The sequence below is a fragment of the Phoenix dactylifera genome, unplaced genomic scaffold, assembly GCF_009389715.1.
Source record: "Phoenix dactylifera cultivar Barhee BC4 unplaced genomic scaffold, palm_55x_up_171113_PBpolish2nd_filt_p 000076F, whole genome shotgun sequence".
Taxonomy (NCBI): Eukaryota; Viridiplantae; Streptophyta; class Magnoliopsida; order Arecales; family Arecaceae; genus Phoenix; species Phoenix dactylifera.
This window is the reverse complement of record NW_024067675.1, coordinates 755,195-817,207: the sequence shown is the minus strand read 5'-3', so window position 1 is coordinate 817,207 and position 62,013 is coordinate 755,195. Positions and strand designations below refer to the sequence as shown.

Below are 62,013 nucleotides of genomic sequence, written 5' to 3'. Positions count from 1 at the left end.
AATTCACGCATTCGCATTGGTAATGCTGATATCTAAGGTTTTGATCTCAGTTTTTTTATCAAAAAAATAAAAATAAAATAAAACTTTCTCAAAGAGATCAATCAGTGGGTGTCTTGAAGGGAAAGTTCAATATTTATTCCTATATTCAAGTCCTGTGAGTAGCAATACAAGGCCTTCCATTGCTATCCTGGGGAACAATGATAGTTCAATATTACAATATATCATCCATCCATCCATCATCACCAGTAAAAACCAATTCATCAGATCATCAATCAATGATTGTTCATATTTCCCCCAAGGAACATGAAAGTCTAACCTGGAGAATATAAACTTTGCTCAATAACACTGCTAGGTTCAGGAAAGGAAGGCTAAAATGGAGCAGAACTTTAAGCTTTGATACAATCCATGGGAAAAACACTTTTCTTGAAATCACTATTCCCGCAAACAAAGGAATGGTAATCTAACGGACTTATCATCCCAATCCACAAAAGATAAACGATATTCTTGAAACAAAATATAAAATGAGAATGAATAGCGTGTTATACATGAGCAAAACTTATGGCATGTAACAAAAAAGAATTATTTCATTGCAATATAACACAATATCATTAAATTTTGTTTATATTACATGATCAAGTATTGTTGCTGGAAATTGGACCCGGGGGCGGTCGTCGGTCGAGGAGGGGGAGCGGCAGGTGGACACAGGAGAGTGGCGGTCCGTCGGCGGGCGGCGTCCTCCGTCGAGGTGCCTGCAGAAAAGCCGGTGGTCGGGTTTTCCAGCGCCGGCCCTCCGATGCTTAAGTCAGAGGGGGGAGGGGCAATCTGTGTTTAAAGGAGAAAGAGAAGAACAGTATCTTTTGAGTTTTCTGTCTCCAACCCCCCTTTGAGAAGCAAGGGTTTCCTTTTATAGGGGGGTCGGTTTACCTGCGATGTGATGGGGCGAGACCGTCGTACGGCTCGGCATGTTGCTTGGACTGGCACACGATCGGGTGAATCATTGCATTGATGTTGGAGATGAGGCCGTCGTACGACCCGAGTTAGCACGCGCTCAGGTGAATTATTGCATTGATGTCGGGGGTAAGGCCGAGATCAGAGACTTATCACGGTTGACTGGACTCTGCTGAGCTGATTTGCCGTGGAGAGCCGTGGATCCGTAGATGATAGGAGCCATGCGCATTAATTGTTGAGTAGGCCGGAGATTCGCATTAATTGTTGAGTGAACCGGGGATTCGCATTAATTGTTGAGTGAACCGGTGGTTTGCAGAGGTCATGCGCAATAAATACTGGGGCAGTGGCAGGATATGACCCTCGGCCGGGCCTTGGAGGGGTACGGTCGTAGTAGGTGGTCGACAAGGACAGACCTCTGGGGTCGGAAATTCTCCAGGTCGGAGGTTCTGAGGTCGGACGTTCCGAGGTCGGACGCCGACTTCGGTTGTCCAAGGTCGGCGGCTATGCGGCTTCTTAGAGGCGGGGTTACTATATTGCTGGGGGAAAACCGTATTCCCCCAACAAGTATATATTCCAAAAAAAATGTAAATTAATTTAAACCTAAAATATATTTAACCCAATAAAACATTATAAATAAAATAAGAAATTCCCTTCTCACGCACTTCTTTGTTTCAGGTCCAAACAATAGAATAAGAATGTGAATTGCTGCTCCTTTTGTTAATTTGCACTCCATTCTTATTTCTAGTTTGATTATTTTTAATCCTATAAACCATATATCTCGAAAGAAACCATGTATCTTGAAAGATTTCTCAATGACAACTGCAGATTGCAGCATCAAAAATAAAAATAAATCATGTTGTAACCATTTCTTATGCGCTTAGAAATATTCCTCTCTAAACACTGTTTGAAGAATGAAACCAGGGATAAACCGATCCAAACGGCAATTCAACACCAAAACATAATCACGAAATCCCACAAAAAATATCATATAATTATGAATAGCAAGGGGAGGGATAACATTTTACATAAGAACCTCTTTAAATAAACAACTATTCGCGAAGCAGTCGATCTGCCTCCAGAAAGACTCATAAATTGAGGCATCCAAATAGGAAACCAGCATATTTGAGGACTTCAGAAAACTTCATAAAAAAAACAGAGATAAATCTAAAACATTATGACAATGGAAGAGGTTCTAAACAAGAAACAAAATTAACCATTCTGCGCTTTGTCTAGCTTTTTAGCAACGTCACACAAACTTTAGAACACTCCAAAAGGCATAATTCAAAACCAAGTACTAATACTGAAAGGAAAAAATGACAAAGGCATCAAGATACTACATATTAGAAACATCCTATGTATGTAGACATGATCAGATCAGTGCAGCCTCCCAGCTTCCCTTTCGGATTCAAGCAGGGTAAGGACATCACCTTCCTTAACTGGGCCCTTCACATTCCGCATGATAAGTCTATTCTGATCATCCAAAAACTTGACCCTGACCTGGGTCACCTGACCTCTTGATCCAGTTCAGCCCATCACTTTAACCACAACAGCAAGCTTAACTTAAGTATCCATGCTGCATACAAAGATAACATGGAACACAGTCAAAAATAATTAAAAGGGATAAGTTTTTTTAAGGTTTTATGGACAAACATGATAAAGGAACCCCAATGATAATCAAGAATAAATTAAGAAAGGAGAGGAACAAATCCGAACACGAGTCCAAGTGGAAAATACTTTCAGTGACAACATGTTTTTGAAAGCTTGAAAGAAATAGATTAAGCATTAGAAGTGGATTTTTCTTAAGATATAACTGGCAGTGCACTATCAGATCTGATGACGCTGGCATGATCACTACTAATCACTATGGGCTTCAGCAGAAGACAATGTTATGCATTGCTTTGGTACATATAAATGCACATACATGGATGGGATCTGCTTGCTGGTTACAGAATTGGGACATATGATTTATCCTACATGTCTACACAATGTTTTAACACTAGTTTTCTATCACTTAAATGCAAGATAAAACAAAATTTGCCTGTACCCTTTAAAAATCAGTTGATTTAAAGGGTTTAAATATCTTGAAAAGCAAGCACAGCAATATATATAAAAATAATTAGGTTATTATAAGGCATTACTATAATTATCTCAAGCACGAGATCATTGGGAGAATGTTTCACACTGTTTTGCATCTAATATCATCTAGCAATTCTAAAATAAAGATTACAAATATTATCAGTCTCTAAGAAAAAGCAGAAGCAACAAGAGGGCAGGAGTGAAAAAAGGAACACTTGAATGTCTATTCCATTCTCCTAGAGAATAATAGCTGATGTTCTAAAACATGTCACTTTTACAAAAGACATATCTCAACGGTCATATTGTCAGGCTGCACAGTAATATCAGAACGGCTCTCTTACTCTCTCTAACGGCTATTTTTCAAAAAGAAGAGCTTTGAAAAGTGTTTAAAAGGAGTGGGAGACAAGAACAAAGCATCCATTGAAGGGCATTCAAGTTTACATCTTCCCACAAGAAAGTTTAGAGCCTTTTTCAAAAGGAAAAGAGGAGGAACTGCGCTTACATTGATTTCAGAAGTACTCCTCACATTCAAGACTCGATTATCTGATCCTCAACTACCGATGCATTCAAGAGAGGACCTAGAAAAGAAGAAGCTACATCTACCTTCAGCATAAAATCTGTTTGAGAGCTTCTACCTTTCTCATATTGTTTATATTGTGTTGTAACTTATATATTCTGTTTTTTATCTCTTAATTCGATCAGGAGATTGAATCAAGGGGATTAAGGGTTGTTGGTGAGCCTGTGTAAAATCAACATTGTTTAGGTTGTAATTGGTAAGCCCGAAAAAACAACAAGTTAGGTTGTGAGCTAGTAAAACATCAGGGTGTAATTCTAGGAATTATAATAAACTCCCAAGTGAGGCTTGGGGAGTGGACGTAGGAGCAAGGTTGGCTCCAAACCACTATAAAATTCCGTGTGTTTGTGTGGTTCTTTGAGCATCTTTTCCTTATTGCTTTATTCATAGGTTGATTTATCTTCTTAGATTAAAATCAAGAAAGCTTTCACAATTCTCATTAGATTACTTGAAAAGTACCAAAGTTTTATTAATACCCAATTCACCCTCCCTCCTGGGTTGTCTACTGGGCAACACAAATAAAAAGAAAATGACTTGGTGAGCCCAATTAGACTTAAACCCGAACCTAACTAAATAAATGGGGCTAAATCTAAGCCCAAATGATGTCGGGTCCGAACCCAATTAAACTGAGCTAAGTCTGAGCGGGCCCAATTGAATGAATTGGGCTAAGCCTGAGTCTAATTGAGCTGGGTACGAACCCAATTAAGTTGATTTGGCCACAACATACCTAATTGATTTCAAATAAAGCCAATTCAACCGATTGAAGGCCAAATTGGCTTCGAGCTGACCCTGACTCAAGCCCAAATAAGTTACATTGACCCTAGGCCAAAATTAAACCCAATTAGACTTGGGACTAAGCCTATTGACCCAGTCAGAAGATCAAATTGGTCAGAAAAGGCTAGATCCAATCATTAACCAGGCCCAATCCTTTAATTAAAGACCCAATTGACCTACGTGAACCCAATCTGGTTCTAAATTAAGTCCAAGGGCCCCAAATTGGGTAAATTGGACTTGGGATCCAAGCAAGTAAATTCATGATAAATTAGAAAATCATGAAATAAATAGGAAATAATGTGACCCCTATGTTGTTAATTTAGGTAATCAAGGATTTGTCACACGGACGTAAGAAATTGGAAAGCCAATTGTTGTAAGTAACTTGTCTTAATCTTATTACATTTATGGATCATGTATGTAAGTAACTTGCCTTAATCTTATTACGGATCATGTATACGCCTTATTACATTTATGGATCATGTATGTAAGTAACCTACCTTAATCTTATTATGTTATGAATCATGTACGCGCTTACTTACATAACTTATGATGTGTTATTGATGCAATTTAATTAGGTAAGTAGCATGTTTTTAATCTTATACTTTATGGGTCATGTGTATATCATGTTTGTTAAGACTTTAAAGGATTATGCATGCAAGTTAATTTATGTGTGAGATGGATTATGATACTATAGTTGCACTTAATATAGTAATTGTGGTATAAGTATAAGATATGATGATAAATTGCATCTAACTATGTGTACTACTTGCAAGAGGTACTACTTATGGGCTCTTAGATGCTACTGGCCGAAAGCAACTGAGCTGGCCTCACCAGTGGTCGAGAATAACTGAGCTGGCCCCACCAGTGGCCGATAATGACTGAGCTGGCTCCGCCAGTGGCCGATAATAACTTTGCCGTAGCATCCGAGAGTGTAAATACTACTTACAAGAGGTACTACTTATGGGCTCTTAGATGCTACTGGCCGAAAGCAACTGAGCTGGCCTCGCCAGTGGCCGAGAATGACTGAGCTGGCCCTGCCAGTGGCCGATAATGACTTTGCCATAGTATCCGAGAGTGTAAACCATGGCATGCCAGTATACGGTTTTACGTTGTATTTTCACTGATATAAAACACCGGTAGAAATATTTTATCATGAAGAATTGTTAAATAATGTACATGTTAGCTTCTCAAAACCTGAATTAAACATGTTTAGCATTATAGTTGATCCGATAAGATTATGTAAGATTACTTACTGAGCTGTGTAGCTCATACTATTTTATTTATCTTTTCTTCCAGATCACTACCAGTGATAGCAGCGAGAGATACTCTTTTTGTATCAAGGTTTCTATCTTTTGGGATAAACATACCTTTTGTGTACATAAACCATTTAGAAGCTCTGCATTTTGTACCTTCCAATAAGTTATTTTGAAAATCTAAATATATGAAAGTTTGACTAGTTTGACTACCCGGTTCGGTCAAATGGACCTTGCCTAGTTCGCTAAAGGGTTGGGCATTACAACATTATTTGTTAGTTTTTCGAAATGGAACATTGTTCATTATAAATATCAATACACACATAAAGCTCACATACAAAAAATGATAGCAACACATGAAATGATAATGTACCCATAGAAGCTGATTAAGCTTCATCATTTTCAAGCATCCATAGTAGATTAACTTTCTTTTGGAGGAAGAAGTAGGCATAAGTAAAATGTAACTAATCATCACAAATGGTGCTGATTCTAAGAATAAGGGAAAATCTTCAGAATGATCTGTCCGGGTATAACATAAATGATTTACATAAGAACATCTCCGCAACATAATTCAGAAAAACATAAATACTGACAGAGAAAAATAAACTAATATTTTATCAGTGGAAATGGAAGTGAGTTTCTATTGCTGACAATTGCATCTCTCCTTTTTGGTATTGTTTCCCGGAAGAAAAGAGAAATTAGAAATCTGACAGATTCCAAAGTTATGCATGGCTTTCAAGCGTGGTTGACAAGTCCTGTCGAACACCAGTGGCATGTTGCATAATGAATTTAGTCTTAGAATGTCTGCAGAGAAAGAATTAGACAATTTAGTGACTCTAAAAACATTCATACAGATTCTGAGAAATTTGACAGTCTTTCATCCGGATCCTGATTACAAGAAACATACTTTCAGAGAGAAATAAAAGGGCCATACATGGGGTGGTTCTATATACACCCCCCCTATTGCTAAGGGTGGTTCTATATACACCCCCCCTATTGCTAAGGACACCCCCCAAAAACCAAAAAAAAAATACCCAAACTAACCTTTAGTGTAATTACCATATTGCCCTTGAAATTTTCTCATACACCCCCCCTTCCTCCTCCTCCGTTTCGTTTTAAAAAGAAAAAAGAAAAAAACACCCCTCAAACCCCCCTTAAACCCCTCGATCCATTTACATCGTTTAGGCGATCTTTGAAGGAGATTTAAGCCCCATTCGAAGCATGGACAAGCAACTAGTGATTTGGGACGAAGAATCGGCCGCAAAGGTACGTGTTCCACCTTGTTTCGAAATTTTTTTTTTTTTCACGGTTCGTGCTCCGTTCGGCACTGGATCGCCGAACAAAAGGCTTCTGTTCGGCTGAACAGTGCCGAACAGAAGCCTTCTGTTCGGCAACCCTCAACCGAACAGATCTGTTCGGCTGCACAGTGCCGAACAGAAGGCTTCTGTCCGGCACTGTTCAGCCGAACAGAAGCCTTTTGTTCGGCGATCCAGTGCCGAACGGAGCACGAACCGTGAAAAAAAAAAATTTCGGGAGAAGCCGGCGAGGTGGTTCCGGGAGAAGCCGGCGAGATGGTCGGAGATCGGGAGAATGCCGGCGACGAGAGGGAGAAGGGGGAACGGGGGGGTTTTGGGCGTTGGCGAGGTGTTTTGGAGGGGAAGAGCGGGGTGGGGGGGGGGTTTGGGGGGTGTAGAGAGCAATTTAGGTGAGGGGGTGGGGAGGGTGGGGGGTAATTTAGGAATTTTTAATTTTTTAGGGGTGTCCTTAGCAAATGGGGGGGTGTAGAGAGTATTTAATTTTTTTTTAATTTTTGGGGGTGTCCTGAGCAATAGGGGGGGTGTATATAGAACCACCCCCATACATGGTGGTGCCTCCCTAGGCATCGGCTTGTAGCTACTGATTTTGAATATTTAGAAAGAGCATGCTAAACAGCATTCAAGTTGATGTTTTGTTTAGGAAATAAAAACTGCACAACAAGATTTAGAGTGGGTATTGAGATTGTAAGGGGTGGAAAATGTAGACTTTTTACGAATTCCTACAGAATGCAAAAAAAAAGAAGAGTTAATTAGCAAACAGACGTTAACAGATTCCAAGAAAAAAAAAATATAGGATGCATGTATCAACTAAGAGGCAATATTCTTGGAATTTGAAAGCAAGCGTGCAAAGCAACATAATAAGATTATTGATGAAACAGATAAGCATGAAGTTTCGCCATTACAAAGTGTAAATGTTTTGGCATTTTCTTAAGGGGGAAAGCAGAAAGAAAAGCAAGGGGGAAGATGATGAACCAACAAAGATAGTTATGTTCTATTGCTTCAGCCTGACCCAAACATGCAGGTTGCCAATCCCAACTGTCTGATAGGTTAAGCAGCAGTAGATCTTCTGCTCCTCTCTTCTCTGTTTGATTCCTGTACAGCAGTTTTTGGATGATTTTTCAACGTTTATATTTGTTTCCTCTTCTACTGATGGGCAAATTTCGTTTGGAATGATTCCAACATCTGGGTTGTGACCAATCATGTACCAGTATTCTCTTCTCTCCCTAGTATCACCTCACCAAATTGGGGTAGCAGCCTGATCATAAGTTCTTGGAGAGTTGTGAGGTGTCACGAGCTATCTATTGGCGTTTCATAGTGAAGGCTCATTGTCCTGCATAATACCTCAAGCTAACTAGTCAGTTTCTCACAATAAGTAATCACAAATGAATATAACCCCCTTTAAATAATTCTTCTTCATCTATAAATTCTGCCTTTTTTTTAGCTGCACTTGAGAATAAGGTTTAATTTATTATACTCGTCGATTCTAACATAGGGTCAAGACCCAATTAGATCGACTACTAAAAGTCCAAAGTTGAATCTAGCAGAGAAAAATCTTCGGAGAATCCATTGTTCACAGAAATTTGTCTAAGATTCACCGTAGTGGTTGGCCTTCTGTGACAAGATCAAGTTGTGTATGATTAGCACAATTGAACTAATAATTCATAAAGACTGTACAACAAGAAAAGAAGCCAAATGTGCAAGGCAGAGGCCACATAGTAAACGATCAACAATCTTTTGAATTTCTTTGTTCTTGGAATACAATCCAAAGGAACAGCGGGAATTCCCGTTTGAGAAAATGATAAATGACAAAGCAAAAAACAAGGGGACATCAAAAATCTTAGATGGCGTTCTGACAATATAATTTGAGTGATATATACAAATAGAACCCTGCTATATTTTAAAAATAAAAGTAGAGGAGAAAAAAAATGTGACATTATTCATGGTAATGACAATAAGCAGCACAAGACAGAAGACCAAATAAATAGAAACAGAAGCAAACAAGGATATCTTTTGTTTAGGAGTGGAAGGCAAGCACTCTGGTACTAATTTCTGACTCCACCCTCCTGACATCATCTCTCCAGAGGTAATAAAAGATTTGCAGGCTCTAGAGATCTGTCAGGCTTTAAAGGTAGATTGGCATGATCCCAAGGTCCTTAAAGTTGATGATAGCTGAGTTCCTCGAACCAAAGCAGCAGTCTAGGAAGACCTGTCCATAGAAAATAAGGGAGAAAACCAAATTGGAGATCGCATGGTGGAGTAAAAGTACATGAATCTTTCCAATCACTCACACAAATTTCATATAAAATGGTAAAATATATGAAAATAAACAAGCATATATTTGGATGAATCTAACAATTTTTCAGCAGCATGCCAACAGTCATATTGAAACCTAAAATATGCATTTTAAATTAAATTTGTACATAAAAATAAATAATAAAGAACGGGAGGTAACAAACAGTGAGTGCAAAAAAAAAAAGGAAAATATGTTCCGCTTCTCTCCCTTATATCCGATGTTTGAGAACAAACAGTGCGTGCAGAAAAATAAAATAAAATAAAAAAACAAAGAAAGAAAGCCAAAAAGGAAAAGTGACGCACCAATAAAGGCAGTTCACCGATAGATAGCGCTATTGGCGCCTCAGCTATGGCCCGTGTAGCGTGCGCACCCAAACTGACCTAGGAATTTCTTTGCGAAGGTAGATGATGGCTTGCTGCTTTCTTTCTCATCTTCTTCTGGCCAGATTTTGATGTCTGGAATGTGAGCAATTTTGTGCCAGTCCTCGCTTGTCTTCCTCTTGCATCGCCTCGCCAACTGGGGGCAGAGGTAGATATGCAGCATTTGGAGTGCATTGAGGTGTCGCAGGCCATCTGGCAGCATTGTCAGCTGAGGACAGTCATCGATGTATAGCATTTGGAGTGCAGTTAGGTCTTGTAGGCTATCTGGTAGCCTTGCCAGCTGAGGGCAGCAGTAGATCTTTAGTTTTCGAAGTGTAGTGAGGTGCCGCAGGCCATCTGGCAGCATTGTCAGCTGGGGACAGTTGTAGATCTCCAGGTGTTGGAGTGCAATGAAGTTTTGCAGGCCATCTAACAGCATTGCCAGTTGGGGCAAGTCGGAGATACGTAGCTTCTGGAGTGTAGTGAGGTGCCCCAGGTCATCTGGCAGCACCAGCTTGGGGCAGATGTCGATGTAGAGCGCTTGGAGTGTGGTGAGGTATTGCAGGCCATCTGGCAGCGTTGCCAAGTTGGGACATTTACTAATTGATAGATCTTGCAGTGCAGGAAAGATGGGGGTGGGCTGCTGCTGCTGCTTCCTTCCTCCCCCCTCTAGACTCCTCAAATTTCTATTTTGATCTAAATGAAGGGTATGGAGTGAGGCCAGGTACATAATACCCTCAGGCAAACAAGTCAGCTCATCACATCCCCAAATTTGTAGCTTCTCAAGGGCAGTGAGGTATTGCAGCCCATCCCACCACCTAGATGATGACGACAACGATACTCCACATTCCCGAATCTCCAGCTCTTTGAGTTTGGACAACCCTGCAAGGCTCCCTGCTGATAAGAGCATCTCGTTGCTCATTTCTATGCGAAGATCCTCCACAAAGCACGGGATACATGGTTGCGCCATTAATTCGGGGCATGAGTCTATCCACAATTGAGAAAGGCGAGGAAAGAATGCCATCTGCCTTCCTCCGGATCCCATCATTGGTTTCGTATGCCATTCCTTCAAATTGGGCATGTCCGATAAACACAACGCCTCTAGCGACGGGAATGCATTGCCGCCACCGTCTCCATAAAACTCATCTTCGATTCTCTTCACAGCATGCATTTCACCCATTGTGAGATGCTTTAACAAGGGCAATAGACCGAGTGATGGAACATGTTCGCACCTTTCGAGACTCCACAATATGAGCCGAACTGGATTTGGAAAGGAAGATGATGCTAGCTCTGCCCTTGCCATCCAAATGGGTAATCTGATGCCCATATAACAACTTACATCCAACACCTTTAGATTATGATGAGGTTGGAGCCTTTCAAATACAACCGCTGCCACTTCCACTTCTGTCGATGATGGTTCCGGAGCTCTGTTCCATTGAAGCTTCAGGTTATTCAATCTGCTCTTTGCCCCTAGATTTGCTTGCGTAGCCTCTTTCGCATCCTTCACATTATGCAGATTTGTAATTTCTAACTTACCGTGAATAGAGTTCAGATGTTCCAGCTCTGCGATGGTACGCCCATTCTCCCAACCAACAATGAACATCCCTAGTGTCTCAAGGTTAGTCAACTGGCCCAGGAAACGAGGCATGAAAGGCAACTTGTAGCAACTTGATGTATCCATGTGTCTGAGGTTGCTTATGTTACTTATGCCTTCAGGCAACTCTCGTAGTTGGCGGCATCCTTGGACGTTCAATTCCTGCAAATTGTAAAGTCTAGTGATTGAGGTAGGTAATGTTGTAATCTTGATCACACCATGATATATCTATGTGTCTGAGGTTGCTTAGATTACTTATGCCTTCAGGCAACTCTTGTAGTTGGTCGCATCGTTGGAGGTTCAATGTCTTGCAAATTGTAAAGTCTCGTGATTGAGGTAGGTAATGTTGTGATCTCAGTATATGATAGGTCAAGGAACCGTAACTGCTTTAATCTGCTCATTTTATCAGACAACTTTTGAATTCCACTATTCCTCAAGTCCAATGCACGTATTTGGGTGATTTTTTTTGTTATATTGAAAAAAATTTCATCAATACCATAATACAGCTTCCCCAACAAAAAAAGTGATCTCAACTTTTTCGCTTCATAAATAGAAGTTATTGATGACACATTATCAAGCACAACTGATAAATAGCGACATTCATGTGGAATGATTTTCCTGCCCATTTCCATGACCAAAGATTCAGATTCACCCTTTGTGAGGGAACATGCAAGATCATGGACTAAATCATGCATCTTGCATGTGTCCATTTGAACATCTTGAAAAAATGACCTCCACAATAGACTGTGGAAGTATTGCTTGCCAATGTCCTCTGCATTTTGAGAAGTATCTGATAAATCAATGAGTCCTTCTGCCATCCACAACTGAATCAATCTCTTTATTTCAAAAATATAATCTTTAGGGAACACAGAACAGTAAGTGAAACACCGCTTCAAGTGAGGATGTAAATGATCATAACTCAACTTTAGTGCAGGAAGAATTCCAATCTTATCTTCTGGAAGAATTCCAATCTTATCTTCAGATAACTTCCAAATCTCATTGTTTTTGATAGCTAGCCACTGGGCCTTCTCTCTTTTAGTGCACATCAGACTTCCAAGAGCCTTTGCTGCTAAAGGCAAACCACCACACTTTTTAATGATTCCCCTTCCAATTTTCACCAATTCTGCGTCATCTTCTTCCCTGTCAGACCTAAATGCCCTTTGCTTGAACAGAGTCCAACAATCATCATCTTGTAACCCTTGCAGTTTATGTACCGAGACGGTTCCGATTGTAGATGCAGCAGAAGCAACAGTTTCAATGCGTGTCGTTACTATGATCTTGCTTCCTAATTGGGCATCTAGGAACAAAGGTTTTAGTCTTTCCCACTCCGATTCCTGACTATTCCATAAATCATCTAGAACCAAAAGAAATCTTTTTTCTCTCAATTTTTCTTGCAACAATAATGACATGGTTTCTAAGATTGAGGAACTGCTTTTCTCATTTGGAAGTTGTTCAATCATTGCCCGCAAGATCACTTTTACATCAAAATTTTGGCCCACACACACCCACATTCGAAGCTTAAATTTCTCCTTAATCTTCTCATTATTGTAGACTAATCGAGCAAGGGCAGTCTTTCCAACACCACCAAGGCCAACTATTGAAAGGATGGAGATATTTTTGTCCTTGTCGGAGCCACCTAAGAAATTCATGACCACTTTTTCATCTTCAACCCTTCCATAAATTTTAGATTCAACCACTAATGAGCTGGTTTCACGGTCCACAGGCTTATCTGAGTCAGATTTCCCCATCAAATTAAAATCCCCGATCTTCTTTGTAATTTTATCAAATCTCTCCGTAATCTCTTTTATCTTGCGGGCCATCTTATATCGAAATGCAATTGGATTGTTTGAGGAAAAGAAGTCACGCACCTTTCCAGTCATGTGGTCATGTCCCTCCATTCTTCGCCGCAGCGCTTCAGTCTGCAATTCGTCGACCAAATCGTCAGCATCAAAAGCTGCTTCTCTGAGCATCTTCAACCAACCTCGCAGAGTGTCAGATTTCTTCTCTGCATCATCGAGCACGTTCTTGATCTCCGATAAGTCACTCTGCAGATTCTCCAAGTCGGTGTAAACACTCCGCACCAGTGCCAGCTCCTTCCATAACCCAGATGCCAACTTCTTCACCACCATTTCGACAATAGGACTGGCAGCTGATAGCGCTAACTCAGCCATGATTTTAGAAGATGATTGGAGAACCAAAGCTATGATCTCTGAGGCGAAGTTTTGGGGAATGGGAAATATTAGAGGGAAGGAATTTATATGTTCTAAAGCCATGAGAAACACAAGAGAGAGCCAAAAGAAGTCTAAAGGAGAATGTGATACCAGACGTCGCAGACTAGTCAAGAAAGCATGAACTTTGCTTTGCATGGAGTTCTGATATATGGTTCCATGGACTTTTGTGGGGGGCATCTCTCTTGGTGGTAACGGATAGAATAATTCTGGTCTACAATTCACACACCATACATGGGATAGAAGCAACTTCGAGTGGCGGAATTTATCTGTTCTAAAACCATGAGAAACACGAGAGAGCCAAAAGAAGTCCAAAGGAGAATGTGATACCAAACGTCGCAGAGTAGTCAAGAAAGCATTAGCTTTGCTTTGCATGGAGTTCTGGTATCTGGTTCCATGGACTTTTGTGGGGGACAGGCATCTCTCTTGGTGGTACCGGATAGTGGATTAAATGAAGGATTAAAGAAGGTACATTTATTTAAGATGTATGTGGCACTTTGAGATTCTTTCTCATCAATTGAGGATCTTTCAACTTTAAAATCCTACACATATAAAACCATAACCATGAATCATATCTCCAAACATTTGGGGTCGGATTATGAATCTTCATTAGCAATCATATCCATTTAGAGCTACCTTTGGTGTTGCCGCGAGTTTTCCAAACCTTGCCTCACGACTTTCAATAGATGAATTCTATCATTGTCTTGGTATATGCCAACTTCAATGTCTCAACTAAACAAGAGAAACCAATATAGCTTGCATTATATTGCAAGCTTTTGGGAGTGGTTTATCTTGACGGTTGCTCATAAAATATGTAAATTTTGTTCATGAGATGACGTTAGATACTCTCTCTCTCTCTCTCTCTCTCTCTCTCTTCTAGCGTCTGTATAGACCCCTCTGCACAATTTTTGCATGGCTGTTTTGTTTCGATTATATCTTTTACTTAATACCTCAATACAGCAAGCACATTGACTTCATGAACAGTTGGAATCTCCAGAGTTGAAGCTCGCTGGGCTGCCTAGCTCCACGTGGCGAGTCATCACGGACACTTCGGTTCTATGAAGCTTATTTTGTGGTCTATCTCTCTCTCTCAGAGACGCGCATACAGAGAGACATGCACAAAATCCCCAGAATTTTTGCATCCTTGAGCACACCATATTTTCACATCATACAGATGTGTAATTTTAGTGAACACATATTTTTGCATGATTATAAAACTATAAGAGAATATATCCTGTACAGAACTAACTCTTCCCATGGCTTATGCTGTGCACCTCTTGTTACATGTGCGACCGCACCCCTCACTCCAGAAGAGTTCTCATAAATCAAGTAAGGAGAGTGCTCCTACTAGCACATTCTCCTTCTTATAATATGCATGTATTGAAGGCGAACTGTGCAAGTATTGCTGGCTAGAACTTATTGGGGAAGACTGGGTGGTACTTCTAACACCCTGATCTGAGGATGAATATTTTAGTATGTAATATGTGCGCTGGGAGCATAGGTTAAGCATCTGCGAAACCTTAATAATGCAGGAAAGACTTGAAACAGGAATGCGTCCCACTTATCCGTAGAACTACCTTCTTCTTCTTTTTTTTTTCTTTTTTTGTGAAAAAAAGGAGAAGAGGGGGTGAGGAGAACCTCACCCGCGTAGCAACCCCCACTGCACCCTCCCTCCAGCTGGAGAATGTTCGATACGGGTAGACAAATTTTACTCATACCCTCCCCGACCCGTGGGAAGCTCACGTATGAGTACGTCATACCAGCAACACCTAAAAATCCGGCAGACCAGATAGCGATTCCACCAAACAAACTAAGCGAGAGGCATCCGGTCCCCACATTTAATCGACGCTCGCGCGTTTCAAACCTGGGCCACTCTGGTGGAATCAAAGCTCCGTTCCCACCGTGCTACCACCTCGGTGGTAGTAGAACTACATTTTCATCAGAACGTGATTGGCTGCTCTCAGATATCCATCAAATGACCATCTACTCCTGGAGTACCTAGAAAGCATACCGGGTGAGGTTGCTCATCATGAACCTGTTTCTTTTAGTTTCTGACTTGCTGCAGGCGTTTTTGCGGCTTGTAATACTAGAGCTTTTACCTTGTCAGATGAAGAGATAGAGGGTATATGTTAGCTCACGGCAGGCAGGTCAGATGCCTTTGGCTTTATGCATGCCCCAGAAACTAAGCCATGCTCTACCATGGTGGGGATCATGTGGGAACTACGGAGAAGAGTGAGGCGATTTCACCAGTCTGCAGAAATATTTTGGCTCCACAACAGGACAATTGTTAACAGAGATTTGGTTGAATTCCAAAATTGGAGAATGCCTGTAGCGTTGCCTTGATGAGATCTCAGAGTTGAGACTGATTCTGTTGGATGCAAAAAGTCAATTCTTTTCTTCATGTTATTTAGTTTGCGCTTGGAAACCTGTACATAAACATATAAAAGTTTTGAAGTTGGAGATGTACAATATTTGGAATTTGATATACGCGCTTTTTTTGTTTGAGACTAGTGCTCCATAAAAGCATATTATTATGAAATGAACTCCAAACAGTAAAAATGGAGAATCTGATGTATTGTTGGAGGTGGCCAGATGGTTAACTAATTTCACCTCGAGTTAGGCATTCAGTGTTAGGAGTCATGAATTACTTCATGGTGGTTCTCTCGAGTTCCCATCTTTTGTCACTTTATGCGAGTAGCCATTGTATGAATAGTTTATTCATTAGTTAATTGGATGCAGGTTAACCTTCATTAGTTTCTTCATGTTTTTTTACTTAATTTTTCGAAAAAAACTTTGTTTACATTTGTATAATTCATGAACATTTAGTTTTTTTTTTAAAAAAAAAATATTGTTTCGAAACAAATGTCATGCTTACATTTATCTTCTTGAAACAAAATTTGTATGCATATCAATAATTTTGCTTTATTACCGCAAACGCGCATACTCATGCATGCAAATTTTAGTTTTTATTCTAATTTTATAAACAAACCTTCTATATAAATAATTTTGCTTTATCACCATAAATCCCTGCACTCTTTTTTCCTCTTGAACAAGATTTATAAAATTTTGAGGATTGAGAAAGAAAAAAAAGAGGCAAGTTAATATTTATACCTATATCGACTTATAACTAAAGTCACTGGTTTTGTAGCCTTCAGTAATGATTTTAATTTCCTTTTAAACTCTACAACTGCAAGAAACCGACCCTATAAAAGCTGCTTTGAAACCCTTGAAGATATTTTTTCTCAACAAAAAGTTTTCTACTACAAATTTTTTTGGTTGAGCAAAAAAAATTTTATTTAAGTAACCCCATGAACTTTGCTTAAAAGGTATCCTTAATTATTGATTTTGCATGAAAAAACAAATTTATTTCTTTTGTCAAAGATACACAACCAGGGGTATCTCTCTTATATAAAAAAATAGAAATAAAAAGGTTTGGCATTTCTAGCTTACGAAATAAAGGATCAAAGAAAAAGAAAAAAGAAAGAAAGCAGATATTTATTTCTTTATTTATTTTTGTCCGAGATGAAGGTTCGCTGGAGGCATGTTTGGTTTCATGGACAAAGCCACGTGTCAGTTAGCTGTCCCAAAAGAACGTCCGAATTTTAAACTGACCAGAGGCGGAAACCGCCGTACCCCGAACCGTCATAAGAAAAGCGTGCCCAATCGCACCGTTGATTGCTACTAGATTAGCTTAATCTAAATCGTTCCTTCACCATGTCTCCAACTATAAATACTTGGGACCTCATGGTTTTTTTCGGCCGTTCTCTCAGTGCGTTGTTCTTCTCCTTCTCTGTCATATCTTGTTTAGGAGGATTTTAGGGTTTTTAGATATTTTGGACGATTTTACGGCTCTTTAGCCGTTATTTTTGGGATTTTACGATTCTTTCACTTGTATTTGGATTTTTGTTCGGGTACTTGGTCTTTGATTTCTTCAATTGGAGATTCTTGAAGTCCTGAATTGGGTTTTCTCGAAGTTGATTTATAGGATTCTTTGGTTGATAATTTGATTTGGATCTTCGATCAACAATTTGATATGGGGTTTCCAGAATTGAGAATTATCAATTGATAGGATTTTTTAGTTGATAGTTTGATTTAGGTCTTCCATCAACAATTTGATTTATGATTTCTAGAATTTGGAATGATTTGTTCTTATATGAGGACCTTTAATTTACTGATTTGGAATTTCTTGGAAGGAATAGGTCTTCGGCCAACAATTTGATTAAGGGTTTTCAGTATTGAGAATGATCAATTTATAGGGTTCTTGGTTGATAATTTGATTAAGGCCTTTGGAGAACAATTTGATTTAGGGTTTCAGACTTGGGTATCATTTGTTCTTATTTGAGGATTTGTGACCTTTAATTTACTGACTTGGGGTTTCTTGAAAGAACTAGATCCCGGTCCGAGGGCCACCGGAGTGCCCAAATCTGGCGACATCCCGGTCGAGAGCAAGGAGGAAACAAGGACGAGGGGTTTCTCGGAACGAGGAGAGGCGCCGACGGAGGATACCGGAGGTAGAACCCAGCATGAGCGAGGACGGCGGCGAACATCAGGTCACTGAAGTGCCCAAATCTGGCAACATCTCGGTCCGAGGGCAAGGAGGAAATAGGGAGGAGGGGGTTCTCGGAACAAGTGAGCTCCAGGGAAGCAAGGGAGAAAACGGTCGAATTCCGCACAACTACCGTGAAGCCGCAGGCCCAGCCGCGGGTGTCAGCCACAGGTGCGGCCGAGGGGGCGCTGTCGGCCGCTGCCCGGTCCTCTCGAGCTCGATCTCCCCTTGCAGGAGAAGAAAGAGGGAAGGAGAGATAAAATAAATAAATAAAATAAAGAGAAGAAGAGGAGAAGAGAAGAAAAAAAATAATACAAATAATAATAATAATAAATATATAATTAAATAAATAGAAAATTAAGATAATAGATGTATTTAAATGAAATGAAATAACAATAAATAAACAAATTAAAATGGAAAATGATGAATGAATGGTAAATAATCTTTCCTCTATGATGATAAATAAATAAATAAGATAATAAATAAATACATAAATAAATATGTATATAAATGAACAAATAAATAAATAAATAAATAAGATTATAAATAAATATATTTCAATAACATAAAATAATAAATAAATAAGTAAATAAATAAAAATAAATATTAGTAATTATTTAACTAATTTTATCATCTAGCTAGAAAATTTGTTAGAGAGATAAATAGTCATCAGAAGGGTGAAAAATAATTTTACACAAATAATTATAATATTATTATTGTATTATACTATGAATATAATATTATATTACATTATATCATAATATATTGATATGTTATGTTAAATAATTTAATATTATATTAGATTATTATCCTATAGTATACAATATTATAGTACTATTTTATAATAATATTATATTACATTACATTAATATTATATATTTATATATTAATATATATTATATTTTATTATACTCTGTTGTATAATACTAGTAATGTCCTTTAAGATCATTTTGTCATACAAAAGTACTTTCTCAGTTTGTTTACCAAATATATGTTAAAGTGCCACAACACTTTAGAAATATAGTTATCAAACAATAAACAACTTTTTATAAAAGCTCTACTTCAGACAGCTCTACTTCCAACAGCTCTACTTTCAAAAGCTCTACTACCAACAGCTCCCCCAAGCATGGCCAAGATCTTTGGTCAACAATTCGATTTACGGTTTGCAGTATCGAGAATGATTGATTTATAGGATTCTTTGGTTGATAATTTGATTTAGGTCTTCGCTCAACAATTTGATTTAGGGTTTCCAAAGTTGGGAATGATTTATTCTTACCTGAGGATCTGTGACCTTTAGTTTACAGACTTGGGATTTCTTGAAAGGAAATAAGTCTTCGGTCAAAAATTTGATTTAGGGTTTCCAGTATTGATAAGGATCGATTTATAGGATTCTTTTGTTGATTATACGATTGAGGTCTTTGGTTAACAATTTGATTTAAGGTTTCTGGAATTAAGAACGATTGGTTCTTTTTTGAGGATCTGTGACCTTTAATTTACAGATTTGGGATTTCTTGAAAAGGATTTAGAGTGTCCTGTGGCTGCTAGTTTGATCTAGGTTTCATAATTTTGATTTAATTTGTTCCGATGATATGGTGGAACTAGGGATGCTTTTGGTAGATGTTCTAGGGTTCTTATAAGCTGGAGCATATGTTCTTATTTGGTCTTTGTTGCCTTTGTTCTGGGATTTGAGGCTCTATGAGCAGGGGTTTTGAGGGATCCTCTTTTAGTGATTTAGATTTTCAAGAATTTTTCATGATCTGTTTTTTTTTTTGATGATCTGCATCCTTTAATATTGATTTTTCTATAAGAATTTGAAATGTTCTGTGATTGATTAATTTTCAGGTTGATTTAGAATCTCTTGTTTTTGGTTGAAGCAATGTTTGTTGCATATTGGTAACTTGTTGGTGTTATTATATCATTTTGGTATACTTGATGAGTCATGGTTTTGTGGTGCATCAGAGAAGTATTGTTACCACAACCTACATGTTTGTGATTTTCGCATATATGATTTTGTTTTTTTTTTCCAGTGTATGATTTGTGTACTGATGTTCTGATGTTAGAGTATTTTAGGTAGAATAAGGGCTCCGATATTGGTTGGTTTTCTAGGTCTGGCACCATTATGAATTCCTGTTGGTTGTTATATCTAAATCTTCATTCGCAGGTGTTGATAATCTGTTGATTGTTTTCTCAAGTATTTTTTTTGTCATCTTGTTTAGGTAGTTGATGTTCCATTAGCAAGCTGCTTTTATAATGATTATTTTGTTGTTACTGCAATATGTTGGTTTGAGGAGGGTTACTTCTTTATAAGGGGGGCTGTACCTTAATTTTTATGGAATTGGAAATTTGGCAAATGAAGTTGTTTTATACAAACCCTCAACTCGACCCTGAAGGCTTCTATTTGATGACCTTTGCTTCTTGCCCTCCAATTATCCCCTTTCCTGTTCCTCCGGCGGCCTCCCGGGACCGTCACTCCAGTTTTTCTTCATCTCCGGTGAAGATCTTAATAGGTGCTCTCCTTCGTCTGCTTGGGGGGCCTTGTTTTCGTTTGTTTCCTTCCTTTCTTTTTTTGTTTTGTCTCGTTAGGATGGGTCATGGTCCCAACGAGATTGGGTCCACCATTAGTGTCGAGGAGATGGAAATGGCTGAGGCATGGTTCTTTCCTCAGCGCGGGTTCCGCTTGGAACCCGCGGGGGCGAGAGATCGGGTGACAAGGCCCCCTCCGGGCCGGATCGGAGTGTATACAGAGTCACTCTGGGCCGGTCTGCGGTTCCCTCTTCACGGGTTCGTGAACGAGTTGCTGGCGACATATCAAATTGTCCCGGCGCAACTCGTTCCGAATGCGTGGAGACCATAGTCGGTTTTTTATCCTTGTGCCTTTTGCACGGGATGCCGACCTCCGTCAATGTCTTCCAGGGGTACTTCTTACTGAAGTCCAACCCGGGTGACGAAGAGTGGCTTTACCTTGCCCTTCGGGGTGGTCGACCACTTTTCCGGGGTGCTCCTTCATCCATTCACGGATGGAAAGAGAAGTTTTTCTTTTTGTCTTCCGAGCGGATGTGGGGGTTCAATCCTCGGTGGGAGCAAGCCCGGCTCAAAACCGTCAACAAGCTCCCCATCCTATCCAAGGGCGAGCAGAAGATCCTCAATGCTCTTTGCGGCCTCGAGAAGAACATTCTACTGAACGACCTCGTGAGCGAGGATGCTCTGGTCAATGTTGGCCTGAGCTCGGCGCGCCCTCAGGGTAAGGGTAGTTTTTATTTATATTTTTCTGCTTGGCCTCTTATTTCCTAATATTTGACCTTTTTCTTTATTTTTATTTTTTTCGCTCTCAGACGTTCCAAAAATGGTGACAAAGGATTCGGCCCTGTACGCTCGGTTTCAGAAGAGGGCGGCCGAAATTGGTGGGGTCCCTCTCGAGCCCAGGAAAGAGACCAATTTTTCGTCTGGCGCGGTCGCCGGGGCGAGAGCGGCCGGACCTGCTCGGACGGAGGTTCCGAGCCTCGATCAAGGGGGTATGAGCTCAACGGGGGCTTTCGCGCTTGCATGCCCCGCACCTATCTCACAACGACCGGGTTGGCCGCCTGTCCGACCCCAACTCCTCGATCCCGAGCCTGGTAGTAGTCAGGAAGTTGCGGAGCCGCATCCACTGAGCCCAACAAGGTCCAGTCCTCCGGGCCCATCGGGGGATCAAGGTCACCAGGAGAGGATGCCCTATGCTCCTGGTTGGGCAGTCTTCGAGGGCGATTCGTTCCTGGATAATCCCCAAACGGCGCGCGAAGTTCTTCGGGTTGCGCTGCTCCCGGCCGACCAGGCTAGAATCCGGTCCATGAATTATGGCGCCTTCATGGATGCGACCATTTGTTCTGCCATCCGGGTAAGTTTTGCCTTTTCATTTGTGCAAAGTTTGTTTTGAATTGGTTTGGACTCGTTTCTTATCTCTTTTATAGCACCTCCACGAGATCGAGACGCTGATGCATATAATCACTGACTATCGGGACCGGGCCCGAAGGCATCAGCGTGGGCGGGAGGAGGCCGAGGCGAGGTGCCTTGCGTCCGAGGCCGAGCAAAAGGTGCTCCAAGCGAAGTTGGAGGCGGCCGAGAGCGAGATTCGGGCCCTGAACGCCGAGCTCGAGGAGGAGAAGGGCGCACACGCCCTGGCCAGGTCAGAGGTGCGCGCTGCAAAGGCGCGTCTGGCCGAGGCCACTTCGGCGCTTGCTATCCGCGAGCAGGAGGTGAAGGAGGTTCACCCCAAGGCCCAAGAGGAGGCAAAAAGGGCGGTCCAACTCTTCCAAGAATCGGAAGAGGAGGAGGCTGTGGATGGGCTCATCCGCAGCTTTAACGACTTTCGAAATTAGCTGAGGCAGCTCTGCCCCGAGTTCGACCTCAATCTACTCCGACCCGGAGCAGGGGTCGAGGGGCTCAACGCGCCCGAAGACCCGGACGGGGCCGAAGCCCCGACGGCCAAGGAGGGTGAAGTTTCGGCGATCGAAGGAGCTTCTGACGCTGCCCCACAAGCTGCTGACGTGACCCAGGCCGAGGCGACGGCTGCGGACGACCAATGAGCAGTGCCCTCCTCTTGGGGTTTACCCTCTTCGTTTCTTTGTTCGTTCTTTTGTAAGGAAGGTCGGCCCCTAAAAGTGTACGACCGAATCTGAGTTTTGTACTTAGCCTTCGGGCTTTCATCAATGAAAGTCTCTTTTCTAAGTTCATTCTAAATTTGCGCCTATTCTGTCTTTTTCTTCTATGTGAGTAGGTTTTTGATCAGTTGGATTTAGTTCCCTTCAACAAGTTTCCGGGCTCGGTAAGCATAGGCCCATTAGGGAATGTTCCGAACTTAGGTCTGATAGGAATCCGTTCCGAGCTTTAATTGTTTTTGAGCTCGGGTTCGTGCTTTGGCCGGAGCTCGGACTCGAATCTTGCCGAGCCCTTGAGCTCGGAATCAAATTCTGCCGAGCTCTTGAACCTGGATCCAAATTTTTGGAGCGTCGAGCTCGGTCTTTTTCCCTTGGAGGGGTTAACCTCTCGGGAGGCCTTGGCCGAGTCTTTAGGCTCGGCTTTACGGGTATAGGCTCGCAGAAGTTTCAAAGTCGGTCCCCGATGGGATTGTGAACCAGAGTTTGGGCGTTGCGAAGGCTTTCGCGATAATTAACCCCAAATCCGGTTTTGCGTACTAGCTAGCAGAACCGAAATACAACGACTCGGTTTGCTGGGCTTGGTTAGAATATCTAGGCTTGAGGTTGTCGCCGCAAGTAGGCACCAGCCTAGACCGATATCTAAGATCGGCGGTGTCTTTATTCAGGGATCTGCATAGATCAGCCTGTAAGCTAGCGGTGAAGACATGCCTAAGGTTGAGTAGACCTTGGCTTGCAGTTGGCTCAGGCAGACATCAGACGGACCTCTCAACCTTGGTCGGGGGGGGGGGGGGGGGGGGGGTTCCGAGCTCAGTCGGGATTTTGTTGAACATTATAGCGTAAGCAAATGAACGCAATAGCATAGGTGCTGAGTGAGGAGTACCTTTCTCACTGTTGGAAATCCGCTTTGCGGTCAGCTGATTCTGCTCTGCAGTCAGCTCTTAGAGGCGTTCTTTGGCCTGGAGACAGACGCATCCGTATGCAATGTCATCCATGGGAGAACGAGGCGGCGCTTTGGTCAAAGCCCTGCGCCAAGGCGTAGCCTGCTCCATCTTCGTTCTTCGGCTTGTATTTGGCTCAGTAGGGAATCTTGCCCTTGGTTGGGGGGATCCTGAGCTCGACCGAGATTTTGTCGACCGTCCTGGTGCATAAAGTAAATGCAACAATGTAGGTGCTAGGTGAGAAGTACCTTCCGCACCATCGGAGCCGAGCACTTCAGGTTGAGAGCCGAGTCCGCTCTGTGATCGTCTCCAAGGGGTATTCTTTAGCATATAACCCGCTTCCGTAGGTGATGTCTTCTGCAGATTGGAGGGCCCGTGAAGGTCCCAGTTCTTGCCAATCTTTCCGCGGTCGGGGAAAACCGTCACCGACACGGGAAATCCTGGTTTTTGCTGAGGGATGAGTGAGGCTGAGGATGCTCGAGCTTGCTGTCGATCTGGTGGCACATCCCGAGGTCGAGGGAGTTTGAGACTCTACGGTCGACTCACGGAGCATCCCGAACTCTGTCGAGGCATCCCGAACTTTGTCGAGGTGTCGTGCGCAAGATCGAGGGGTCTGGGAACGCACTGTCGACCTGCGACGCTTTTCGAGGTCGAGAAAGTTTGAGACTCTACGGTCGACTCATGGGGCATCCCGAACTTTGTTAAGGCATCATGCGCAAGGTCGAGGGGTCTGGGAACGCACTGTCGACCTGCAACGCTTTCCAAGGTTAAGGGAGTTTTGAGACTCTATGGTCGACTCACGGGGCATCCCGAACTTTGTCGAGGCATCGTGCGCAAGGTCGAAGGGTCTGGGAATGCACTGTCGACCTGCGATGCTTTCCGAGGTCGAGGAAGTTTGAGACTCTACGGTCGACTCACGGGGCATCCCGAACTTTGTCGAGGCATTCGAGCTGTCGGTCATCCGAGCTTTGTCGGTCATCCGAGCTTGGCCGGAATGTCCTAGGATTTATGAGTGTCCCAGTGTCAGGAGTATGAGATAATTAATAGAGAACCATAAGCAAATCTTCATAAATGGAGGCAAAATTGCATTCCTATTTGTCGACGATCCCAGAAGGGATCATTGGTAGTACATCCAAAGGTTCTCGGAGTTCCAACTTCGAGGGATAGAAGTCCCCTTAAGGGTTTCCAACTTGTAAGCTCCAGGCCGCTGTACTCGCGTGATTCTGTAAGGTCCTTCCCAGTTTGGGGCTCGTTTCCCCTGCTCGGTGGTCTGAGAAGTCTCGGCCCTCCTGAGGACGAGATCTCCCACCTTGAAGAGCTTGGCTTTTACTCTGGAGTTGTAGTATTGTGCTGTCTTCCGTTGGTATCTTGCCGTACGAACTCGGGCCGCCTCCCTAGTCTCCTCGACGAGGTCCAGGTTCCCTCTAAGTTGGGAGGAGTTGGAGGCTGCGTTGTAGTGCTCGACCCTTGGGGAGGGGAGCCCGATTTCCAGAGGAATGATAGCTTCCATTCCGTATGCCAGGTTAAAGGGGGTCTCGCTAGTGGGGAGCCGGAATATTGTTCTGTAGGCCCATACGACATTGTAAAGGTCTTCAACCCATTGCCCCTTGGATCGGTCCAGCCTGGCTTTGAGTCCTTGGAGGATGGTACGGTTCGTTACCTCAGTTTCTCCATTTGTCCGAGGGTGAGCAACTGAGGTGAAGCGGTGGTCGATGCCGAGCTCGGAGCAGAATTCTCTGAAACGGACGTTGTCAAACTGACGACCGTTATCAGATATAAGGATGCGGAAAAGTCCAAATCTACAAATGATCGACTTCCAGACGAAGTTCCGCATTTTTTGCTCGGTGATCCTGGCCACTGATTCAGCTTCGACCCATTTGGTGAAGTAGTCGATGGAGACGACCAGAAATTTTTTCTTCCCGGTCGCCAGGGGGAATGGGCCCAGGATATCGATGCCCCACTGGGCAAATGGCCAAGGCGCACCGATCGAGGTTAGTGAGGCCGAAGGCCGGCGCTGAATATTGGCATTTTGCTGGCATCGGTCGCACCTTCGGACAAAATCTATTGCGTCCTTCTGGAGTGTAGGCCAAAAGTATCCTTGGCGCAAAATTTTATGAGCCAGTGCTCGGCCTCCCAGATGGTTCCCGCATATCCCTTCATGAACCTCTCGCATAGCATAGTCCGCTTCCGATGGGCGGAGGCACCTGAGGAGAGGAGAGGTGAATGACTTTCGGTAGAGCTTGCCTTCATATAGTATGAATCGGGAAGCTTGGCGCCTGATCCGGCGAGATTCGAGTTCATCATCGGGGAGGACCTCACTTTGTAGATAGTTGACAAGCTCATCTATCCAGCTCGGCTCGGTGTCTATGCACATGGCTGGCTCAGGCTCTTCTGTGCTAGGTGTCTGGAGATATTCGAGCACCGTCGCCTTAGGGAGCTCACTCATGCGAGAGGTCGCCAACTTTGACAACAGGTCAGCCCTGAGGTTCTCCATTCTGGGGATATGCTGAATGTTGAAGGCGTCCAGGGCGGATATGAGTTCCCGCACCTTTTGAAGATATTTCTGCATTGAGGGCTCCTTTGCTTCAAAATTCCCCAGGACCTGGCTCACAACCAGCTGGGAGTCACTGTAGACTTTTAGGTCTTCGACCTTCAGCTCCTTTGCCAATTTGAGCCCAGCAATGAGTGCCTCATATTCCGCCTCATTGTTCGAGGCGGAGAATTCAAGGCGTAGGGCCTGCTCAGCAACTATCCCATCCGGGCTGGTGAGGATGAGTCCCGCTCCGCTATCCCCCGAGGTCGAGGAGCCGTCCACATATAGGACCCAGGGTGGCTTCGGGGTTTCCTCCGTTGATATGAGTGGGTACTCGGGGTCGTCTGGCAAAGTGCACTCCACGATAAAATCAGCGAGCGCCTGAGCTTTGATTGCCGGCCTTAGGCGGTATTCGAGATCGAACTCTCCGAGCTCAACTGCCCATTTAGCAATTCTCCCGGCACGGTCTGACCACTGTAGAATCTGCTTCATTGGTTGGTCGGTCAGTATGGCTGCTGTGTGGGTTTGGAAGTAGGGTCGGAGTCTCCGAGCTGAGATGATTAGGGTGAAAATTGTTTTCTCCAGTTTAGAATATCGGATCTCAGCATCTCTGAGAACCCGGTTGGCATAGTAGACAGGCTTTTGAAGCTTGTTCTCCTCCCGGACTAGGACTGAGCTCACTGCAACCGGGGAGACTGCTAAGTACAGGTAGAGAAGCTCGCCCTGCTGAGGTTTGGTAAGCAGCGGCGGAGAGGCGAGAAGGCATCTAAGCTCTTCAAAAGCTTGTTGGCACTCCTCCGACCACAAGAAGTCCTTCGGTCGCTTGAGAATCCTGAAGAATGGGAGGCATCGCTCGGCCGACCTGGAGACAAATCTCCCCAGGGCTGCGATCCGTCCGGTGAGTCGCTGTACCTCCTTGACCGTCTTTGGTAGTACCATCTCCTGCAGCGCCCGGATCTTCTCGGTGTTAGCTTCGACTCCATGCTGGGTCACTATGAAGCCCAGAAATTTACTTGAGGTGACTCCGAACGCACACTTAGCCGGGTTGAGCTTCATTTGGTACTTTCTGAGCTTGAAGAATGTTTCATTGAGGTCAGCCACGTGGTACTCGGCTGTCCGGCCTTTTACCAGCATGTCATCCACATAGACTTCCATGTTTCGGCCTATCTGGTCCTTGAAGATTTGGCTGACCAACCTTTGGTATGTGGCTCCTGCATTCTTCAACCCGAACGGCATCACCTTGTAGCAATAGATGCCATTGTCGGTGATGAAAGCTGTCTTCTCCTCATCTTCTAGCGCCATTCGGATTTGATTGTATCCCGAAAAGACGTCCATGAAGGTCAAGAGTTGATGCCCTGAAGTAGAATCCACGAGCTGATCGATGCTCGGAAGGGAGAAGCTATCCTTCGGGCAGGCCTTGTTCAAGTCGGTGTAGTCCACGCACATACGCCATTTTCCATTGGCTTTCTTCACAAGGACCACGTTGGTGAGCCAGTCCGGATAGGAGACCTCCCGGATGAAGCCGGCCTCGAGGAGTCTGTCCACTTCCTCGGCCGCTGCTCGCTGTCGTTCCGGGGCGGATCCCCGCTTCTTTTGCCTTACGGGTCTGCTGGTTGGTTTCACCTGAAGCTGGTGGATCATAACCTCGGGGTTGATTTCCGGCATGTCAGCGGGCGACCAGGCAAAGACGTCCATGTTGGCTCGAAGGAATTCGATCAGACGCTCTCTTTTGCAGGAACTTAAGCCGGAGCCGACCTGTACGGTTAGTTCCGGGAAACTTTCTAGTAAAGGGATTTGGGTAAGAAGCTCACCAGGCTCTACCCATTTTTTCCAAGGGTCGTCCCGCATGTCCAAGATTTCGATGGGCAGCATGTGACCCGCTGCTTGGGTCGATGCCTTGGCCAGTAGCTCTGGCTGGCTTGGTGCTTCGGCTGATCGCTTTGCTTCGTGGGTCGCCACGTAGCACCGCTTGGCCACCGTCTGATCTCCGCGGACCTCGCCCACTCCTTGGTTAGTAGGGAACCGCAGGAGCAAGTGGTAGGTCGAGACTATAGCTCGGAGGGCATTTAGCCCCGGTCGTCCGAGGATAACATTGTAAGCCGAAGGCAAGCGGACCACGAGAAAGTCCGTCCTCATAGTGTTTTCTCGGGGGGCGAGACCAACCGTTACTAGAAGGCTGACCTCACCTTCAACCGGGACCGAATCCCCGGTAAACCCGACCAGCGGGGCATTTACTCTTCGAAGCTGGCTTTCCGCCAAACCCATTCTTTGGTAGGCTTGGTAATACAAAATATTTGCTGAGCTTCCATTATCAACTAAGACCCGCTTTACATGAAACTTATTTACAACATGGATATGACCACAGCGTCGTCGTGAGGAGTCTCAACTCCTTCTAAGTCCTCCTCCGAGAATGAGATAGTTTCGGAGGTGCGCGGGCGCTTCGTAGAGGTCCTTCCCTCGGCTAAGTCTTCAGCCGGGCTTCCTCCTCCAATGACATTGATGATGCCGACGATGAGCCTGTTGTCATTCGGATTTTCGGGCAGCACGACGTTTTCCACTGGCCTCCTTTCCTCACGTCGGTTCCTTACAAACTGATTGAGTACCCCGCGGCGAATAAGCGCCTCGATCTCATCTCGGAGCTAGAAACAGTCCTCCGTGTCGTACCCGTGGTCTCGGAGGAAGCGACAATACTTCCTGGGGTTGCGCGGGACTTCTGTATCCCGCATAGGAGGCGGAGGTCGGAAAAAGTCCCGACCTTCAATCTCCATCAGAATCTCGGTCCGGGGTGCGTTGATGGGGGTGTAGTTTTCGTACTTCCCCGAATGCATCTGAGGTCGTAGCGGGGACCTCGGTCGAAGCTGTCCCCGCTGTCGAGGCGAGCTCCTCAATCGAGGAAGATTCTTCTCACGGCGGGGGGATCGGCTTCTCTGGCGGCCGCGCTCCTCGCGGCGCTTCTTCTGCTTCTTTGAAGCCAGCTCGGTTGCACCCCGCCTGGAGGCGATAGCTTCCTCAGCCTTTGCATATTTCTGGGCTCGGGCCAACATTTCGGTGAAGTCAGCGGGGAAGCTTCTTTCAATAGAAAAGAGAAATCTGTAGGAGCGAGCCCCAGTCTTTAGTGCCGACATGGCTATTGACTGGTCGAGCTCGCGGATCTCCCATGTTGCGGCGGTGAAGTGGTCGAGATACTCCCTGAGAGATTCCCCCTCCTTCTGCTTGATATCCAGGAGAGAGTCCGATGTTTGCCGCTGGTGCCGGCCGGCAGCGAAATTGGTGGCGAACTGCCTATCGAGCTGCTCGAAAGAGGGTACTGTGTTCGGCTTCAGTCCGGAAAACCAGAGCCGAGCTGTGCCCCAGAGAGTCGCTGAGAAGGCCTTGCAGAGCACAGCCTCCGAGGACCCTTGCAGTGCTATGAGAGCTCGGTAACTCTCCAAATGGTCGAGGGGGTCGGTAGTTCCGTTGTAGGGCTCCACTTGAAGCATCTTGAACCTCGGTGGGACCGGCTCATCCTCGATCTGGTGGGAGAAGGGGGACTTGGTGGTAAATTCAAAGTCCCCTTCGTGCCTCGCCTTCCTGCTGTGAAGCGCCTCAATCTGGTGCTCGAGATTCTCGACTTTCTTGTCGAGCTCCCCCGCCCGGGGGATTGCCACAGTAGTCTGTTCCGGCTCGCGGCGGTCCGGGGCCGACTCGGCCTCCGAGGGTTGTGGCCTTCGATCTATGCTTCTCCCTGGGAACTCCCTCCGGGGAGACGCTCGGACTGAGTCTTGGCGATAGCACTGCTCTTCATTATTGGCCCTTGAAGAGCCACGGGGACTCTGGCTCTGAGGCACTGGTCCGTTCGGAGGGAGTACTGACTGGACCTGGGCATGCGGGAGCGGCGCAGGTAGGGCTCCCTCGCGCTGCAGGCCTTGGACAGCCACGGCCAAGGCTTGGACCTACTGCACAAGGGTGTTGAACTGCTTCGGCTGAACTTGAGGAACTGGATCAGCCGGGGACGGTGAATTCTGGACAGAGTGTCCAGAACTTGGCGGGAGACGCCGGGAGGTATTGGAAACTCCTTTACTTCTCAACTTCATAGTTGCAACTCGGGCCCTTTCTCTAGCGCCAACTGTTGCTGGAAATTAGACCCGGGGGCGACCACTTAGCTGAGAAGGAGGAGCTCCGGCGGACACTGGCGGGCGGCGTCCTCCGTGGGGGGTCTGCAAAAAGCCAGTGGCCGGGGTTTCCGGCCCCGGCCCTCCGATGCTTAAGTCAGAGGGGGCAAATATGGGAAGAAAAGAGAAAGATGTTTTTTTTCGGGTTTCAGTGTCCAACCCCCCCAGGATGGAGGAGTTCTCCTTTTATAGAGGGATATTATATTACCTGTGAAGTGACGGGGCAGATTGTCCTCTTTGTTATAATTGAGTACAATCATGTGCATTAATAGCGTCGTGGGAGATCAAACGTGGTGGAGTGGTTCAACTGCCTGCCGAGGAGGGCTTGCGGTCCGTAGATAACAAGCGCATTGATTGTTGAGTGAACCGGAGATCAGAAGAGGTCATACGCTTTGATAGTCGAGTGGTCCGGAGATCATCTTAAGCCATGCTCATTAATGATTGAGCACGCCGGAGGCCTACTAAGGCCACGCGCGTTAAAGGTTGAGTGCGCCGGAGGCCTGCAGAGGCCATGCACATTAAAGGTTGAGTACGCCGGAGGCCTGCAGAGGCCATGCGCATTAATGGTTTGGCGGTAGTACGATATGGAGACTTGAGTGTCTGGAGTTAGGCTCCTGAAAGGGGTTAGGCCGAGGCCGAATACTTGGGTGGGATGTTTCGAAATCCGGCATCTGGTCGGATGCCGAGCCGAGCTGGTTGCCCTTATCCTCCGGTCTGGGCGTCGCTTGGTCGGCGCCTTCTGGTCGGGCGCCGACCCGAGCCGGCTGCCCTAAGTCGAGCGCCTCGTAATCGGGCGCTGGGCTGAGCTGGTTGCCGTTAAGTCGGGTGCCTCCGGCCCGGGCGTCGCTTGGTCGGCGCCTTCTGGTCGGGCGCTGGGCCGAGCTGGCTTCCTTGAGTCGGGCGCCTCCTGATCAAGCATCTTCTGGATGATTTGGGTTTTTTCCCAACACTGGTGGGTGGGGCGTTTCGAAATCCGGCATCTGGTCGGATGCCGAGCCGAGCTGGTTGCCCTTATTTTCCGGTCCGGGCATCGCTTGGTCGGCGTTTTCTGGTCGGGCGCCGGGCCGAGCTGGCTTCCTTATGTCGGGCGCCTCCTGATCAAGCATCTTCCGGATGATTTGGGTTTTTCCCCAACACTGGTGGGTGGGACGTTTCGGAATCCGGCATCTCGTCGGATGCCGAGCCGAGCTGGTTGCCCTTATCTTCCGGTCCGGGCGTCGCTTGGTCGGCGTCTTCTGGTCGGGCGCTGGGCCGAGCTGGCTTCCTTATGTCGGGCGCCTCCTGATCAAGCATCTTTCGGATGATTTGGGTTTTTCCTTAACACTTGGTCTAAAGGGTACTTCACAAAGGTTAAAATAAAAAAGGTTCTAAATTTTATGATGTCCGTTTGATTTCATGATAGTTCTAGAGATTCCTGCAGATGTTATTATAAGAGGGGAAACTACTGAGTAGTTGGTTCTTTTTGTCCAGATATTTTCTTGGGCTAGTAATTTTAGCTTTTTGTGCGCTCTGGTTATTCTTTTGGGCTATATTTCTTGGTGAAGTTTTTTATTTGTTTCATAAATATCTTGATTTGATTATTGACTAAGGTGGCATCACATTCCAGAACAAAGATATGGCTGGAGCTAAGATATGGTTGTACAAGGGGAGATATGACCTTACATGGACTATGTGAAGTGACTATTTGCCCATATAGTTTTTTCAGCCTTGCAAAATTCTATGGTGGTGGGGGTCTTTTTCTTCTTCCTAGCGATTTAGGGGAGTCTTGCATACTCACTTTTTGCCAATCTTTATTCTAGTTGAATCCTTATCATAGGCAGTCTGTCAATGATCTTGTAGGAATTGGGAGTATCTTGGATGGCTTGTTTTGTCAATACGTTTTGTTTATTCATTTATAATTCGCATGCTCCCATGTATTGTTTTAGGCTTTACTGCCTGGTGATTCTTTTGTTTATCTAACAGTATCATGGTTTCATCTTTGACTAATGTGGCATCATATACTAAAATGCAATATGGAAGGGTTGCAATTGAGCGAAGGTTTTACAGAGGGTGTTTCTTGTTAGGGGAAAAACATAAGTCGTCACGACTGCGAGATCCTCCGACCTGGAGACCTGGAGGCGCCGAGCAGACCCTCCGACCTGGAGACCTGGAGGCGCCGACCGGATCCTCCGACCTGAAGGCGCCGAGTAGACCCCCCGACCCAGAAGCGCCCGAGCAGCCCTACTGACCCAGAGACGCCCGACTCACGCTGTTGTCACATCCCCCGCAGCGCGACCGAAAAACCACGCCTTGCTTTCGTCAACAATCAAAGCGTATGGCTCCTGCAGACGTCCAGTTTACTCAACAATCAAAGCGCATGGCTCCATCAGGCACTCAGCTTACTCAACAATTAAAGCGTATGGCTTCTGTTGTCCACGGACATCAAGCCTCTTACGGAAAATCTGATTGGCTATGAATGATGGTATGACTCCATGATGACTTGAGAGCTTCGGCCTAATCTCCTACAGTAACAGCATTGATTCACACGATCGAGCATTGATTTCTACTGCATGCCCAATCGTACTACAGACCATTTGTCCCGTCACATCACAGGTAACCCAGCCCCCTCTATGAAAGGGGAACTTCCCCATTTTAAAGAAAGAGGAAGGAGAAAAAAACCCTGAATATTGACTACTCCCGTTCATACACTTGCCCCCTCTAATTTAAGCATCGGAGGGCCGGTGCCAGAAACCCCGGCCACCGGCTTCTTGCAGATTTCCCGGAAGACGTCGCGCGCCAGCCAGACCGTCGTTCGTCGATTCTCGCCAGAGCTCCCTCCTCCTCAGCCGACGGTCGCCCCCAGGTCCAAATTCCAGCAATATTTCTAATCTTCTATGGATTGTCTCTATTAATTTTTTTCCCTAGTGGCTGTTGCAGCACTGCAGGAGTATGTTTAACTTGATCCGGAAGTATGTTTAACTTGATGATTTTCTAAGTATCACTCTTACTAGTCGTGTACTTTCAAGGTTTGGCATGTTAAGTTTTAGGCTTGGTTAGTAGGCCATTTCTCGTACGGTATGGTCTATTTATTTTCTATATCATTGAATTCCTCATCATGGACTTGAGATAACCCTCTCAATTCAGGGGGTCTCCTATCTTTGATACTGATGTGGATCAAATAATCTGTTTTTCCAGTCCAATCAGCAAGCCTAAACTACAGTCTCTGCTTTTGTTGCAGTTTTAGGGAGGTTTTGCCAACGAATATTCTTTCTTTATAGGCGACCCTCGGTATCGTGTATGTTATACCTACTGTCTTCTAGTCTTTATTGTCTGATATGTTTTATTTATGATTGCTAAGTGGATTTGTGCTCTTAGTTTGCATGCTAGGCTACAGATGGTGGGAATTCTCAAGACCTCTGGGTTTGGTTGGTTGCAATGTGCTTCATTTCCTTTCCTTGTATGTGAGGTTCTCTTTTCCTTCTGTTTCTTTCATCAGTATGCTTATCCAGTCATCAGTTTTCCTTAGTGATAATGCTACTGTGATTGGGTTGGCTTCATATATGGTTGTCATGAGTGAGGTTTTTCATCTTGTAGTGAAGGTATGAAATGATATGGCTACAGTGGATGGTTTGGCTTCATATATGGTTCTCAGGGGCGACATTTTTCATTCTGTAGGGAAGATATGAAATGATATATTTCCCAGGTTGCTTACTAAGGACAAATAGTGATCACTGTTTCTTCAGTTCCAGTCCTGCAAGGGCTTGTAGTGATGGCAACATTTTTTGTAGCGGGCGGTTCCCAAGAACTTGGACCTTGTCAAACTTTCATGGATCTCATTTATGGTCGTCCGCTTTTAGGTTCTTGAAGAATTTCTTTTGGCATTCAAGTTGGTTTATGAGTTATGCCATTGTATGGTGCAATAAGCATGGGAGTTTTGACATGCTTTTAATTGTTCTTTTGGTTGGTCAGTGTGCTTTTGGAGGGGCACAGCGGCAAGGTTGTGATTGAATGTCTGTTTGGTGCAGGAGCATCATGTGATTGTGATAGGTAAACTCTATTTTGTGGTAACATTGAATGTTTATTTTGTACATAAGATGGGCGTTCACATTATGGTGTTAGATATGTGATTTGGATCTAATCAGTTAAGTTAGGTATGTTCATTGACTGGCAGTATGATTTCTTCTAGGTTATGATTCATTTCTTTGTCATTAAAGTAGTATACTTTTTTGCAACACATCTTATCAATTTATGGTAGTCAAGCCTTCTGCCTCGTCAGCAAGCTTGATTTGTTTATGACTTTCCAGAGTGGTACAATTAAGATGTCATCTACAATCAAGAGAGTGGGTTAGCTTTTTTATTTTTTTGTGGATAAAATTCATCTCTACTTTGGTAGCAGTTCTGCAAATTTTGCTGAAGGGATTCTTTTGTTGGAATGTAGTTTCTGTCCATCATATTATCGCGGCTGTTGTTTGCTGACCTATATTGTCCTGATGATTTGATGGTTCAAATTGTCTCTGATATTTCGAGAAGTAAATTGGAGTCCAAGGAATCATCTACTGCCAAGGTTCATCATTCATTAGTTTTATCATTCTCATGCATAGTCTCTTGGGTTTAGTTACTAACTGGTACTCATGCATGATACCTTTGGGTTTGACTGCTGGATGGTCCTCTGATTCATCTGAATACTATTGACTAGTATCTTTAGACCTCCAATTGTATACTGCAAGGCTATTGATTTTGTGCGTATTAGTTAAAGGGACTATACCTTTTTATCTGGGGCATCCTCCCTCGTTGTCTTCTCAACCTCCAGGCTCCTTTTGTCCGAAAGGAGTCCCACATTTTTATGAACAGTACTTGATCTTAATGGAGAGTTTGGAAATGTATCCTTTGTATCTGAATATAGCCAAAAGGATGGGGACTAATATAGGAGACAAATGGAAGGGTAAGGACAAGGCTTCACAGGAAAGTCATTCATTGTTAGAAATATGTAGCTGGTCAAGATGGAATGGAAAAGAGAACAGTGACTTTTTGGATTGCTTTTTTCTTGCCTATTGAATATCATGCAATATTGGAGCAATTGACTGTGCTTAAAGTGTCTTTAGGTATTCTCTGTCTCATTTCTTTATGCTTTCACTTATTGGTTATCTTACCTGTGGAGCACAGAAAGAGTTATCTTGGCAAGCTAGATGTCAGTTTCCAGATATTTGGACATCGGTAAAGTCTTTTCTGGCAGTGTGCTTTCAGAGTATATTATACCAGAACAATGGTTGCCTTGTCCGAGCATCTTGGACGTCACAAACATGGACTTCTTGTATTACATTTGTTGCCTATTGGAGTTTTTGACTGTATTTGAAGTATCTTTAGGTTATTTCCTCTCTTATTTATTTGAGCTTTCACTTCTTAGTCATCTTGGCAATGTGGATGCTAGTTGCCAGGGATCTGGGCACTGGTATTGTCTTTTCTGGCTGTGTGCTTTCAGAGTATGTTGTACCAGATCAATGGCTGCCTCTCGCAAGTGTCATGGAAGTTGATGGACAGAAGTGTTTTGTAAGTGGCACTTTCTATTAACTCGTTGGGCATCTCAATTCATCTTCTTCCATTTTCCTTTCTTTTCCTTCTTGGCTCATGTCAGGTTTCATGTTCTGACTGAGGGTGTTTCTTGTTACTTCCTCTTTTTTCAGTCAAAAACAATAAAAGACAAAGGGTATTTCTTATCTTTGTTGATGCAGATCAATCAAAATACATTCCTCAGTTTCTATGGCAGGCAGAATTTATTATCCTTGTTTTGGTCGAATTTCACAGATCTTTTCATTGGAGGAAGCTTTTGCTACTGGATGCTGCTATTATTTGTCATGTCAATGATTTGGTGGTCCAAATGATTTTGGTGATTTATGTTGTTTTTTGATCAATGAACAGATCTGTCTCCTTATGCACACCTTGGGCTGTAATGAAAAGAACACTATTAGAAATGTCATTTTTCTGGAAATTCTAGATTTGGATACTTGCAAAGAGCTTCATTGTCTTCCCCTATAGTCAGGGTTTTCCTTTCTTTAAATTTTTCGAAGTTAAATTTATCTGAAGTTATCAGCCACTGAGATTTCATAATCAGTTTCATTATTTTCATCATGTACTATGGTTAATACGTCCATGTTTTATTGCTAAGTGATCCTCTTCAATCAGTGCCCTGACTCAATCAGCAAATTTCTGCAGCGACAATATCAACTTAAGCAGTTTTATTTATGAATGGGTTGGCTCAAGACATAATTCTCATGAAGGGGCTTTTACCTTAAAGTTTCTTATACATATTTTGTTAAATGACATTTATTTAGTAATCTTCTTGCCAAAAGTTATTGTTGTTTCTTGTTTCTTTGCAGCCTCTTGCGATCTTGTAATAGTGAAGGCACTGTTTAGGGGGTTCTTCCAATTTGACTTCTGTAGAATCCACAAATTCCTTTTTCTTAGCCATCTGAATAGGGTAGATTATGAAGAACTCGGACCTGGTTAAATTTCAACGGATTTCTTTCATAACTGAGGCTGACTTTTGCATTTCAGTTAGTTCAGAAAATCCTGAGGGGTTACAAGTTCCTTTATGTTAATTAGCCATCTGAATAGGTATCTTGGATGTTAATTTGGGTAGATTGTAAACGTGGAATTCGTAACTGAGGTGATCTTGTTCTGATTTTCCCCCCAATCAAAGTTTTTTGCTCTCAGAATATCCTTTTTGTTCATGCTATTAAATATAATGTAGTTTGTGGAAGAATTCTGGCACACAGTATTTGCTTTTTCTGATAGGTAGGAGCCAGGATGTTGCTACAAAAATGTTTATTTGGTGTTTTTCGTTCTGAGGTTGGTTATTGGTGTTATGATCATTTCATTATTCTGTTATTTTATTATTGTACCTGCACACATAAACAGTCGCTGCCTTGCCATGACATTGAAGGCTGCGAACTGTTAAAAGATTAGATTTTTAGGTTCTAAGTTTCATCTGTTGTTTGATCTTTTCTTGGAAGCATGCTTCTGAAAAATTACATATTTGCATCAAAATAATTTCTTCTCAGTTATGGTCAATATCCTGTTTGCCGAAGTCGGAGACCTTTGATCTTGAACTTTTTGAACTAAGAGTTGTGCGAGAAGTTTGCACTCTCTTTATCCCCAGGGGCTGGCTGGGCTGTAACTCCTTTTGCTTTGGCAGAAATCACTCTGTCGGATCGATAGATCAAAATTCATTCAACAAAGTGGAAAGACACCAAGAGCTGTGGATTGACCGTTCTGATAGGCGAAAAGTCTCCTTCAAAGGAAAGTTCGATGTATGCAAAAAAGAGGCCTCGTCAATATGAAACTGTTAAAGCACTGATCACCTTCCCTATTGCAAAGAAAGTGTGCAAAAGCTCTTTCCGGCCAGGCTACTTGATTTTTCCCGTGATTTAATCTTTAATGATAGCTGCAGGAATTAGAGCATTGTGTGATCATGATGTTTGGAGCTTAACTTCTGCCGGTTTAGACTTGAGAGTATCATTTTATTAATTTCTCTTGCTCTCTCTTTGTTAATTCTTAGTTAATTTTCCCTTGTCTGTGTGACTAAAATGTCAACTTCCTGGCTGATAATTATATGTATAGGAACATAAGGTGATTGACAGTTAGATTTCGAATTTGATATGGTTTGAAGAGATGTTATCAGCAATTCGGTTGTTTTCTTGGCTTCAATATTGATATGGATCAAGGAGGATGTATAATTGCCAAGGCCTGCTTGTGTTTCTAACTTCTTAGATTTCGAATTTGATATGGCTTGAAGTGGAGATGTTATCAGCAATTAGGTTGTTTTCTTGGCTTCAATATTGATATGGATCAAGGAGGATGTATTATTGCCAAGGCCTGCTTGTTTTCTTGGATTCAATATCAATATGGATCAAGTGGGAGGCATTTCCAAGGCTCACTGTCGGTCTAACTGATATTTGTTCTTTTGTTTCCGTGCTCTAATAAGTTTGCTGGAGGGGATCTAAGACCGCTTTTAACACTTTCGTTTCAAGATATTATCTTTAACTAGGTGTTTTCTTAGCTAGGCTAAATATTATCTATTTTCCTCTTCCAGCTCTTATTTAACTTGTCACTCTTATTCTAATTTCTACATTGGATGATATGACTGAAATATTAAACGACTGATCTCGACTTACCCAAGGACTAAGCAATATCAAGGCTATGTCTTGTTCATATCAAGGTTATGTCTTGTTTGGACTTTGAGATCTCTTCGTGTCAAGATTTTTTTTCTTTTTTAGATTGTTCTTCAGTTGTTTTACTAAATATTTTCGCCATGCTTGTCATGGTTCACCACCTAACTATTTCTGGCGAGGGTTAAGGTGGGGACGGGTACGCCACCTAATGGTCATGGTCCAGGATTGCTTTAACCACAGTCAATCCAAAATCATAAAAAAGGGCCCTTTGTTGGATCCAAATAACCCTAGAGAGAGTAGAGAGAGAAGTCCAGATGGAGACAAAAATAAGAGAGAGAAAGAATGGAGAAGAGAGAGAACAAGCTTCTCTCTCTAACCAAGAAAGAGGAAGGAAAGGGATGGTTGCAGTTGGTGCATGAGGTCAGAGGACCCACGGCCGACCAACAGGCGGCCGGCGGCAACAGGCAGTGGGGGACACTAAAACTGATCAAAAATAAGGGTTCCGACATCTTAAATCATAGAACCAAAGCATCATGACGGTTGGAACTTTGGTAAGGGCCATAAGCCTCCATAGGGAACCGGAGGGATACGCCATCCCGGCAATGAGCGTCGGCGGTGAAACATGCCTGAATCAAGAAAAAAAAAGCGACCGGTCCGCCAAAATAGGAGATACAATGCATACCCTTTTTTGCTAAAAATCCGACAATCATCGGCTGAAATTGAACTTCTAAGAGTCATGAAAGAGGAATGGAAGAGTTAATCAAAGATTGCCATGTTTTTACCTAGCTTTCGGTGACAATTTGTAGCCACAACGACACTAGTAGTGGTAGGCGTTCAGAGAGAAAAACCGAAGAAATACATCAAAGGTGAGCATCGATCGAGATTGGATCTCCTGTGGTATAGACGGGCAACATGAGGAGTTCTTAATAGAGCTCGGTCGCGACTGGTATCCGACCTAGAGTTGGATTCCATTCGACGAACTTGAGAGAAAGAAGATTCTCATCGGGAGTCCTCTTCTCTCCTTACACGTGTGTGGCATGTCCGAATCTGAAAAATTCTTTCCCCTAGTTCACTAAAGGGCCGGGCATTACAACATTATTCATTCTTTTTTAGACATGGAATATTGTTCATTATAAATATCAATACACTCATAAAGCTCACATACAAAAAATGAGAGCAACACGTGAAATAATAACATACAAATAGAAGCTGATTAAGCTTTATCATTTTCAAGCATCCATAGTAGATTAACTTTCTTTTGGAGGAACATGTAAGCATAAGTAAAATGTAACTAATCATCACAAATGGTGCTGATTCCAAGAAAAAGGGAAAATCTTCAGAATGATTTGTCCGGGTATAACTTAAATGATTTACATAGGAACATCTTCGCAACATAATTCAGAAAACCATAAATACTAATTGAGAAAAATAAACTGATGTTTTATCAGCGGAAATGGAAGTGAGTTTTCTATGGCTGACAATTGCATCTCTCCTTTTTGGTATTGTTTTTCGGAAGAAAAGAGAAATTGGAAATCTGACAGATTTCAGAGTTATGCAAGGCTTTTAAGCGTGGTTGGCAAGTCCTTTCGAACACCGCGGGTGGCATGTTGCAAAGTGAATTTAGTCTTAGAATGTCTGCAGAGAAAGAATAAGACAATTTAGTGATTCTAAAAACATTCATGCAGATTCTAAGAAATTTGTCAGTCTTTCAGCAGGATGCTGACTACAAGAAACATACTTTCCGAGAGAAATAGAAGGGCATCAGCTTGTAGCTAATGATTTTGAATATTTGGAAAGGAGCATGCTAAACAGCATTCAAGTTGAGGTTTTGTTTAGGAAATAAAAACTGCACAAATCTAGCAGAGAAAAATCTCCAGAGAATCCATTGTTCGCAGAAATTGTCTTAGATTCACTGAAGTGGTTGGACTTTTGTAACAAGATCAAGTTGTATATGATTAGCACAAATGAACTAATAATTCATAAAGACTGTACACCGAGAAAAGAAGGCAAATGTGCAAGGTAGAGGACCTAAGTTGAAAGAGATGTGACTGAGTATGAAAATGAAATAACTTTAAATGTTCTTTTCTGAAAATGATACCAACTAATAATGCAACATGGTTTGAAGGGGATACAGTATAATGCGGATGTTATGCAATAAATATATACAAAAGCAAATTGAACACCAATAATAGTAAACGATCAACAATCTTTAGAATTTCCTTGTTCTTGGAATACAATCCAAAGGAACAGCGGGAATTCCCGTTTGAGAAAATGATAAACAAGGAAGCAAAAAACAAGGATATATACAAATAGAACCCTGTCGTATTTAAAAATAAAATGTAGAGGAAAAAAAAGAAAATGTGACATTATTCATAGTAATGACAGTAAGCAGCACAAGACAGAAGGCCAAATAAATAGAAACAGAAGCAAACATAGATATCTTTTGTTTAGGAATGGAAAGCAAGCACTCTGATACTAATTTCTGACTCCACCCTTTTAACAATATCTCTCCAGAGGCAATAAGAGATTTGCAGGCTCTGGAAATCTGTGAGGCTTTAAAGATGGATTGGCGTGATCCCCAAGGTCCTTAAGTTGATGACAGCTGAGTTCCTTGAACCAAAGCAACAGTGTAGGAAGATCTGTCCATAGACAAATAAAGGAGAAGACCAAATTAGAAATTCCATAATATAGTAAAAGTATATGAATTTTTGTAATCACTCACATAGATTTCGTATAGAATGGTAAAGCATATGAGGATAAGAAAGCAATCCAGCTCATGTATATTTGGATGAATCTAACAATTTTTCAGTAGCATGCCAACAGTCATATTGAAACTTAAAATATGTATTTTAAATTAAATTGGCACATAAAAAAATAAAAAAATAAAGAGTGAGAAGTAACAAATAAGGTACGACTGAATTTAGTTATTTCTGACTATGAAAAGATTCTGCATGCTGAGTGACTAAAAGTGGTTTATGAGAATCTAAGGATAGAGAGAGAAATTTAATAAATTATTAAGTCAATATATGAGAGAAAAGACAGCCGACAAATCCTAACGTTGTCTTCTTTATACCAGATACCGGTGTTTGAGAACAAACATTGAATGCAATAAAATAAATAAAATAAAATAAAACAAAGAAAGGAGAACCAAAAAGGGAAGGTGACGCACCAATAAATGCAGTGTGCACAACCAAATTAATCTAGAAATTTCATTGCGAAGGTAGATGATAGCTTGCTGCTTTCTTCTCCATCTTTTTTTGGCCAGGTGGTGATGTGTGGGATGTGAGCAATCTTGTGCTGGTTCTCGCCTGTCTCCCTCTTGCAACGCCTCGCCAGCTGGGGGCAGCGGTAGATATACAGCTGTTGCAGTGCAGTGAGGTTTTGCAGGCCATCTGACAGCATTGCCAGCTGAGGGCAGGAGGAGATCCCTAGGTGTTGGAGTGCAGTGAGGTGCCCTAGGCCATCTGGCATCATTGCCAGCTGGGGGTAGGAGGAGAAAAGTCTTGGCCACACTCGAGATCGAAATATTGAGAATGCTTGTGAATTGCCCTCAACAAATTTATGTAGTTACGTATGTGTGTGAGAGAGAGAGATAAAGTGATAAAGAGATAAGAGAGGGATTTACTAAAGTTGGGGAATGCTTGCATCTAAGCAATAGATTGATAATGATCAACATCAAGTTCTCGTAACCACCGCCTATGGAAAATCTCAGCTATGAATGAACTTCTACCATCAAAGTTGGAAATAGGCTCAGCTCTCGTCGAGCCAAGTGAACTTTAAATTGGGCTTTGGGCTAACTTAAGGTTATTAATGTTGAACTTCAGCCTAAAAATATAGCCTGATTAGATCTTGGGTTAGGCTCGGATTAGTAGTTGGCCTAGTTCGAGCTTGACTCAAAGTCCAAATTGGATACTACGTTGAAAACTTGAACTCGAAATCTAGCCCGATTTAGAACCACATTATGCTTAAATAGCTAATTTCAAATTCTGACATGACTCGAACTTATTCCTACTATCCTTCACTTCTATCTACCTCTATCCCCCCTCTCCTGAAAAATTATATCCTATGCCTAGTATACCAGCTCAGCTATACACCAGGCCAATTTATTTCCACCATGTAGACATTCTAGCTACTTTACCATAAGGAAAAAAAAAGAAGTGAGCGCTCTGCCCGCTCTTCCGAACAAATTAAACCCTATCCAAGCACTCTGCCCCACTCTCCCAAGTGAATGAAACCCTCCGCCAAACTAGTGTCACCAGCATCCTAATTTCAACTTTCTCCTAGTTATCCTCTACCTCCCTAGCGCCGCTTCTCAGCCCTTTTCCAAAACTTTTGCATGCGTTCTTTGCCTCCCAAGTGTCGCTCCACTCTCTGCCCTATCACGAGCGTTGCTCCGGCCACTCGACCCTCTTTCCCTCTCTCGAAAGATAACCAATGCCAAAAGGAAGAGGATAGCAATGGTGAGGTTGAGAGTGAAGAGCTGAATCCTTCTCTAGCCAATTGCCTATGCGGACCTAGTAGGTGGTTGCTCGCTCGTGGTATGCAAGGAAGCCCACAATGAAAGAGAGCATCATAGGGGCAACCCGAGCCCATCTCTCAATGGGAGGAGGGGTGAAGGATAAAGAAAAGTAGTCGATGCACTCCTAGCTGAAGGAGAGGAGGGAGATGGTGACAATAAGGGCTGTGAGGCTGTGGATCTGATGGTCACAACAAGCAAAGTAGGGGCCGGTGAAGCAGTGGGGGTCGTCAAAGAAAGATTTAGCAGTGAAGGTGGCAACGAAGTCAGCATGGATGGGGGTGCCATCACTTCAATAGCATAGGGCACAAAAGCAGAGGAGGAAGATGAGGTTGACCAGGGCAGACTTGGGTTAGGGTTTTGAGCGAGAGGTGTTAGGGAAAGTTGTGATTGGAGGGAGGCAGCGAACGAAAGAAGGCGAGCAACAAAAAAAAAACACCCAGGCATCCCCTCAATAAGTAGTGAGAGGAAATGAATTGGCCCAATGTACTTGTAAGGCCCACCCTCACTGGGCCGGCCCGTTGGCCCAGCCTAACACCAAGAGATGGCCCAAAGACCCTCTTCCCATTCAGAGCAGGGCGGAGCTCTGTTCAACCATGCAAAGGAGGAGGAAGAGTCCTCCACCGCAGGCACTGTCGGAGGCTAGGATAAGCCTAGCCTCTATGGGCTAAGAAGAATGGGATGTTGATGATATTGTTAAGATGAGAATTTCTAATATGAGAAGAAGGGCTGGGTTTGCAGAAGAGATGGTTCTTTAAATTTCAAAGCAAGTAGCAGTGCTGGCAGGGTAGTAGATGGAACAACAATGGCCATTGGGATAGAAGAGAGTTCGACCCAATGTAGTTGATTGATGCCGCTTCCCACTGAAACAGCATTCGTTCTCGTGAGAAACGAATGCAAAGTCCCCGAAACACCCTATGGTTTCTCCGACCGCCTCTACGCCGACGTCGCCTCCCCCTCTTTGCCTTCATCCTTTCCTCTTAACTTGTGGCACCAATGCATATAAATTCATGCAGTAATAAATTTCTGTTATCATGGATTGAATGACAGTTTGAGCCAATCTACGAAACGCACCAAATCACAACAAGAACAAACAATATGCCGGCACCCAAGAAGCATGTCAATGATCCCATATATGTACATTTTTATTAAAATCATCCCTTTCTCAAACACTTCTATTCCGCATGAGCAGTGCCCATTTTACTAAATCATGATGATCACTGGCACTCCATTTCTACTGATGCCTACATACAAAAGTCCTCTTGATATGAAACCAGAAGCTCATTCCCTGGCAGTGGTAAATTAGGCCCAGCAAGAAAGCTTCCAATTTGGGTTGGCGAATGACTTAGTTGATCTAAGGCTCTGGCTAGGTTTATGTTGATTGCTCAGAGCTGGCACCATTGGAGTTTATTGGCCTTTTAAACTGCACCTAAATCATGGTCTTGTTATCGCATCTCTCTCCACCAGCCGTCCTCGGTGCCAATCACCCGTCAATTAAGTACTTTCTCGCACACTGCAGAGAGATGGCTCTCCTGCAGTTAAATTTCTCAGTGAAAAGATCTGATTGTAGGACAGCATAAATTCTTGGTGCGTGTTACTCCAAAAGCCAAATTAAGAATATGGAGTCCATTTATTAAAAAATATAAAAGAGAGAAGGTGGGAGATGGAGAGAGGGGAGGCAGCGAGAGCGGGAGTCGCACGGAATCAGCGTCGCGTAGATTTTAAAATATATGTATATATTAACAGGCACCCAGTTGGGGAGTGGCCAAGACACTTCCTAATTTTTACTAGAAACAGTAATTTATGATCAGGCCGGTCAATCTGACACGACATCGTCAATCTGACACGACACGAGACTCATTTAAGTAAATTTGAATTTAATATAAACTAATTTAAATAGTAAATAAATCAACCCGTTTAAATTTATTTATTAAATAAATTGGATCCAAATTTGGACATTCGATCTATTTAACACATTTTATCTCATTTAATAATTAAGTCATGTTGCCTGACCCGCTTAATCTATAATTCAATCCGTTTAATATATTTAATCAGTTTAAAACTTGCTTATTTATTTTTGATCTATTTAATTCGATTTGCTTAATTGTTTAAACTGTTTCGTTTAAAATTCGCCTAATCTATTAATCTATTTAATCTTACACGGATAGAAACAAGTAAATAAATTAAGTTCAAATTTAAAATTTTAATTTATTTAATAAATAAATAAAATTTGGGCCGATAAATTTTGATCTAATCCGTATCTAACCGGCCCCATTGCTGCCTCTAATTTCCACCCACCGACACCTACCACCAACCACACTACCAATAATTGGACTAAACTTTTTAATAAAAATATTAAAGACTACGGCGGCAGCCCCACCATTTATTTTTTTTTTTTGATGTAGATGGTGCAACTGCAATGCCAACTACCACGTACCCAGCAATCAGAAAATCTCTCCTTCCCTCCCACTTCATTACTACCATCACACCTCCTTCCCTTCTCCCTTCTTCCATTGCATACCCACATCATTCCCATGGAAGCTCTCATCTCCCTTTCTTCCTCCCATCCCTTCCACCTCTCACCCCTCCCCTCCAAACGCCCACACCTCCTCCCTTCTCTTGCTTTCCGCCACCACCACCACTCCACAAAAACTCATCACAACATCTTCTCTCCAATCAAAACCACCAGACTCAACGCCGATCTCTCCTCCTCCCCGGCCACAACCACCATCGATCTCTCCGGCGCCGAGCCCTTCGCCGGCGACGAGAAATTCGACTGGTTCGCCCACTGGTACCCGCTCGCCCCGGTCTGCGACCTCGACAAGCGGGCCCCCAACGCCAAGACGGTGATGGGCCTCGACGTGGTGATCTGGTGGGACCGGCACGAAGGCCGGTGGCAGGTGTTCGACGACCGGTGCCCCCACCGCCTCGCCCCGCTCTCCGAGGGCCGCGTCGACCCCTGGGGCCGCCTCCAGTGCGTCTACCATGGATGGTGCTTTGACGGCACCGGAAGCTGCAAGCACATCCCCCAGGCGCCGCCAAACGGCCCTCCGGTAACGCTTCCCATAATATCTGTTATTATAATTTTATTTACTTATTTCGCTGGCGCCAGCGAGGGCGCGCTGGAAAATTAATTTTTCTAACAATATCTGTATCAAATTGTAACAACTCAGGACCTCACTCAAAATGGCTAGCCGAAAGGTATTATTTGGGTTCCTTGATCCTGTATAAGTATCCAAAATCTACTCAGCAAATAACCGATGTGGGACTAAACACACGCCCGCCCGGATTCTCACATATTCCTCCATCCATGATCGGCCATAATGGATCCATGCTACAGTGTCTCCTAGTCCACGTAGATTATAGGCTGGATCCGCTCTAAGACTATTTGTAACAACTCAGGACCTCACCCAAAATGGCTAGCTGAAAGATATTATTTGGGTTTCTTGATCCTATATAAGTACCCAAAATCTACCCAGCAAATAACCAATGTGGGACTAAACACATGCCCGCACGATCCTCACACAAATCTTTTCTTTCTTTACTTATCTAGTTATCCAATTTGTTAGTGAACAATTTGAATAGAATGAAATGCTCGATGCAGAAATAATCACATTTTTTATCGAAGTTTTTTGTTTTAAAAAAAGAATTGTGCATAAGATGTTTGCTTTAGTTTTATCGAGTTTGTACAACTCTGCAGGTTCAAACATTCAAAAAGGCATGTGCAGCTGTTTATCCCAGTGTTGAGCAGAATAAGATTGTGTGGTTTTGGCCTAGCACCAATCCCGAACACAAGGATATTTTGATGAAGAAAAGACCTCCCTACATTCCAGAGGTGGATGACCCATCGTACATGACTGTCATGGGGATGAGAGATCTTCCATATGGGTAAATGTCATTCTCTGCATCAACTTTAGCTCTGTGGTCCATAGATGACAATTCGATGTCTTTAGAAGCTTGAAAATATTAGCGGGTTTTAGACATCTTCTGTATGGGCAAATGTCGTTCTCTGTGTTAACTTTAGCTCTGCAGTCCATCATTGTCAATTCAATATGTTTAGAAGCTTGAAAATATTAGCAGGTTTTCCTTCTCCTTCTGTGTAATTTGATAGGTACGTATGTATGTATGGGAACGAGAGGTCTTCTATATGGGTAAATGTCGTTCTCTGGATTAACTTTAGCACTGTAGTCCATTGTTGACAATTCAATGTCTTTAGAAGCTTGACAATGTTAGCAGGTTTTAGAGATCTTCCATATGGGTAAATGCCGTTCTCGATATTAACTTTAGCTCTATAGTCCATGGTTGACAATTCAATGTCTTTAGAAGCTTGAAATATTTGCAGGTTTTCACTCTCTTTCTGTATAATTTTGTGTATGTATGTTATGTACATGCATGTACGTACGTACGTACGTATGTACATATAACTGCTTAATGCAGTGAAACCCTTTTAAAATGGCTCGAACAAGATCAAATTCAACATTTATCATCACATCGTAGACCTGAAGTTAAATTGTTAGGTGAACAATTTGTATTGTTACAGATTCTAGTCAGCAGAAGGATGGTCGTATTATTTTAAAAGACAATTATAAAGATAAATCACCAAAGATAAATTAACACTAGCTAGAAAAATGAAGGCCCATAAATAAACTGATGTTTCCAAATGGAGAAACTCAGGGTAGACTTGCATTAGGGGGGTCTTTTTGGTTTTTTTTTTTCCAGCTTAGACTATTGGCTCTGACCTTAATGCATGTAAAAATCTCAAGTAATAATTAAACAACATCCAAAAACCAGGCTGCTGAACTTGGCTTAGAAGCCCCTCTTTGGAAATTAAATTTTAGTCTGGTAAGTGCTATGTAGATGTCAGCCAGGTCTGTAGTCATTTTGATCCCTCAAAGGATTCCTAATCCCTCTAATTAAAAATCACCTGTTGCCCTTTATGTTGTTATCTCTGTTTTACATTTTGATACTCAGTCAACCTTATAGAAACAGTCCATATGCTTCTGAACCTTGTCTGTTTAATTTTTAGCTAGACTGTCAAAATCTGTTGTTAACAGTCCTAGCTTGCTGATCTTTTTGAAGGACTCAAGCTGCTGGTTCAACATATCACGTACTCCATTGGTATGTTTTGAGATTCAGCTGACATTAGTCAATTACCTTGTTTATCATCATTGTCTTTCAAATCATCATCTTATTGCCTTGTACCGTTGACTCCTTTGCCTCCCTATTCTTCTTTTCTGTTATATTGACACATTTTCTTTATGTGTAATCAAAGAAAAGAATTCCTATCAATCTGTACTTGAGACACTTGATTTTTTGCTGCAGTAAGCATTGCTACTCATACAGTTTAATGAGTCTCCAATGTTACTGTTACGCATGTGATCAGGAGTATACTGGAGGGGTTATGTGTCCACAGACTTACTGCCCACAAGTTTTAGTACTCCATGGTCATAGTCATATTGGATTTCCCACATTTTTTCTCTTCTGTTTTGGCTTCTAGATATTCCTGGTAGATGCAGTTGCTTCAAATATTAGACTTCCTGTTAACTAAACATTAGATCCCAAAAGTTTAAGCTTCGAAGGAAGGGATCAACAAATGTATATCAGATTGTGAACATCTATATTTGTCTTTGAATGAATTACTTCTAGTAAATGGTTGGATTTATTTGCATACTCCTTGACTTTGCATAGTTTTTGCTTCGTGTTGATGCAAGGTTCATAGAGATAACATCTTGGTCATATTTCTTTAGAAACTAAAACATCTTGAGCTAGAAATGGATCTTTTGGTTGCATTCTCAATTTTGTTGCTTTCAAAGTTATTCCTGCCATGCAAAGACATAGATCTATATCTTTACGATGCCAACTTTGACCTTCTCATCACCTAAAAACTCCATGCATCTCAAAATCCTCACTACAATGTAAGTTTGATCTGATTTCTTTATAATATTGGAAGAGATATCAATTGTCAATTTGTAATCCTTGGTATTTTTAATGATACTTCTGTGAGCTTTGTGAGATATTCCTAATTGTCGAAATCATCAAGAGCATTTAAACATGGAAGTGGGACCTGAATTAGATTAGTCAGTGGTCATGTTGGCTCCAAGGTCTCAATCCATCTTGCTAATCTCTCTACAAGATTCCAAGAGAATCAATTTCTCATCTTGTATTAGGTGAATAAGAAGGACATTAGTTTGATGTCCTTGATTACATTAAAAGAATGCCCTTGATTGCTTGATTGTACGTTGATGTCACAATGATTTGAAGGATTGAAACTTTCTCTCATAAATTCCTAAGCAGCTGGCTTCAACTTCTCATTCTGAGTCAATCGTACTTCAATACTCTTTAGAACAGCCGTCCATCTATCTTTTTTCACCACAAGTAGAAAGAAATAATGCTCCTTCCAGATATTCAAGGAAACACCTGCAGGTATATTTTGCTGAGATCCCTGATCAAATGCACCTTCGGCTCCATGAAAATACTTAAAGGCCCTGTAAAGTCAGTAGAGACTTGTTATTCTAAATTTTCTGCCTCATTTTTCTTCTAGTAATTTCTAGTTTTTCATTTATATAGATATTATCATAAGGGCTCTTATGCTAATTTGGATGCTTGGACTCTACTGACTCATCCGTTGTCCCAATTGTCAAATCTTCTTGGTGCATCTTGATGATAGGGCCTACATATGCTGCAACGAAAAAAATCTAGGAGTAGGTAAGTTGTGGAATCAATGGCCAAGGACTTGAAGATATTATGCCGAACTGGACAGAAATTAATGTAGGATTTAATTTACCAACCTTAAGTAGTTGGCATAAGGCTTAATGTTATCGTTTATGAACAACCATTTGCATATTTTATTTTGTCTCAGTCTTGCGTGAAATGAAGATATATTTTGACGACTTTTTGGACATCCTCTTTAAGTATTATGGCAGTTTTTTTTATCTAACATAAGTTTAATTTTTTTCTATATGTACATTTGTCTTTGAATTTTCATGTCAGGATTCAACAAAGCAGCTCAAGAAGAGCCATCCGGTTATTTTCCTCAACAAAATAAAAAAAAAACTACTTTTCATGCATCTCTAGACCAGTACAACATTAACAATATATTGGACTGTGATGCTTAATAGACTCACTTGTTAATTGGTTGTTTAGAGGCATGGTTATTATAAGCTACCTAGGTTAGGAGATTGAGGATGCATGAAAACTTAAAGGGGTCAGGTCTTAGAAATTGTTGTGCACTGATATATTGGTGCTTGTTCTTCTAATAAGATCATTTATCACTTTTCTTCAAAGACTTTTAGTTGAAGTCGTTGACATATGACACGTAATTATTTCAATGATCAGCCAGTGATTCAAAGCAAACTCACTTCTGCATCATTAGTTTGATGATTTTCAGTTGAAGTTGTTGAAACTGACACATAATTACTAATCAGCCAGTGATGCGCAGAAAACTTACTTATGAATCATTTGTTTGAAGATTTAGTTAGGAAGAATCACCTAAATCTTCAAATGGACTAATGGAGGATGATGAGAACTAAAGATCCTAGCAACTCTTTGTGCAATGAGGCGCTGCATTGCATTTTAGACGAGGTTGTGCCATAGTGATCACTTTTTAAAAGGGTTTACAGTTGAGAAGTTGTTGATACCTGATGAAAGTGGATTGCATTTGTTCATGCTATCTGCTGTTTTTTTCTATTTTGGTTTATATTATCCAATTGCATTTACTCTTCTATTGAAAGTAGGCATTAATTATCACCAAATTGACATTTCAGGTATGAAGTTATGATAGAAAACCTCATGGACCCTGCCCATGTTCCATATGCACACCGTGGAATAAATATGAGACTTCCAAAACGTGAAGTGCCCGGTAGATATGTACTTATTGATAACTTCTCATTGTTTTTTTTCATCACACAGACTCATGAGGGTAAAATTTCTTAGTTTGTTGTTTATCAGAGCAGACGGGTCATGCAAACATCACTGAGCTATATCATATTTTCCCTTCATTTTTAGAGTTAGCCTAGTTCAGTCTATTTTGGTTAACACCACTGACTGGTAAAATTCTTACACAGCTAAGGCTGATCGTGAAGGAGGGGTACCCATAAAGATAACGATTGAGACATTAAATATAACTGGCTTCATTGCAAAGCAGGGCCTTGGCTCTCCCAAGTTTGTAGCACCATGTGTCTTTTATTCTATGCTTCCCACAGATGATGGTTCTGTTACGTCTTTGAATGTCCAAGAGGTAATCATTTACATCTATTTAATTAAATTTCTTATAAAAAAGGGAACTTTATTTGTTTGCTTTCAGGTTTTCATTTTTTACATTGGGTTGATTCAGGTATCTTCAACAAAGTCACAGCAGAAGCAACCTAGGAGCCTGCTTATTTTTATGTGCATTCCAGTTAGTCGTGGAAGAAGCAGATTGATTTGGGTCTTCCCAAGAAATTTCGATTTTTTGGTAGACCAACTTCTTCCTCGGTGGATGAATCATGTGCAAATGAATCTTATTCTAGATTCAGATCTATACCTTCTTCATGTTGAGGTAATATGTTATCCTTTTCAGTTGCTTAAGCTGCTTTGTCTCATCCTTCTCAACTATCTGGGAAAAAAATATGGAAGCTTCAGATGCTTTATTGGCACAATGCATCTTTCACCTAATATTAAGACAAATGCCATCTTATTAGGATGGCACTAATCTTTAGTCTGAACTCTTCATAATGGACTTATAGAGCCAAAGTAGCCCAGCTTCCAGTCGATTCAAAGATTACATGCTTGTGTTTTCAAGTGATGATGCAAGATATTGGCAACATCTTTATAAGTATATATATTTTATATATGCAGTCACACTATATATGAAAAAGAATGCTAGATTCTCTCCACTCTTTCTATAACCTTCCTTGATTAGGTAAAAGACAAAAATGAAGGTTAAAGGTGGTTTTATTTTTTGAATTTTGAGATAGTAAAGGTGGCTTTGTACCCTAATAAGTTGTGGATTCATGTTCCCAACCCAATGAACTTGAACCACCTGCTAACATAACATGTCCCAAAGTTATACATGGGACATAGGGGAAGTATTTGGATTGTTTCTTCATAATTTCTGATACCATCCTTTTTAAAATTAAAAGATAGTTTTCGGAAGCCTCCCACATCCGTCAGGTCATATCTGAGCTATACTGATGGAAATGGAAAGACAGCTTCTTTCACTGTTACAGAATTCATGTAGTTCACCCTCTTAGTTATCTGGTACAGTAAACTTATTCTCTGAGCCGAGCTATTGCATTTTGAAAATATAACATCGGATTTCCATCTTTTGCCTTTGTTAGAACTTTAGAAATTCTATAAAGCAATAGATTGTACTGAACCTGCAGTAAAGTTAGGCTATTTTTTTTAATCTTCCTTATTCCCATTCTATACCCCTATGTGATAACTACTATTAAGAAGAGCTTGTTATCCTAGTCTCTGTAGTATACTATTCTTCCTTTCTTTCTTCTTCCCCAACCAAAGCCATGTTGGCACAGTATGTCATTCTTCACCATCATAAGGGGTGCATTAGTAAATTCATGTGTGAATAAGATGTTTTCATGGTTTTTATATGGTTGGTTTTCCTTATTTCCTTGGTTTTCTTTTTATTGCATTTTCTTGGTTTTTTAGAGATCAAATCAGTCTCTCTCTCTCTCTCTAAGCATCTGCATGCTGCTGCTTTATGGTCATAATACCATTGACATCATTTGAATTTAATATGATTGATGTCTTATTGCCAACCAGTTCGTCTAATTTTGATGTTGATGGAAGTTGCATTTTCATTTTGTATTACTCTTGACTGAGTAATTCTTTACAGGAGCATAAGATTGCCGAGGTTGGCCCTTCTAATTGGCAAAAAGCTTGTTTCGTGCCAACTAAGTCAGATGCCTTGGTGGTTGCCTTCAGGAATTGGCTAAGGAAATATTCAAACAATCAGGTTGACTGGGGAACTCAAACTATTGGATACCTTCCACCAACCCCTCCCAAAGAACAGCTTATGGACAGGTAAGTTGTGAGAAAGAGCAATATCATTCTTTAATGAAGTTACAGTGGTTGCTGACTGGATGCATGTAAGTCCTAATACACATGCACAGATGCGCAGGTGAATGTTCTCACACTCGCATGCCTAAATACAAAAATATGCTGACTGTTAAATGTTCCATTGCAATAGCTGAATAGCCAATATTATAGAACGAAGATCTAGGCCTGATGATGTCAAAGAATAAAAGAAAGCTCTCTGTTGGTGGAATGTATAAGTTAAACTTTCTTTAAAATAAAGGTGCAGAGTTATTGTCTTGATGAGAGTTCCACCCTCTGACTTTCATTCTGTTGTCAAGTGCACGTCATATGCAGAGATGCAAATATTAGAGATCCAATTCTGCCGTATATTGATGATGGCTTGTATTAAACACAGAGATATATTCATTTGCTTCATGAGATAGAATTACTTTCAACTAATCTAATTAGGCATCTGGGATTTATATATCTTATTTGACATTATCGGGAGAACTGAACTCAGACTTATTCATCTGTTTTCTTTCAGATACCGGTCCCATGTTGTGCAGTGCAGCAGCTGTCGTGAGGCTTTACAAGGCCTGAGAACACTCGAGGTTTTTCTGCAAGTTATTTCAATAACCTTCATTGGAATTGTTGCAGCTTCCAAGCAGGGTTTGATGTCAACCATCACCAGGACTGCTGTCGTCTCAACAGCGGTATTTTGCTTCTTCGCATCCAGGTGGCTGTCTCACTTCATCTACAAGAATTTCTATTTCCATGACTACAACCATGCTTTCAAATGATTGTTCTGGATTTTGTCCTCTGTAAACAGATGAAATGCTTCTGTACATAAATGTACATATAAATCTTGGCTTATAATATTTAGTATCTATGGGATTTACCATGACTAATATTTGTCATTTCTGGCTAAGCCTTTACTTTGGTTTCATTGTGAGGAAAAACGAGAAGATTTTGAAAGTATCTTCCTTTTTTTGTAGTTGGTATCTTTCTTTTTTTTTTTTCTCCCCTTTTCTTTCTCTTATTGATTGAAAATGGTCATTCTTGAGTTCTTGACGTTGAAGACACTATTTAACAGATGTTTTTTTTTGGCATCTTAAGTGATGGGTATCTGGGAATGTGTTTGCACAGGGGTGACTGGAAGTTTCTTAAACTAAATGAACCTTTTAACTATAAATTAACTTCTAATAATATGTATTCTAGGTTTGTGACTACAAGAGATATGTCATGTGAAAATCCGTGCGGCCGTACGTTTAGTCTCACATCGGTTATTCACGAGGTAGATCTTGGATACTTATACAAGATCAAGGAACCCAAATAATATCTTCTGGCTAACCATTTTGGATGAGGTCCTGAGTTGTGACAAATGGTATCAGAACAGGTCCGGCCCATAACCTATGTGAACTAGGGGACATTGCAGCACGGATCCATTAGGGCTGACCACGGGCCGATCATGGTGTTTGTGATTAGATTTGAATGGATTTGAACTTTTAGCCTGACGAGGATGTCAGAACTCACATCGGTTATTTGCTGGGTAGATTTTGGATACTTATACAGAATTAAAGAACCTAAATAATATCTTCCGACGAGCCATTTTGAGTGAAGTTCTGAGCTGTGACATGTCAAGTTACATTCCACAGTTATTGAACCCCTCATGATCAGGGTATCAAAGATGAAATGATCGTGGCATTCAAGCTTTTACTTGATCAAGTCGAACATCCTTATTTGGTTGGCCTAGCTCTTGGTCCAGGCATGCGATGACGTGTGCAAGAAAGGTCCAGGTCTATGGTACTACTAATTCTATTTTGGTTTCATTTTTTGCCTCTAGTTTTGTACATATATTTTATTAGTAGACCACAAGTAAAAGACCCGTTCAATGCATCGAGAAACGAATAAAGGTTGTAGAACGGTATGCCACTTGGTGTAAATCAAATGTGCCAGTGTTAATCAAATATCCCGGCTTAGGATCCAGAACAGACATCAATTAAATCATCCAACAGTAATAAAAATTTGAAAGAAAAAAATAGATTTTATTCAAAATAAAATAAAAGCTGAAATGTTGAGTTCAGCTTCTCTCACGAGAAGGCCTCACAAAAACTCTTACCTACTACAAAGACGTTTCACCAAAACTCTCCAAACTTCAATTCATGTAACTCTTTCCTCCTCTTAACAAAATCACACCTCTTCTCCACTACAGGGCAAAAACATCACAATCTCCCACCAGAAGACGAAAACATCCTTATCCCACTTCAACTAAAAAATAATGTCAAGTATATTAAGTCTAATACTCAACCTAACTTAACATGGACTCAAAGTCTAAAAGTTATTAGAATTAATAATCAACTAAAAAGAAATTCTAACGAGATTAGGACTTGACAATGAATCTCAATGCTCCCTTCATTGCAAAGTTCATGCCGACAATGTTGAATTTGTCGATGCCGTGAAACGCTATAATAGCCATTGTCACTATTACTATAGTAACGACATCATGTAATGACTTGATGAATAAATAATTAAACAATGGAGCTCCTTTATTAGCACAAACAATAACACCTTTATCGGCTCATCCATTTCGATGCATGTGTCGAAATTGACGATGTCCACAAACACTTTTCCTTAGCCTTGACTTTACGATCACGATGCCGAGATTCATCGAGCATCTAGCTTACACCACTGAACATCAAGTTGCCAATTGCAATCACTGTGAATATCGACCGTCTGCAAATAAGTAAAATCAACAAAAGAACTTTGACCACATTCACATATCTCTAGTTGAGTAGTTCCATATATCTGCATACCACCGACACCTACACATAAAATCAAATCTTTATGCATAGAGTTTTCTAAATGTTCAAACTTTGAAGTAGCTTCAAAATTAACTGTCGCATCAAAAGTCTTGTCTCAAACTAAGACACAACATAGGTCATCCACACTAAGCGTATTTTCTTGTTGCTTGATCTCTGAAGCTACTTCAAAATTAGTCCGTTCTTTATTGTTATGGCTGACTAAATCTCCACACGCAACATCTCTATCTTGGATATATTCAATACAAAACTCTTCCATATGATTTGACTTCTCAATAAGATCTATATGACTAGATCAACTATATCATCCTTTAATTAACTCTTAATAAGCGACTTCAAAATCAACCAATTCTTCAATCACAATTTTTTCATATAGCATCCATCTGATAGGGCTCCTCTTGCACCAAATTATTTTCTGATGTGATTGATTGTTGAGATGATTAATCTTGCCATGCTTCTAAACTTGATCCATTCTCTAATTAATTAAGCTTCTCCTATTTTAAATCTTCATATTTAAACCAATTATGCTCTTCTTTTGGATTTTCGGGGAAGCTTAAAACTAAAACCCACTCTTTAGGTAACTTTGTTTGAGATGTCTCACCTTTCTGGATATTGAGTTGTTGGTTGCAAAAATATCCCATGCTTTTTTTTGCCTTTTCTATATCCTAGATATAGAGATAACTCTCTTGATTGACTGAAGTAAGGATAATCCATATCATCTTTTTAGATTTTCTTTTCTTTTTGCAACCTCATCGTTAAGAGTATTTATTACTATCATCTCTGATTATTCTAAATATTCCACAAATCTTGTTCTATCAAATATCATATGGCAATAGACTTTCAAATCGGATAACAAGTATTATTCAATTTAGGAGACAAGTGGTAGTAGCAAAAGTAGTGATGTTGATATTGATGAGTCGGACATGTTGATCCTAATGAGAAAGATGATAGTAACATGAACCATAATGATTCACCTCTTGAATCATTAAAATAAGAGTCCATACGCTTGTACCACCAAAACAAGTTATTAGAAGTTCTTCAACCATACCGAGCTATGAATACATGAATGACCAACATTAAAGCCTATGGCTCTAATACCATGTAGAGTCACAAACACATGAACTACTAATCTCAAAATATGTGGCTATGATACCATATCAAACAATTATCTTCGAAACCACCAATAATCAAATCACCTCTCCAAAAACCGTGCTCCAAAAATTCTAATTGAAATTACACTTGATCATATCTTAACCTTGCTCTAATACCATATGGAATGACGTGCTATTCTGTGTAATGCCGGCTCAAGATTCAAAACAAACACTAATTAAATCATGCAATGGTAGTAAAAAGTTGGGAGAGAAAAATATTTTGTTCAAAAGAGCCTGAAACAATGAGTCCAGCTTCTCTCATAAAAAGGTATAACAAAAACTCACCATACTACAAGGACGTCTCCCCAAAACTCTCCCCATCTCAATTCAGGTAAAATCACACACTATCTTCCCCACTAAAAAAAAAAATGTCACCATCTCCAACTAGAAGACGAAAACATCACTTCCATATATATGGAGTTTGATACTCAACCCAACTTAATATGGACCTAAATCCTAATGTTATTGCAACTAATAACCAACTAAAAAAAAAATCCTAGCAAGATTGAACTTGGCAGCGAATCTCAACAGTGGGGGAGGAGGGGGGTTAATAGCAAGATTTTTAGAAATTAAAAACTATTTTTTCTCTATTCTTCCACCCAAATAGTATGAAAAGGCACTGCATCTAATATGAAATCATATAGTGGGTAAAGATGTGCTTCCTCCATTTGCCGGTGGCAGCTGAGAAAATTCTTTAACCGGAGGACAAATTAAAAATTTTCACTGTGGCATCATCCTCGACATATACGGTTTCTCTATTTCCCAAGGGATCAGTGACGGTGGACTTGAAAGCCCTTGCCTTCCAATTCTTGTGAGCAACATGGAGATAGATATCAATAGTGATTATTTTTGAGGATTAAAACACTACTTTTTGTTCATTTGATTGACTTTTTAGCGAGAATGTTCTCAACCATCCCATTCTTGGAACCAGATATTAGTAACATAGGAGGGTACAATGAGTGGAGGGTTCAATTTATACAATGTATTGGGTTACAGAATCCTTCCGCTCCTCCCTCAATTATTTCGCATCCCACGCAGTTACACAAATGAAATGGCCTTATTGATCTCTGGTAATTATTTCACATCACTTCCTGTATCGTCCACGCAAACAACTTGACCCGAGACCCGGCCCTGGACGCCCAAACACCTGGGTTTGCTTGCAGCCACACTTGCAGCCACCTCCTTCATCCCGGTGGCGGTTCTGAGGACCATTGAGCAGCTTCTCAGAAGTTTTATCTGGGGGAGGCAGGGTGGTAGAGATGGCATTCATTTGTTGGCATGGGAGGTGGTGTGTCAGCCGACCAGATGGGGAGGTTTAGGGGTACAGTCCTTATTGGTGAAGCGGGAGGCTTTAGCGCCGCGACATGTTGCTAGATTTGTTATGGAGCCCGATTGCATGTGGTCCTCGTTGTTGAGGGCTAAGTATGGAGTTTTGATTCCCGGAGGGAGAGCAGCCCGTCACCACTCTCCAGTGTGGAGGGAGATGTGTGCCAGAGCGGGGGCGGTATTGCCGGAGATCAGATGGGCTGTTGGCGATGGATGCTCGATCGATGTGTTGCAGGACTGTTGGGTGACCGCGCAGCCGATCAGCCGCTTGCCCACCATGGTGGACTCGGGACGCTTAGCTGGATGTAGGGTTAGCGATCTGATGATCCCAGATGAGGGCAGGTGGAGGGTGGGGCTGGTCCGAGAGGTGTTCGGGGAGCAGCTGGCAGAGATGATTCTGGCTATTCCGGTGCCCACCAGAGGGGAGTCTGACAGGCTGATCTGGGTGCCATCGGGACGGTCGCAGGTGCGGGCTAGGGATCTTATGGCTCTCTTCAGTGGGGAGCCAGTCAGGCAGATTGAGGGAGGATGGATTTGGAGGATGCGTATCCATCCGCGGGTGGCACTTTTCATCTGGAAGGTGGCCTGGGGATGCCTACCTACCAGAAGAGTGCTAGTCAGGCGGGGAGTGCGGATCCCTCAGTTTTGCGAGATGTGCACAGACGCCGTGGAGACCATCGAGCATGTCCTATTGCAGTGTCCCAGGGCTAGGGAGATATGGAGGAGGTCACCTGTTCCTCTTCCTTGTTCAGTGGAGTCGGCACAGGATTTGTTACATTTGCTGAGAGCTTCCATGCGGAGCCCTAGGTTTGTCCAGGCGGGGATACTTAGAGCATATCTGGCCTACCACATTTGGTTGGATCGGAATGCACGTTTGTTTGAGGGCAGGAGGTTCCCGACGAGGATGGTGGTGGACAGAGCTGTGCTTCAGGCTGGGGAGGTTTCTTCCGGTCTCAACTTGTGTTCTCTTGGGACGGCCAGGGACATCTGGGGTACTCATTGTGCTGTTTTAGCGCCCAAGTTTGTGTTTGCTTCTTGGGTGCCCCCACCCCCTGGTTATCTCAAGGTGAGTTTTGATGGTAGTGTAGCATTAGAGGGGAGGTCCGGCGGGGTTGGATTCGTCATCAGAGATCATCTTGGACGCCTGGTTGTGGCGGGTGGCCGATGTACGCCTGGGCTCACAGTAGTGGGAGCTGAGCTACGGGCAGCTTGGGAGGGCGTATCCTACACGAGGCGGGTGCTTGGTGCTAGGCGGGTGCACCTCGAGGGGGATTCCTCTATAGTGATCGATTGGATTCAGGGTGCGGACAGATATGGTGATGGACATCCTCTCATTCGTGAGACCCGCAGGATGGCTTTGGAGATGGACGATTTTGAGGCAGTACATATTTTCCGGGAGGCGAACAGTGTGGCAGACTGGGTCGCCTCTTACATTGCACGGCATTCAGGGGAGATCTGTTGGACTTCCACGGTAGAGCTCCCGCCCCTACTGTATTTTTTGCTTTCTTCTGATATGACAAGGTGTACTCACGTTAGAGTTATATGAAATTGCCGTTTACACCAAAAAAAAAAAAAAAAAGAAGCCAAAAAGTGTGTCCAAAATTCCTCGAGCCATTGGTGTCCAGAGAATGCCATCGCCCGATTTCCTCTAGTCTAAATCCGATCTTTAGTGAAGATATCATCATCGACCTCATACATCTGGCCTTTGAGAAGGATATGTTAGAAATATTTTACCTAAAAATTGCTGAAATTTTATTTTATAGAAATATTATTAAAAAAATAATTTATTAGAATAAAATTATAAGATAGAAAAGAGCTCGTTTGGATCGAGGCATGTGATATACACACGTGATTCGCTCCTTACGTACGGGTCTACGGCGATCTCGTCCTCATGGTATAACAATCCGACTCAATCTGATTCTTCTCTAATGAGCACGATTGCTCGGGAGGCTTGACCCAATTAACTCCTTTAGATGCCTCAAAAAAATAAGAAAGTGGAAGAAATCTAAAAAAAAAATTGAAAGGAGAAAGAGCACTGATGAATGAGAGGTAGATCGAATTATTTTTGAATTAATTCCAAAAAATTTTTTTATATACTCTATGCGGAATATCAAAGAGATACGATGGTTTTGAAGATATATAATATTTCATAATTACTGTATTTTTTCGAAAATCAATGTCCTCTTTCAGAAGAGTATGTTTAAAAAAAACAAATATTTTTAAAAAATAAAATAACTAAAATTTAGGAGATAAAAAAATTTAATTTTTTTAATTAAAAACTCTAACCCGATGAGCTCCAAAGATGACGGCCTCACAACTCGCAAGTGTTCTTAGTAGATTTATTAGAGTTTTGAGACCAGAGGCTAGAAAGGCTCTTAGTAGAAAAAAGCAAGCAAAAAATTTGAGGATTTATTAGGGTTTGGGACGAGATCTACCGACCTCTCCGGTCGCGCGGATGCGCTCCAAGCAATGGAACTTGGGAATGGAGGCAGCCGCGAGATAATCGCTATTATTATTTACATTATAACAAACCATTATAGTGCTAAATAACTTGTTATAACAACTACTATTATTATTCCTGTTATTATGTAACACAAATAATATATTAGAGGGGGGGCTTGAAATCGATCGTTTTCTTAGAAATTGGGGTTTATAATGTTTATAACGGTCGGTCTTGGGAAGCTTGCTTGAAGATGGGCTATCCTGGGTACAGTGAGCTGGGTGGGTTACAATTTTATTATTATCTGTTTTACACATATATATACATATATATACATATACATATATATACATATATATACATATACATATATATATATATACATATATATACATATACATATTTTTATATATACATATATATACATATACATATATATACATATACATATATATACATATACATATATATATACATACATATACATATACATATATATATACATATATATACATATACATATATATATATATACATATATATATAATAAAATAATTAAATTTAAAATACTCTAGTTAAAATTTAAATTATAAGTAATTGATTTTTAACTAATTTTTAATATATTATATCTTACCTTCATTTTTTTTCTTTTTTTTTAGCTTTAGAATAGGAGAGGGGGGGAGAGGAAATCTCACCAGCGTAGCAGCCTCCACTAGGCCCTCCTTCCACTAGAGAATGTTCAATGCGGGTAGACGGGATGGCCATCCTTACTTATACCCTCTCCGACCCGTGAGTTACCTCACATGTGAGTACGTCACCCCAGCGCCACCTCAGTACCGGCGGATCAGATGGGGACTCCACTGGGCAAAACAAGTGGGGAGCATCCGGTCTCCACATTTAATCAACGCTCGCGCGTTTCGAACTAGAATCACACCGGTAGAATCTTAGCCCTATTCCAACCGTGCTACCACCTTGGTGGCCACCTTCATCTTTTATTTTATACTTTCTCTCGTCTATAGGTTCATAGGTTAGTATATGTGGATATTTTCTACAAAATCTTCATTCTTCGTTATCTTATTCTCAAAAATCGAGCAATATTAGAATCATTTTGTCTAAAACAGTCTAGCATTTGCTTTTTATACTCGGAGTCCAACAATTTAAAAATCATCTTTTTCATAGGAGCCCAGCATATTTTAAGTCTTTCAAGAAAGAAATTTAATAAGAATTATTATATGACTTGTTTAGATCTTTCATAGAGTGATTTATTAGGGTTATTTTGAAATCATAGATTAAAGATTGTCATTTTTGTATAGTTTAAGGATTTTAATAAAACAATTTCCAAGTCAAAATTTTTGGACATCTTATAGATAAAATATATTTTAT

At 41.9% G+C, this 62,013-nt stretch overlaps 3 protein-coding genes, 1 long non-coding RNA gene and 1 pseudogene across 4 annotated transcripts; 1 reads left to right on the top strand and 4 right to left on the bottom strand.

The window, feature by feature from the left end:
* Positions 1 to 2,309: 2,309 nt before the first annotated feature.
* Positions 2,310 to 2,520, bottom strand: LOC103706743 (annotated as a pseudogene).
* A 4,977-nt stretch (positions 2,521 to 7,497) lies between these two features.
* Positions 7,498 to 13,556, bottom strand: LOC103708275 (disease resistance protein RGA2-like). The gene is given in 4 exon segments (XM_039116214.1): positions 7,498 to 9,147; positions 9,537 to 11,372; positions 11,374 to 11,494; positions 11,496 to 13,556. Coding segments are annotated over 3 exon segments (3,780 nt in total). The 5' UTR covers positions 13,359 to 13,556; the 3' UTR covers positions 7,498 to 9,147; positions 9,537 to 9,576.
* An 11,094-nt stretch (positions 13,557 to 24,650) lies between these two features.
* Positions 24,651 to 27,200, bottom strand: LOC120104693. The gene is made up of 2 exons (XM_039116253.1): positions 25,582 to 27,200; positions 24,651 to 25,095 (listed from the first exon to the last, which is right to left on the bottom strand). The coding sequence occupies exons 1-2, from the start codon at positions 27,198 to 27,200 to the stop codon at positions 24,651 to 24,653; spliced, it is 2,064 nt and encodes a 687-aa protein (XP_038972181.1).
* Positions 27,201 to 40,705: 13,505 nt separating this feature from the next.
* On the bottom strand, positions 40,706 to 41,876 carry LOC120104678. The gene is made up of 2 exons (XR_005507053.1): positions 41,534 to 41,876; positions 40,706 to 41,003 (listed from the first exon to the last, which is right to left on the bottom strand). It is a non-coding gene; the product is annotated as an uncharacterized LOC120104678 (long non-coding RNA).
* A 3,469-nt stretch (positions 41,877 to 45,345) lies between these two features.
* LOC103717630 (protochlorophyllide-dependent translocon component 52, chloroplastic-like) lies at positions 45,346 to 53,802 on the top strand. The gene is made up of 7 exons (XM_039116213.1): positions 45,346 to 45,933; positions 46,581 to 46,768; positions 50,644 to 50,738; positions 50,944 to 51,116; positions 51,213 to 51,416; positions 52,713 to 52,900; positions 53,439 to 53,802. The coding sequence occupies exons 1-7, from the start codon at positions 45,415 to 45,417 to the stop codon at positions 53,692 to 53,694; spliced, it is 1,623 nt and encodes a 540-aa protein (XP_038972141.1). The 5' UTR covers positions 45,346 to 45,414; the 3' UTR covers positions 53,695 to 53,802.
* Positions 53,803 to 62,013: the final 8,211 nt, after the last annotated feature.

Bases quoted from the DNA above. Each gene is read 5' to 3' on its own strand.
- LOC120104693 (XM_039116253.1), bottom strand. From the start codon at position 27,200: ATGCTGGTAAAAGGCCGGACAGCCGAGTACCACGTGGCTGACCTCAAT. The intron at 25,096-25,581 runs GTGCGACCGATG...ATGGGCCTACAG, and splicing joins GCAATAGATTTTGTCCGAAG to AACAATATTCCGGCTCCCCA.
- LOC103717630 (XM_039116213.1), top strand. From the start codon at position 45,415: ATGGAAGCTCTCATCTCCCTTTCTTCCTCCCATCCCTTCCACCTCTCA. The intron at 46,769-50,643 runs GTAAATGTCATT...TTGACATTTCAG, and splicing joins ATGAGAGATCTTCCATATGG to GTATGAAGTTATGATAGAAA. The intron at 51,117-51,212 runs GTAATCATTTAC...GGGTTGATTCAG, and splicing joins CGTCTTTGAATGTCCAAGAG to GTATCTTCAACAAAGTCACA.